Below are 60948 nucleotides of genomic sequence, written 5' to 3'. Positions count from 1 at the left end.
GTGCAGAAAAAAAATCTCGACTGACTGATTTCATAACTGCTCGCTATGCACACAGTCAGATAATGTTATTGAAAGTTAGTTAAGTCATAACCCATATTCACAACTTACAATTTGCCTCATAGGGCAAATTCAAGATAGACTACATTTATGTTCTGCCTTATTGACAAGCTCGGGCAGAAGGGGGATTATATGTAACAGTGATCCAGAGCCTACGATTAGACACCAAGGAGAAGCTGGTCATTAAGCCTGTATAAAACAAGCAGGTCTGACTTGGTAGAAGAGTTTTCGTTCTTTCAAAACACAGAGCACTTATGAAATGTCTTTCATGCTCCCCTGAATGAGGCTGTAGACATGTGAACTCTCGGCTGTGTTTTCACCTTCATATACCTCAGCTGGGAAACGTATCCATCACAGAGCAAATCTGATAGTGAATGAATTAGTTATATTGTGCAGATGGGGTCAGCCTCATGATCACTTGCTTCTCCTGAACTGATTACAGGTTCAATCGGGAATTGTGCAACAGGCTCCATAACCAGGCTTGATGATATGGTAAAGACTCAAACTATACCACTGAGCATGAGGATTTTTCAAGTGTTTTCCAACAAATGCTGCAAAAAAAAAAAAAAATCACATTCATTGAAGCTCTGGGGAATCCTTATGTTACCATTATAAACATATATATATTTCCTAGTGAAGCTCACTCCAACCCTGATAATCCTGTTTGTCAATACAATTATGCCACCACGAGGAATCAGCCGATGAATCCAAGCACAACGCAAATGACCATTGTAAAGATAAGGATTCCTGGAGCTGGCTTAGATAACAACTCTGCCAAAATCTTTCATGGCCAAGTTGAGGTTTCTCAAACATATGATGTTGAGGCCAGAGGGTTTCTATTTTCTTGGATGTTCAAATAGACAATGTGTTTGTTGTCCTGATTTCTAGGCTGCTTCTGAAATATTTTGTTTTGTTGTTTTGGGGTTAAATGTAGGCGTGCAAGTCTGACAGAATTCATGTAGGAGGTTTGTGACCGTACCTCTTAGTCATCTGCACATATTGAGACCCTTAATTTCTGTCTCATTTAAAGTGAGGACAGATGCAGTGTATTGATCCGATTGATATGCAAATTCCTTCAATGTATAAATTAAAAAGGATTGGACTGAGGTTCCTCCCCTGCCCCAGCCCACAACCCAGAGAAAAAAGGCTGTTTGTTTGTCCCCAGTTTTAACTGCACATTTACCGCCAATGCCTCTGTAGTTGCCTTCCTGCCAGATGGAGTCAAAGCCTTATTGATAGTAATAAAACACACGTAGACCTGAGAGCTTAACTCACTGCACCTCAGGAAAACACGTACAAATTCAAAATACTCCCAACCCAAGCAAAAAGATAAACACTGAGCAAAGACAAACAGCACAACTAGAATTTTCTTTTTATTGCTCATGTTTCAGGCCCTGAATGGTCTTGCAAACAAACATCTATCCAATTCTTTGACCAGGGACGTGCCCTCTTGGCCATTGAGATCAGCAGATGGAGCCCTGCTGTTCACTCCAAGGGTCACAGCTGTAAACAAAGGGTGAGCAAGCCCCTGCTCTCAGAGCCCCCACATTATGAAACCCACAGCCTATGGAACTAAGAATGTCTTGTGTTCTTTTAAATCCTTTCTCAAAACGTTTCTTCTTCGTGAGAACTTAAAAAATAGTCTTGCTTTACTCATGTTGCTTTTCTTAACTATCATTTTATCTGACTGCCTGGGGCTGTTTCTTCTTTGTAAAGCAATTTGTAACACTGTAATACTGAAAAACATGCTGAATCTGACTGTACCCCAAGTCAGTAGTCAACAACAACTCCTGACTGTGTGGGTGTTGGACATATATTCGACCCCTTTATGTAAATTGTAGTCCCTTTAAAGCCCCAAATTTAGCAAAATCGTAGATCCACCACGCCAGCAGGCATCTGGTGCTTGGGAGGACTACTCTCTTGTCTTCGCATCGACTCTTTGACCGCCCTTTCCGAGCGACACCGCGCATGCGCCATTTGTCTCCTTCATCGTGTCCCCGTCACAGTATCGCCAAGCTAAACTAAGCTAGCTGTCAACCCGCGGAGCAGCATCACGTCAGGGACGCTCCAGGCTGTGTAGACCCCCCCAGTGAACACCTTCTCACCGGTAAGAAGAAGCTCATGCACCTGAAACGCCTTTCGGTAACGTTCCTGCTCACGGTTAGCCTCACGACCAGGAGGGTAGGAGCAGGGTGGGAGATTTAGCCGACGGTAGCCGTGTTATGTAAGGACGTTTAGCCTGGTAACTCACAGTTTAATCCGTGCATGATAGTGTGGAGTCAATGCTTGTCACGCATGTAGCGACTTACTCTGCTTGGTTCGAGGCGAGCTGTGTGTCTGTTAGGGGGGGACGTTGGAGAGGAAGAGGGGCCACCGCGTTGTAACTATGAACATTAAGTTAGCTCAGGCAGCAGCAGCTAGCAGGCTGTCATCCCCCTCCCCACTCACACACCTTTCACTGGCCCATCTGGTGTCCTTTGTCCCCGGGAGAGATGCAGCTAGCAGACGAAACCTTCTTGCTCTTTAGTCTCCGGCTGAAAAGCATCTGTAACAACAGTGTGGATTTGTCTGTGCAGCACCGGCCTGTCTCCAGGTTTATCTGCTGGGCCCGTTTCATCCTGACAGCCATGAGACATCTTGACCACAAGAGACCAACAAAGCCTTTTCTTCTGGTGCATTAGCATCAGCCTCGTCTAGCATGTTGTTTTCATATATCAAAGTGCACATCTTTGCACATGCACGGGCTATTTTTAGGATGCATTTATCTCTTGACTTCTTAGATGCACCATTAGCTGCAGAGCTCATTGGTTGTGAACTTCCCAGCTGCCCCCTAAAGGAACAGCTTGTCCTCTGCTGCTGCAGCTCACTGCTCAATCGTATCACAGGCAAATGACAAACCACACAGACTTTCCTATTAATTTATCACAACTACTGTGTTTATCAGAATCAGATTTGCTATAATCACTACCGATAATGATGTGTTAGTGCTTAATCATTACAGCCGAAGTGTACAGGGCATGTGCAGGCCTCAAAGTCATGAATACCAGGCCTCAGAGGATGATCTAAAGTGTTAAATATGTTATATGCTTGTTCCAAATTCTGACATTAGTTTTACTTTTATGCATCAGCACCCGGGACTGTTGTATCTGAAGGAATTATGATGTTACATCGTTTTTTCGGGTTGTCCATCCCTCTTCGTGTCCCACTCTCATGAACACGATGGATCAGGAAACCAAGTGTTTAATCAGTACAAAGGTTAATTTGGACTCAAGGATGACCCAATTAGAATTTAATGATCAAAAGGTCAAGGTCACTGTGACCTCACACCATACACATTTTAAATTTAAACTCGTGAATTAATATGGTTATAATGACAAAATACACTCAATACATTTTTATTTAATTTCTTTGCCGTCTTCACCACATATGTTCTATTGAATATGGACAGAAATGATTTAGAACTGGTTGGCTTCAATGCAAAATGGATTTTGAGTCCCTCTTTGTGGAATTTAAATCAGCACCACCACAACACTGTTGCTGCAGAAGCTTGGAAGCTCAAAAACTTAAAAGGTGAGGATTTGTCAATTAAGCTTTAAAACTAAAAAAATATACTCAAAGAAATCGTTTTTTAATTAATAAATCTATCATCCATCAATTCTCTACTGCTTATCTGAGTCAGGTCAGTTTATTGATTAATTATATTATTCGTAACCTGAAAAAAATGTCCTTACTGTCCGCAATGGTTAAACCAAGAAAAAAGATGCGTTCTCGCTGGTATTTGTTGAACGCTGCAGAAACCTGCGTGTAGAAAAGTGAAGAATGCACAGTTCAGTCACCTGTTTGATTTGTCCAGTGGCTACTAAATAATCACAATGTTGTCTTTATCTTTTCCAGCACAATGGCTGTCCCTCCTTCATACTCAGACCTGGGCAAATCTGCCAAGGATATATTCAGCAAGGGCTATGGTGAGTACAGTTTTAGCCCCAGCAGTAAATTATTAACTGGTTGGAATTCTGTTCCAATCAAACCAGCTGTTAGAAACTTTACAATAATGAAGATACATATTGATGTGGATAAAATGTTCAATCTGTAAAAATGTTCCCTCACACTAAAACCAATTCTGTGATAATGAATGGGTAAATTAACTAGAGGTAATACGTTTTGCTTATTGATTTGCATCTGTCTAAAGGGCCCAATATACCAAGATACAGCTAAGGCATAGCAATAGAGCTGTAACAATTAATTATCAGAAAATGTATTTTTTTGGCTAAAAGGTTATCATTTAATTGTTGAAGTAAGATAAAAGCTAAAATCTCAAACATAACCTTGTTGCAGCTTCTTAAATGGGATAATCAGCTGCTTGTATCTCAGACATGCTAATAATCTGAAGATTTCACTTTGAATTTAAGGAAAGATAAGTTCATATTAACTAAATACTAATGTATAATTAGATATCAAACAAATTTAGTTGATCTCAAGGTCTACATTATATTATCACGTGGCCCGACCTAAGAACATGGACGTGTGGCATAACATTTTAGAGAAAGCTGACATGGAAACAGTATTTGGCTATAACAAACTGAGCCCACATATTAGCTGATGACATGAGGCTGTGTCGTCATAGTGATCTTCAGTCATTGTCCGAAATAACAAACCATTAAGTCTGTACAACAAATCGAACCGTTGCAGATCGTCTGAATTAAGTCAACAATTCACCATTTTGGAGAGAAGCAATTCAACACACTTCTAAAGATCTCATACTGACATTTCATTTGTTATATTCCGTACAACTATCAGTGGTGTCAATCCTCATCAAACTCTAGCTGTGAAAGCAAATACACTTTTTTTTCCTAAATATCAAAATGTTTCGATAAATCGTTCTATGTTTGATTTATCTTGGACTTATGTAGGGTTAACACTCAACTTGATCTTTTGAAATCCTCCAGGCTTTGGTATCGTGAAGTTGGATCTCAAGACCAAATCACAAAGTGGAGTGGTGAGGACGTTATTTTGTTGTCTTGTCATTTCTGCAGAGTCCCTCTCCCCTGCCTTCCCTCAGCTTTCACTCTGCCATCTCTAACTCTCACCTCCCAGCACACCAATACAAATCCACCTTGCTATTACTGAACATCTCTAAACTGGAGCTTCAAGGTTTCTAGGTTGGGCTGATGCAGAAACGTGCTTTGGCTTAATCTGTGCTCTGTTGTGGAGAAACACGACTGGCTCACAGATGTGTGCAATTTCTGTAGCCTGTCTCCACCTGCCTTTCCTAACCCCTGCTCTTTCTCCATGCTGCTGCCCTCTCTGTACTGGACCGCTCGTGCTCTAATGTAGATGGTAAGATTGTGTCAGACCCGCCGGCTCTAACTGTCGATGTGATATGGAAACAGCTCCTCTCCGTTTGGTGCTGTCTTGTTTGCTCACATCATCATCTGCCTGTTAACACAAGTTGTTGTTTTTTGTCTCTGTGATAATCATTGTCACATCATGTTCTGTCACATCACTCTGTCAGATGTAACTTTTTCTTTGATTATCATTTCTTTGTTGTTGTGCCAGCTTATTTGTAAGTCATTGATAGTCATTGGCAACATTTTCCTTATCAGTTCATCTGCGTATTATTGTCTTTATTAATCTGTTCATCATTTGTTAAAACAGTGAAAATGTTCAGCACTGTTTCCTAAATCCTCCCAAAATCTTACTATACTGAAAGGTGACAATTTAGAGGAAATACCTGGCTGCAGATACTCTAAGGATGTATGGTTTTAGTAGCCATTAAGTAGGTTCTTAGGTCCTATCAACATTTCAGAGGGTTGTTAGGAGGCTTATATATTTATTTAGGAGATTTTGCAAATCCTCTTGGAGATTTCGAAGTCTTTTAGACGTTTAAGTAGAAGAAATCCCAGATGTCCTTCAGGAGCTTTCTAGTGGGCCTTTCGGGATAATAAGAGTTAATCTTAGTGGAACATTTTGTGGTGACGTGTTAGACAGTGTTACCCACCACCATCTGTAAAGAGCATTGAGTGGTCGTCAAGACTAGAAAAGCTCTATAAATAAAGAACATTTAGTTGTTCCATACGTCAAATCACAATTTTAACCTTCATTAGATTCATCATTGTGTTCTTACTGTCCATCATGTGGTTCTGACGTCACTGTTGTCTGTCTGATCCTTTTGACTGTTGTCTTCTGAGAATCCTCATTTTATTCCTGTACATTTCACAAATAACTTTGTTCAGCACAATGCTCACCTCTGTCCCCCGTCTCTCTCATTTGTTTTTGGATTTTCTATTTATCAAACAGTTTATTGCTTCACACTTTAAGTCAGACAGTTGGTTTTTGCTGGATGTGATCGACTTTGGTGCCCCTAACCTGTGTTGTCCTCGTCGTCCTGACAGGAGTTCAACACATCTGGCTCCAGTAACACAGACACAGGGAAGGCCGCAGGAAGCCTGGAGACCAAATACAAGATGAAGGAGCTGGGCCTGAGCTTCAACCAGAAGTGGAACACAGACAACACACTGGCTACTGAAGTGACTGTAGAGGACCAGGTACTTGTTTAGTCTTCAGAACTGGGTTTTTAAAGTGGAAATATTTATTTTAATGTTTATGCTTTGCACTAGTACGTGGTTAAATAAAATTAACATGACACAAACTTTATCCACAGCTGACTGAAGGACTGAAGGTTGCCTTGGAAACGTCTTTTGTACCAAACACAGGGTAAGAATACATTTATTTGTTTTAACGAGGGCAGCATGGGAGTTCATGTGGAACTATGTGTTGTGAGAATAAATTGTGGGTCAACCCTGGTCGCTGGAAAATCACAGCGCCAACAATCAATCCCTTCTTTCAATAACCTCTTTCCCTCATTCTATTTTCTTTGCTATCATTTTGTCCAACCTGATCTGAACCAAATTCTTTCTAATAGTCCATTAAAGGATGAGGCTCACAAGAGTCTTTGTTTGTTTTATTGGAAACGCATCAGATCAAATACACATTCTATATGTCTGTTTCTCTCTCAACTCGATCTCCTCCATTTGTGGCCTCAGCTCCGAGCTAATCTTCCTGGTGAATGTTATTTGTATCAAACTAACAAGAGGAAAAAGTGCAAGTGTTGGTGAAAGAAATTGGTCTTGGTATTTTGTGACAGCAAGGGGTGTCTGTGTGTGTCAGCTGTGAACTACAGTGTTTGTTTTATTGCGATGAGGAAACATGTAACACAGGCCCACTGATGAGTTTTTGGAAATTTACACATCACCAATTATTCTTTATTATTAGAGGATAATAATTAAACTTTATAAATCTGTTTCTTAGTAAGAAAAGTGGGAAGCTGAAGACGGCATACAAGCGTGACTTCGTCAACATGGGTTCTGACGTCGACTTCGAGGGTCCCATCATCCACGCCACCGCTGTGCTGGGTTATGAGGGCTGGCTGGCCGGTTACCAGATGGCCTTCGACACAGCCAAGTCCAAACTGGCCCAGAACAACTTCGCCCTGGGATACAGGGCCGGAGACTTCCAGCTGCACACCAATGTGTGAGTACTTTGATTATTATTTTTTATTCAGTAAATTAATGTTCAGCATCTGAAATATGTCCCCTGTGGCCCTGGAAGAATCTGAAGAGGGAGTGGACAATAAACCAGGCACAGAGAAGGTTACAGATTTAAGGCTTTCTGTGAGAAAAGTAGGATCCAGTGTTTTTGGAGGTGATCTAATGCTAGTAACTAAAAGCCAGGATATGACGGTCAGTGTTGCGTTCTTTAAGAATTTCTTCTTTTTAAATCTGTCTCTGGTCCTCCAAACGTGAAGGAAGTGCAGTTCAAAATAACATGTCCTACTCAGCTCAAGTATTTCCCTCCTCAACCAAGCAATGTCCACTAACGACCCCCTGTTGTATAGAGTCTACAGGATTAAGTGCAACACCAGTGGAGCAGCATACTGAATAAATCTCCATTTTAGCTGGATTAACGTTCTTGAAGTTCCATTATGCCCCAAGTCACTCAGAAATGAATCAGTACAAACTATTGGTTGATTATTCAATTGACAGGCAATTTTATTTTTATTTATAATTATGCTTTTTGCATCATTTAAAAAAATCATTGTTACCACCTTCTTTATTGTGAACATTTGCTTGTTTCCCTGGTTTATATGACAGTGAAAGCGACATTATTGAACAGACAACAATATGGTGGACGGTTTCCCTCTATATTCTCCCTCTCATACAATGAATGGCCAACGGTTATATAAAGAAAATAACTCTGAGATTGACTTATATGATGAAAATCATTCAGTTCTTCCACGATGGAATAATAACGCTTTGTGGTAATTACTAAACACTATAAAATATATCACTAAGACCAGATTTGGACCCAGTCTCTTTCAGGTGGATAAGATATTCTACTTCATTGTTGTAAATTTCCAGAGTATTTAAAGAATGAAGTGATCCAGCCTCGAGTCGTGTGCATGAACGTCTCTGAACTGCTGTTTGTTCTCTCTCAGTAATGACGGGACCGAGTTTGGTGGCTCCATCTACCAGAAGGTGAACGACGAGCTGGAGACAGCGGTCACTCTGGCCTGGACCGCCGGCAGTAACAACACTCGCTTCGGTATCGCTGCCAAATATAAGCTGGACAAAGACGCCTCTCTGTCGGTGAGTCCACCAGCAGCTCATTCACAGCACTGTTTCGGAGGCTAAATCTATAAAAAGTTCTGTTTGTTTCATGTCTTTCTGTTTTTCACCCTGCAGGCCAAAGTGAACAATGCCAGTCTGATCGGTGTAGGCTACACCCAGAGCCTTCGGCCAGGTAAGCTCCCCCATCACTGACCAAGCTGTTGTCACCCACTTACATATTGTGTTTGGAGTCAGTGCTTATGACTACACATCTGATCTTCCTCTTAAAACCCTTTGCTGATGAGATGAACTACTTCTCAGAAACTAAGAACTCCTCATCTCAGACAACAACAAAATAATTCAAATTTAATCACATGTCCCACAGATTTTGCACATGTAACCAAATCAAATATTTTCTCTCCCAACAAACATCATCTGCATGTTGTGATGGTTGTTCGACCTTCTCCTATAGCACCAATAACCAGCTTTATTTACTTAACAACTGCAGTTGGTGATTATTAAATTGTGCACTAGATTGTGATTTTAGGTGAGCTGACTGATTATGAGCAAGTCACAGTCACATACGCGTCCTCTAACTATCTTCATTTGTAATAATATAGCTTTTTCTATTCAATTCAATTTTATTTGTATACAGCCAAATCACAACAAACATTATCTTGCAATTTATAATATTAAAGAGAAAGTCAACATTTCCCACAACGAGCCAGCACATTGCGAGAATGTGGTTCTTGCTCGACCAGTGAGCAGAGAAATGTGAAAGAGAGGAGAGTCTGGTACAAAAGAAGGGAGAGAATTGAGAGAGAGGGGTGGGACCTGGAGGATCATATTTAAACTCTGTCAGACTGGGTGTGATAATGAAAATAATAACAGTGATTCTTCTTTCTTTTTTTCTATGTTGTAAATCCACCAGCCTCTTTTCTGTCTCTTAAGGGTCCTGGTCATGTTCATTATATTAATGAAACTATTTAAATAGTTATTAGGTCCCGCAGTGAAGCACTGAAATAAATGTGATATAAATGTCAAAAAACGTTGTAAATAATTCTTGCAACTCTTTTCATACTCTTCATACTTCGACAAGTGTGACTGTGAAACGGGTATTAAATTGGATTCCAGTTGGTGTTAAAAACAGTTTAAATACTCACTTTCTTTAATAATTACTGGGGCTGATTAGAATTCACAAAACTCAAAGTCAAACCCAGTTAGTCCACACCCACATAGTTCTATGTAGAGGTGGAACCAGTTAACACCTGAGTGGGCAGACGGTATGTGTTCGAAGGCGTTAACACCTTTCCCTGTCCCGTTTGCCTGCAGGCGTGAAGGTCACCCTCTCCGCTCTGATCGACGGGAAGAACTTCAATGCCGGTGGACACAAAGTCGGCATGGGCTTCGAGCTGGAGGCATAAGGTGGAAGACTCAGACCCATCATCAAATAAAAGCCCGGAACCACATCACCACACACTGCTCTGTCTTCATACACACACCCACAAACACTAGTGCCCTTGCCACAACCCCCTCCTCCTCTCTGAACTTCCTCACACGTTTCCCCTGTCCTCACATTTCATGAGCATTTCTGACAGTAATGGTCAACCCTGAGAGCTGTGAAGCCGAAGCTTAATAGCGATGATATGGTAACAGAAGTGTGGCTTTTTATTTCCCCCTATGTCCCTTGGATGAAGTAGCCTTTAGTGTAAATGTGTAGCTTATCAAACCCTCTGTATTGTTGTCCCTTCCTTCCTCCAAAAAAAAGCATGTCTGGGCGAAAAACGTGTACACAGAGCTGAAAGCTTTCCTGCTTGGTTAAAAATGTGCTGAGTGTCTGTTTCCTCTTGTTTCGTTGTGTTTGAACACTTGTGAGTTATTTAATCTCAAATTGATTTGATACGACACATTTCATGAGCATAGGACTGAAATATTGAAGCACTGGTGGTTAAAGTTCATCGGTGGAATGAAGGATATTTAAAACGTGCTTTGCTTTATGGGAACATTTAAAGTCTGTTTAGTGCAGGTGCTCCTAAATGTCGTTTTTTAATCCTTTGCGACTTTTGTTAGGTGAAATCAATGCAGTGGAATCTTCTGGTAGTTTGTGTAGTTAGTTTGCATTTCTACACCATTGTTTTCATCTATCTGTTTCAGCACGACAGCCTCAAAGTGTTCTGCACCTCGTAGGTATCTCAGCAGCTCAGTGGCATCAGCTGTTGTCACGTGTTGCTCGGGGGACTGCACTCCTTGCTGTCAGAGCTCTGTTCTTGAAAACCATCTACACTCCTCACATGTGAACATAATAATGCAGCTGGTTGTCCCGGCATAATGCTCCACTGGGAACTGGAAGAAGCTGTTGTGTCCTTTTACTTGTTTTAGTTAACATGCACCAAAAATGTTTTTGTTTTTTTTCCTCCCTCTGTTGTTATGAATCTAAGAATTATTATTTTTGTTTGTCACATAGACACAGTACCTCATTTTTTTCCAATGTTAACTAAGGGAATTATAATAATAAAAAAATATGAAAACTATCTGAAAGCCTTCATTATTGACCAGATATCAACTGAATGGAATAACAGAATCAACTTGAGCTTTAACCACATCTTGGTCTGTATTTATTTATTTGAACTGTAGAGACTTCTGGTCTTAATGACCACTCAAAGCACTTTTTACTTAAGTGTTCCATTCACCCATTCATCTATACAGTGCATCTATAGGCAGCACCTTTTTCTATGCGGGCCATTCAGGGTTGAGCACTTTGCCCGAGGACCCCTCTGCATGCAGCTAGGGACGATTGAGATTGAACCACCGACCCTCCAGGTTTGAGGACGACCTCTCTACTGCTCAGCCACCCTGTGTCATCTTAAGCTCTGCCTCAAAGCAGATGGGAGGTTGCTTAGTTGTCATGGACGTTTCCAACTGCTGCTGGAAGAGGCTGAGTTAATAGCTCTGGGAAAATTAGTATGTGGACATTGAGTTGGAGCCATTGTAGGAAATATTCATCAAAAAATACTATCTGTAAACAAGTTTTCTGAGGAAGGTGTTGAAGTATGGGACTATTTCCTTAGCATGATGTTAATTAATGCTAATGCTAAGCTATGATAACCAGCTGCTGGCTATAACTCGTATGGTGTCAAACATCTTGTCTAACTCTCAGCAGCAAGACACTAAAACACGATTCCATTTATTATTCCATTATTGCAACATTTCTCCCAAATGTTCGACTATTTGCTAAGCAATGTTATTTAAGAATCTCCGCAGGTTATAGTTGCTGTTCTATCAAGAAAAAACTCAGCCATGTTTTAATAGTGTCCTTTAATTTTAACAATTGTAATTTGATATTCTAAATATTTGGACTGAAAGATGAGCTGAGCAGAGGACTTTCAAAAATCCATCAATTATAAATGTATATTAATGCTAGTGCAAGTATGGCAATGCTGACTTCATTTCTTTGCCTGTGGACTTTCAGGATATCGACACAAAAACCGCTTTCTTTATTAAATAAACTTGAAAAGAATCACAAATCCAGATGTGATGAGGAGTACCACTTCATCACATCTGGCACCACTAGCACCACTTTCCATCTGCAGGTAAGAGACAGAATCTACCGTTCTTACGCTGTATACTTTGAATCCACAGGCGTACGCGTTGTAGATTTTTTTAAATCTTCACACTCGCACTAGCATTACAAAAAATCTTGCTGTATTCAATGTAAGACAAAAAAAGGAGTTCTTCTGAACACCCTATAATGAGTTCTAATAAGTGATGCACTACAAATAAGTGAACTTCCCTCTCTAGATGACAGACCACAGGTCTAACTCCTCCCCTGATTTTATGTGTGATTCCGTGCAATGATCAGAAATAAGTGTTCCTCATTCACATCCATGTGAGGTTGAGCTGCCAATACAGTTCTGAAATTGTCTTAAAGGGGTAAAAGGATCATTTCAGCCAAATTCACAATAATCATATTCTTAGTAACATCTAGTAGCATCAGTCTAGAGATCCCTGCCTCCACCCCTGTACAATGCAGGTGAATGGCATTTCATCAGGCAAATGGCATTTAAATAGGATAGGAGTCTATGAAGGGCTATAAAAAGTATTGCACGAAGGGAAAGTTCGATGTGGTGAAAACCGAAATGTCCAGTAATGTCTTATTTGAACACTGAGTCATTGTCTCTTGATTTACTGCCAACCCAACAAGCAAACCGGTTTGACTGCTCAAAAAAAATATATTACAAGTGATTGTGAATCAATGTCTCCTGCTTTGGTGCAGATGAAAGTGACAACAGGTGCAATGGAGGCAAGACAATTCACAACAAGTGGATGGTTTAACATGTGGTGGCCACAGACAGCTGTTCTATCCTCATCCTTCCTGGTTGATTCCTCTCTAGTTTTGTGTCCTTGTAATCCTTATAATTCGTTAATCAAGATATGATGTGCGATTTAAGTTTGACCTTAATTTGACTGAGCAGTTTATTTCACAAGATAAGGGATACATTCTACTCGCTGGTGGAACATCAACAACATTCAGGGGATAAAATAACTCAGCAGGATTCATCCTCAGGGGAACAGGAAGGACAGGACAAAACTTCAATTATTCATCTGTCATCACCAGAGATCTGCAGAACTTGCACTGGATCATATAGACCTAACTGTCAACATAGTTAAATAACATTATTATTTTTGCCATGAGATGACATTTTTTCTACTTTCATTGTATTTGGGTGGAGGCAGAAAGCTCAAAAGGTACCGGGCACATAAAGCCATAAGTATCTGCATGAAAAGATAACACCAGAGCTGAGAGAAAAAACATGTTTTGCTTCTGAACTGGTTTCGTTCTTCTTCCCACAGCAGAACCTCTCGTTTGTCGCTGCTCTTAAAAAATCTGAGATGTGTCATTCAAGTTCTGTAAACCCACTCACTTCCCTCGAGCGGTTTCTTCATAATTTAAAGCATGTGAAGCATCCGGACATTTCCTGCAGAGCACTTCACAGCAGGTTGACCTTAGCCACCACTTGCTTGCAGCCCATCTGGGAATATTCGTGCCCCCCTACAGCGGGGTAATATTCAATCTCCCCTGCGAGGCGTTCTATGTTGGTATGATCTGGGTAGAACCCCTCTCGAGTCATTTCATCCAGGAAGCACTCCATCACATGACCTTTCTCCAAAAGGCCCAGAGGTAAGATGTCCACCTCTGTCCACAGCAAGTGAAGATTCTCCAGAGTGTTGCGTAATATTGGAGTCAGCTCTTTTACAAGGTGACTATGGTGACTGGATGCTGTCAACGCCATAGAACTACTTGAGGAGTTGTGTAACATATGTTTGGTGATGTGGGCATGACCCAGATTGCTTAGGAACAGGTAGATGGCGTTCAAGTATTCATTGGACTTCTTGGAGGCCACAAGCTGCAACAGCTCGTCCAGGATCTCCCCGTGCATGTGTTCGGCCTCGTCGAAGATGAGGAGCGGGATCTTCTCCTCCTCCTCGGCGCGTACCACCATCTGGGAGATGAGCGTCGAGAGGTTGTGGGCGCACTGCAGGGCGTCGGCCTCCTGGGGGCAGTGGTGGAGGACGTAGTACTGCAGAACCAGTGACTCCCCCACCACTGAGCGGAAGTGTCCGGCCAGGAGGCGTCCCAAGTGGCTCTTGCCCACTCCGCTGGGGCCGTGCATGGACACCACGAGGGGCTTGTTGTGGACGTAGGTGGACAGGTAGTCGTGCAGGTGGGACAGCAGCCCTTCCACTGCTCCCTGCTGTCCAAACACCTCTCTCCTCAGGGTCTTCTCCAGCCCGTCCAGGTCATATCTGAGTACGTGGTCATCTAGGTTCTCTATGGCGTTGTACACCTGGAAACAGACAATATTCAGAATAAGATGGGGGCAGTTACGTACTCTAAACATGGTTGGATTACCAGCTTGGTAAAGAAGACAACTACCCCGACCTCAGAGGGCAAAAAAAAAAAAACCTAGACCCTACACAAGTTGAGCAATCGCAAATTTGTCAGAAATATGAATCTCTGTCCACCACTCTGAATCTTGTGGTTGCAGTCTAGTGTCAAAATCTCTCAAATGTACATTGTTTTGTTATATATTGAGCAATCATTTCAATGCTGTATTTTATCAAATTAAAGCCGTTCTTGCTTGTTGGTTGACTCATTCAAACACAGAATACCAGGCAAGGTCTGGCTATTCCCTCACAGGTTACCTGTAACACTGCAACTAGCTATTATTAAGATTGATTATTAAGTGTTAAATCAACACAAATTGCCGGGAGATGTCTTCTGTCAGTTTACTGTCATAGAACAACTATGAAATTAGTAAATAATCTCATAAAAGCTCTCAAGAAGCTCCTTCAGTGGATTTTTGTCGTTTTGTGTGACGGATCGTTGTTTCAAGATAAAATAATAAAATTTGATAACTTCTTGACAAAGACAATGAAATGTCTCGGAGGGGTGGTGCAAACCCTGTACACCACATTAATTTCACTTGGACCATTTGAAATTATTAAGTAATAATTTAAGCTGCATGATACACGCAACAGTAAGAGTCAACCAGAGTCATCCCCAGATTAACCAGACTAAACCAAACTGCGCCTCAGGGTAATGATGCAGGATCCACCTCAGGCCTTAATAATAATTATAACTTTATTTGTATGGAACTTATCATTACAAGTAACAAAGGGCTTTACAATAAACAATATAAAACTCACAAATAATCAGAATGAAAAAAAGAACAACAGCAAAGAAACAGATAATAAAGCCATACACCCAGCCAAAACTTGATTGATTGATACACATCCCTTGAGGGGCCCTCAAGGAAAAGGCTCCTCTGGTTTTCAGCTTAGACTTTGGAATGGCTAGCAGTGACCTACCAGAGGGACTGGACTGAACATGCAGACTAACAGTTCAGCCCGTGCACTTCTATCACAGAGGGGCCAGCTTTAAATTCCTCACCCCCATCCCCTGCTGTGTCTGTGGAGATGGAGTGATCAGATAAGTGAAGATGTTGTTGAATAGTGCAGCAGTTTAAAGTTTCTCTCCTGGAATCGATTCAATTTCATCTCTGTTCCTCAAAGATGCATATTCAGTGTTTTAATAAAATAAAATCCCTTCGTGACCCTAAAATGTCTTTATCTCTTTTAGTATGCACACATCTATGAGTGTGCAAAATACACCCACCCTGCCTCCACCCGGCCTCCACCCGCCCCTCCGCGGCTCACCTGCAGCTCTGACTCTGCTCACCAAACGCTGATATGGAGCTTGTGGTAACAACAGAGGAGTTGTGCAGATGTTATGCATGGTATGAAGGTATGCAATGAAGTTAATGACTGTCTAGAAGCCACACAGGCTAATCCTTTAACAAGCCAACAGCTCAATAACATAATGTAGGAAAAACAAAAAACACAATGCCAGGGGGCAAAGAGGAGGCCATTGGGAATATTAACATTTAATATTAGCTTATTTTAAAAGATAAAATCCATACAACTACAAATCATCCAATTGGCAAACTCAGCTTCTAAAATACTAATGAATAGCTCAACCTGGCTTCTCAGATGAGGTCAAGTTGAAGGGATGGTTACATATGTTATAATGAAACCACAGTCGTCTCATTTCTTGAGGTCAATCTCTAAAATGTAAAGTGTAACTACGTTGTCATTTTTGTACTTCTAACAAGGATTGTAAAACGTCATGAAAAATCTCTCTAAATGTCAGACTACGTACCTGGAGGAAGACGATGGCAAACAGCAGGTAAAGGCAGTATTTGGCTCTGCTGCGCTCCTGCTTCGGGGGGGCTCTTTTCCTATTTCCATTAGGATACATCACGCGCCTCCTCCTTCTCCTCTTCTTCTTCTGAGGAACAGCGGACGAAGGGGTGACTCCATCAAAGGTGAAGATTTTGGGGCTGGTTCTAGCGGGAGCTCCTGTGATGGTCCCGGGTCCCCCAAGCACCAGGGCCATCTCCTCACGCCTCCTCTTCAAGGCCTGGTACTTCTGTTTGATACGTATGACAGCGCGGAGGGTGGAGGACAGACTGGGGGCCGAGTCTTTTGTTCCTTCCTCTAGTTCTTCGTCCCCCTCCATGTCTCCCTCAAATTCTCCCTCTGTCTGAGAGGCCGAGGAGCTGCTCTCTTGGTCGCTCATCTACAGAGAGAAGAACATTTTTATTACAATGGATCACATGATTCCTTGTATGTTTAAGATCATCAAAGTTCGAAGCTACAGGATGAAACTTCGGTTAATACTACTTAAAGCATCACAACAGGCAGAGTTGGCTGCCCAAAAGCAAAAAGACCTCGTGTGCACTTCCAGTCAAAGTTGGTGACTGGAAGGTGCGGAGCCGGCGCAGCCAGATATTTAAACGTTGCTCCACAGCTGCTGGTTTTTGTCAACAGGAGACTTTTCCCTCCCAGGTTTACAATATTAACTGAAACTGTGTTTTCTCTTGCTGCTGTTAAGTGACATTGATGTTTCTTTGCAAGTTTAACAGTTTTTAAAAATGTTGTGCCATTTCATTGATGGTGAAATAAACTAAAATCACCTTTTAACCCATTTTGTTTTTTTTTTGTGCCACATGGGGGCAGCATTACAGACTGGAAACAAATCCTCTTCCCCATCAGCCTCATTCACCTCTGTCCTCTCTGTTTTGTTCTCCACCAACTCCCAGTAAATATGATTAGGCTCTTTTGCGGTTAACACTCCACTTTGTTCGCCTTCTTGTCGCTAACTTTTTGTGTGAGCAGTTAATTGCTGGACAGGGAGAGTCCAGTCGGAAACCCGCTGCGTGATGAGTCTGAAAAGCATGGGTGATGCAAGGGAATTTTGAAAAATCCTAAATCAAACCAATGAGCTGAAAGAGGCTGAAATGCTCCATAGAGGTGTGGAGAATCAATCAAATGTTATGTGTATAGCCCATATTCACAAGTCGCAGTATGTCTCATAGAGCTTGAAGGAATAGATCACTGAAAGATATCTACTAACCACTATGTCCCTGGAGGGCTGGGTGAAGTGTTTGCATCCACAAGACACTTTAATTTTGGGGTGAACTATCCGTTCAATCCTCAGCGAGAGAGAGGAAAACCTTCGAAGCTGTGAGATGGTTCTCTGTGTGTTCGTCACTATGTGTGAACCCTGTCACACCACAAACACTGTATGTACTAGAAAATAGTGCTGAGTGCAGCTTTAATAATGGTTAAAAAATGTTTACTGCATTATTAATGTTAAAGCTAATAACGTTTTACAATCATTACTCAATCGTGTGATTATTTTTAATAAAACTTTATAATAACCACATGTTTGTGGCACTGGATAGATTAAGGAAAAACCTTGGGTTTTTTGGGGAAATGTAGGATTTAGTGATGTTGGTGCTAAAACCACAGTTGTAACAGTTTTACTTCAGGTTGAAGCAGAAGTGTGGCCTGCTGGGAAACACACATCAAGTAGAGTGAACATGCAGCTGCAGCCATGAGAGAAGTTAAGTCATTTAATCTCATGAAGACTGAAACAATTTGCATGTTCTGTTTGAGCAGAGCAACACAAAGAGTTTCTAGCGGATGTTGATGAGGGAGCTGTCAAGCTGCTTGTAGACACATTTGTTTACAGCTAATACCAAACAGCTCCTGGCTGTAACTTCATATTTAGCACACAGACATGAGAGTGACAGCAAACTTCTCATGTAGCTCTCTACAAAAAAAGTGAATAAACATAAATCCTGAAATGCTGAACTATTCCTTTAAATGTTAATATGGAGAAATTACAAGCAGCCAATCAGAAAGAGCTTTACCGCTCTAACTATCTTTCCTTTCCATTGCATAACCACTTGTTTGTCATTATGTACCCCACCAGGCTGGTTTACATATAAATACATGGGCGGCTGTGGCTGAGGGGTAGAGTGGTCGTCCTCCAACCTGAAGGTCGGCAGTTTGATTTCCCAGTCTGACCTATCTGCATGCCGAAGTGTCTTTGGGCAAGATGCTAAACCCTGAATGACCCCCCATAGAATAACAAAGTGCTGCGAATAGATGCACTGTATGAATGTGTGTGTGAATGGGTGAATGTAAAACTGTACTGTAAAGCGCTTTGAGTGATCATCAAGACTAGAAAAGCTCTATAAGTGTGGCGTCCGGAAGCTGATAAAGGCCCGGCTATAGATCCTCACACAATCTGTCACTCAGCTCATACTCTTTCTGACTGGTGTCTCTGTTGTTACCTCTGCTTTTTTATTAGCTCTGCTGAAGTTACTGCGACTTCACTCCCACACGGTCCAGTGCTGCACTTTTGATATTCAAATGACGTGGAAAAAAAACGATTTGCAGAAAAAAGGGGAAGTGCGATCCCTCCAGAAACATTAACAGTGCATGTGCAACTTCACAGAGGTGAGCATAGTAACACCTTTTGTCTGCAACGTACACTGAATACAGGCTGGACGTTGCAGACAAAAGCATTTAGATGGGTTTGACTGTTTGATGGCTAAAGTTAATTTGCCGAACTTCAGATAATGTGTTCAAACTACTGCCATTGTTCAGTGTGCAGAAAGAGTCCCTATAGTGAGCAGTCAACTCCAGAGTTGAACAACACTTATCTTGGGTGTAACAGCACGCGTTGTGTTTCTTTGACCACTTTCTGGCCTTACAGAAAAAGGAGGAACTCTCAGTTACACCCAGGGGTGCTCAGTAACACACACACACACACACACGTTAACAATAAACGTGAGTTCTAGTGAATGTATTTCTGCTCCTGTCACAGCAGGGAGGAAGCACAACACTGCTCCTGATTGGAACCGAGCACAGTATGATCATTGTGTGACTTCATGATCTTGGCATAGATACGGCCTCATTTCCAAAGAAGTTTGCAAGACTTGTCAAGTGTGCACAAGCTCCATCAGCTTAAAAGAGTTCAGAGAAGCCCACAGCAGAGGGACAGTATCAGGACTGTATCTGCTCTCTCTGCTGTCTTTCCCACAAGCAGGGGCCTGAAAGGAGGCTGCATACCAGGCATTTTAGAACACTTAAGCACTCTGATATTTAACAAGTGAAAATGCCTCCCTGCTGAACCTGTCTCTCTTGAACTGCTGGAAACGAACCCAAATGCCCCAAAAAGCCGGAGGTTTGTCCCTTTCTGGAAGAACTGCGACTCTTTGTGGGAGATCCATTGATGATTCACACAGAGCAGACGCAGGTACTGAACTGCTGCCTTACACCCAGCCTGCAAAGCCAGGGGAGGGGGAAATGTGACACTGAAAATGGAGAGCTGCAGTGAGAACCTGCGAGAGGAAACAGTCTGCTTACCTTGGAATGTGGCTCAAGTCTTTCAAAGCAGCGGTGTGTGCAGGTTTAGTCCATGGCTCGGGAGCGGACACAGCAGAGAAGAGCCCCACACAGCAAACAGCTCAACTCAGGAAGAGTCTTATCTGTGTTGGCTCCAAAGCCTGTTCTCTACCATCCCCTGGCTCCTCCTCTTTCTTCCTCTTGTGTTCTCTCATTCTTCTTCACAGTTTGTGCTGCCTTTAAACCATAAGGGCCTGACACACGTCCCTGGGTCCATTTGGTTCATTTAAAAACAATTAAATATAATTTTAAATTACGAGAATTCGGTTCAACAGGGAATCTAAATCCAAACACCTGGCTTGGTTCAATGTTTAAAACAGGGAATCTAAATCCAAACACCTGGCTTGGTTCAATGTTTAAACATAATTGAATTTTAAATAATTCTACTCATAATTTATTGATTAGATGTGTTATTCTGCATTAAACACCACATCCCTATTATTTGAACAAATATCACAACATGTAACGATTGAAAGTGTGTCAACTAAAGTGTCTTTCTAGTTCTGTTCTCAACATGATTAACTGTAGATAATCTCAAAAAAAATATGTAACCGCAGACTTCATTCATCATTAACTCGTATTAACCATCACTGGACTTTTTAAAGTGGTAATGTTTGACAATTTGAAAAAAATTATACAGCTGTTTGTCGTTGAGAGTTAAGAGGAAATACAACTTGCATGTCTGTGAGCTGGAGGCGACAAGTTGAGCAAAAGGAAACTGAAGCTCACAAATATGTTAATAATTGGTTCTAAGTAAAAAAGGAAATTAAGCAATGTTCAGTGGTATTATGCAATGCTATGCAATAACATATCTATATATACAAGCCTGCAGCACGTGAAAAGGAAGTGATCAGACTTTCTGAAGACACTGAGCTTTCATCATCTCTTAGTGTTGTTTTTTTCTCCCTCTGGACAGGAAGCTGCTGTTACACCCACACTTATACACAGTTTACTTCCAACAAGCTGCTGTAAGTAAACTGTTAATGCTGTAGTAGGAGGGAAAGGGATTAGTCACTCATGACACCATCCTTGGGATATATGTTTGCTGCAACAGTCTGTAAAATCAATCAACCGGCAGTAACAGAACGGATCAAAGCTGCACTTTGACTTGAAGGCTGCAGATGAATCCATGTTTTTTTCTGCATGCTGCACAGGAGGAGCTGTAGGTGTTATTGCTCTTTTTACACCTTTTATCCTCATCAGTTGAACTGTCTATTGAATTTTGGAGGGGGGCCTCAGAGCCAACAACAAAAACTAAAACTGAGATTCAACAGCAACATTTGTGTTCACCTTTAAGCCTGGGCTGAAATGTGCTGTGAATTTACACTTATCCAAGCGAGCTGTAGTATGACCACCACAAACCAAGCCAGTGTACCATCAGACTCTATTAATAAACCACACATCAGTGGTTTCTCTGCTCTCTTCAGTCACTACAAAGTGTAAGCTGCTCTCTGATCCATCAAACTTCAGCTCTCTTGTCTTTGTTCACTGCTTCAGCAAATGGGTTCATGTTAGCTGAATATTCACGTCCTTGCTAAAACTCCAGTGGGAAACTTGACTCCACTCCCATGTCTTTATTGTATGAAGCTACAGCCAGATGTTAATTAGCTCATCTTTAAACCTGGAAACAATATTCAGTGGCATAGATCTCCTCATCCAGCTTTTGGCAAGAAAGCTGATAAGCACATTCCTGGAAATCCGAACTCAAACTTCCTTCTACTCCATAACTGTTGTCCTGCTGTAAATCCCCTTCTCTGCGATGTTTGGTAAAACGTACTTTCAACACCACATTTCTAAATAAAGGCCATTTTTTCAGATTTTTCAAAATACATGCATGTTGTGTGGTCGGTGCTTTGTTTACAGGACAGATGTCCACACCCACACACACACACACAAACAACATGACCTAGGCCAGAGGGTCCCAACCTTTCAGCGATGGCAATAATGATGGAAGCAGTATATGGATCCTAGCTTACTTATGTCACACAGCAACAGTACTGCAAAAGTATTAACGGGTCCTGCAGACAGAAGACACCCTTTCAGAGAATGATTTCATTGCTCAGGCATCATTAATGCATTAGTATGTAAGGACAAGTTTAAGGTTGCAGCTTGTCAACGTGGAGCTAATTTCACTGTTATTAAACAGTTGTTTATATAATTGATTAATCTACTCATTATTCCCAATCCTGATCCACATGAGAGCAGAGGAAACTGGAAGATGCTAACTTCTCGAGCCTGAGTGGATCCCAGTTGGTTGTATGTAATGTAATTATTTTTCTGTCAAGTTAATACTCCAATGCTTCTCAAAACTTTAATTATAATTATAAAATGAATGTATACTCAGTGTCCACTTACGAGAATTTAGAGTGTAAAGATTTTGTTGAAATACTAGGAAATGTGTTAAGATGGTGTCGTACTGGACTGCATTACATAAACACATTTTCTTAGTAGGTAATTTCATTGCCATCCGTGAGAGACTTTAGAATATTAGAAACACCTCCAAAGATTTTCCTGTACCACACCACCCCAAACCGAGACCTCATTGATAAAATGTAAGTTAGATAAAACCTGAACTTTGTGGGCATCACAAATGAGACCTTATGGCAGATCAGTTGTATTGGATTGAATAATGGATAATTCAAATAAAATGTAAAATAACTACAAGTACAATATATTTTTAGATTTAAATATAGCAAAATATTCACAGTACCTCAAAATACACTTAAATACAGCACCTGAGTAAATTCAATTACTGATGATAACTGACACACAAAACGTAATTGCAGCAGCAGGCCAGGTTATAACTGTGGTTGTTAGTACGGCATGTCCTGTGCAGATGAATTGCCATAACTAGTAGATTGTTTGTTATTGAGATCCTCAGTATCCTAAAGCTCCTGAGGTAATTCTATCTAATTCGTATTTAGCAGGGACACTCCACAGTCTTTCAGAGAGTAACTTTGTCCCTGGCTCACTGACCTAGATGATGAAAGGGAAATATACTGAGCTTCCTGCTTCTCATGACTGAGTGTGCACTGGCTCCTCTCCATGGACTTTCCAGGACCAGGAAACTGCACTGGTAAATATTAAAATGTGTAAAAGCAACCGCATTTCTCCCTCCATCTCTTCTATCCATCTTTATCAAGTCGAGTAGTTTCAGGGTTCGTTTCAGAAAGTATTGTCAAATTCTTTTCAAAAGAAAACACTTCAGGATTTTACTTAAGAACCGACAAAACAAGTTTAGAAGAAACAGCATCTTTACATTTTACAGAAAAATAAAGATGTCAAAAGACTTTGAAAGCAAGTACAATCACAGAGTCTTAGACTGGGAACAAACAAACATTGTTTTGATCAAATAAATACAATCTTTGACCAAAATAGATCTTTTAAGATTTGGAAACAGAAGATATTCATATCAATATGTTTGGAAACCACAAAGGTTGTTGTGGCTATAATGAGAAATCCACTCACATCTTCCTATTTTCTTCTTAGAGAAGCTACATTAACTTCAGGAGAATAACTGTGCAGGTAAATATCACAATTTACTCGTAGAGAGTCTCACATCTTCATTTCTCCTCTTCGTGCTTTTTGAGGGAGCCACAATGATGTAGACACAGGATAGTAAATGTGGACAACCCATGCTTGGAGGCAGAGATTCGTTTCTCGCACTTTCCAGTAGATTGTATAACTGCCTACTTCCTCTTCCTGCCCCGGCCTCTCCTTTCTCTGCCAGAGGAGGGGCCAGCTCCGGCCGAGCCCAGTGTGCTGTCTGCCGGGCTGGCTCCGATGATCTGTCCCTCCTGGATCTCACTGCGAGTCTCTGGAGTCAGTTGCTCAATCTGCTTCTGCATCTCCAGATTAACCATCAAGTCTCTCAGCTGCTCCTCCAGCTCTGATATTATCCCATCCTTATGATGCACTATAGAAAAACACAAGAAAACAAACCGTTACATTTATTTTTAATAAAAAAATAAACTTAAATAACGTTAACATTTAGAAAAAACAACAACTTACGATTGAACAACCAATTTCACATATAGATAAAGAATGTTTTGTCCACTTGGGGCCAACAGTGAGCTTTAGAAACCAAATTGATATATCTGCTTAAATACAACCCATCAGATACAGAGTAACATCATTATTCATTGGGAGTCATGTTTATGTTTAACTGATGGATCTAGGTAAATTATTCTCTCCTTTACATTGTTGCATCTACAAACATCCCTTTTACCATTTTTTTCATTAAAAAAAACGTCTGACGGTGCTGGAATCTGATGTAAGTGCTCCTGCCCCCCTATGAAGGAGCAGGGGGAGCCGAGTGGCTTCTTGATGTAGAAATGATTCTATGAGAGTGAACTAAAACAGTACAGTGGCATTGGACATGGATAAACATTGAACTGAGTATATAAAGCAGCTTCAGCCAAAAATGTTCTGTACATTCAACATCACTTCAGACGTCTGTGAAACTACATTCACAGATTCCTTTAATATTATACATATATCATGTCATAATAAATATACAGCTGCTTTCATGAATAATAAGGAAACACCCAATCAGTGTAAAAATGTGTTTGACATACTTTCACACAGATATGTGATATGCTATATATGTACAGCTTAGAGATATGTACAACCCTCACTGCTGGCCTCAAGGTCCAACTCCACACATCGGTGTGAACGTTCTGCCTGTACAAGAGACTGAGTTCAACATTCACACATAAGTTAAGCTGGGGAAAAGGGACACCCATGCAAGTCATTATCATAATCCTAAATGAAAAGATGTGAAACTGAAAATGTGAATAATCTTTCCCACAAATGAGCTGTCGCAAACAACAAAAACTAAACGACACACTCCTGCTGATAGACAGCTTGAGGCTTCCGGTGTAAACAGTGTCCTGGGATGCAGCTGAAGAAGAAGGTGAGAAATACAACATTAAATGAGTCATGTACGACAGTCCAGCTGATCATCATGAGCAAAATAAATCTTACCACAGATATTTGTCAGCTGATAAGAAACAAAACTCACTACCGCTAAAAAACCAAGGTCAACATGATAAACGTGATACCTGAACGTCACCTGTTAGAGCTCAGCCCGGGGCTGTGAGCATAGCTACAGGTGTGCTCAACTGTAAAATGTCCCGCTCAGTATATATATATATATATATATATATATATATATAAAATTCTGTCATGTTTCTACATACAAACTTAAAGAAACATAAAAGGTACCTTAAAGTGTTTTTTACGCTTCATTTAACAAACGTCAACCAGTACTATTGTTCTCCAGTTTTGTTGAATCTCAAATATAAGTGTCAGCCTCAGAATCCAGGTATCAGATGGGCTCTTAACAAAGGTGGAGGGTGCTTGTGCCAAGTAAAGCGAACAGGGTTAACTGTATCAGTGTCTGAACTCAACTGTTCAGTCTTTCTTAAGACCAAGTCTGTTGCTGCACAAAACCAGAAATCTCTCTCAGCTTTGGAGACTGAGTCTCTGAATCTTTACGGATCAATGTGATAGAAACATCTGTGATATATTGTCATCATTGTTGCAGAAGCCTGAAACACATCATCACTTGACTCAACTGATGACAGATCAGAAGATGTGTGTTCATTCTAAACTGCTTCACCTCAAGCTTGTTCTTACAGTGTGACACATTTCTGCCAAAGCTAGGGATTTAACTTTAGAAACCTTTTTACAAATGAGACGTGTGGAACTTGCACATAAACAGAGTGCACATGCACTGAGGCACGTTTGTTGATACTTTCCTGATCCTCAGAGTGGACTAATGTGGGAAAATTTCAGGTGTGACTAAGCAGACTGAATACTTCCACTCAAACCTAATAAACTGACATTTATGTTGCCCTCAGGCAAAGTGGTGATTAAAAACTTTCCTTGGCAGAAATGTCTGTGAGACTCCGGAAACACAGGCTGCTCCCATTATCTTTTCATCTTCTAAACAACCACCAAAAATGAACAAGGGAGTGTACAGAGGAGAGAAGTGGGGTAGTGAGCGAAACCCGTTGTGCAACTGTTTTATCCTGTACGTTTTTTTCATTTCATCTCCATACCCCCTGTACAACAGTCCGGTATAAAACTTCCATCCTTCACGCAGCTCTTCCCTTTACCCAAGATGCTCCCGCAGAATGTCACTATTCTCAGCCAGAGGCACATCTGTTTATGATTTGCAAATATAAGTCCTAGATCAAAAATACTCCATCCAGTTGAGGGCTTATATTCCCTTTCATTTGCCATATTCTAAATGACAAGCAGACATTTGGACCATTGGTGCATCCACAGAGTTCTGTACCAGATCTGAACCATGAAGTGCAATTATCTCCAAGGCAAATCTGACCCATCCAGAACTGTCACCATACAGTATGTTCTTCACATTATTGAAGCAAATTGAAGGGGTCATAGACTTTCACACTAAAACAAATCCTTGCTGTGTCTTAGGCTTTGTTTTAGAGGATTTAAATGTGAAACATATAATGTACAAAAAACGATATACTTCCCACCTACTGCCTCAAGTTTTTAGCTTATTTTACTCATACCAGTGAATATATATGAAAGGTTATCTCATCAGTTACACAACTTTCTGCAAGTGAACCATTGCTGGACTCTGCAGGATACATTTCTGTTTGCCGACTCTTCCCTTGCATGGTCCTGTTGGTCCTTTCCATGACAGTCGTTATAATCTTCACGATAAATGTCCCATTTATATAATTTAAAAAGATAATTCTGTTATTTCTCAACCTGGACACTACGTTTATAGATGTGAGTGTTTAAATGAAGGTACTTACATCAAAGTTTAGAGTCGAGACATGTATAATGTTAGCAGATTTTTGGCACAGACTTAGAACAATTTCAGCCACAAAAAAATGACTTTTCGAGGACATTATGTGGACGGTCACTGTTGCCCCATTACAAACACATTGTAGCCTGTGTTGTTGTGTCGTTGCTCAAAATTTTGTAAAAATCTTTAATTTACACATCCACATCTATAAACATAGGGCCAGGCAGAGTTCACTTTAACTTCAAGACTGCGTTTTGCTCTTGAGTGAAGGTTGTGGATTGGAACTCTCTAGAGATTTCAGTGTTTGCGTGAACAAGTCTGACCAGAAGGCAACCTCCAGAGATAGTCTGGACTAAATTGTGCAGATAATCTCCAGATGTCTTGAAAGCTTCTTTAGAAAGGTAGGGTGAGGGGAATGGGATTCAGTAGAAAATGCCATTAAATCCTAAGCACTGAACCTTTAATCCATGATCAACTTAATGACAGTGCAATGTAAAACAGATTTTAACTCTGTTCAAGTGATTTATGAAATGAATGAAATTTGTGAGGGGGGGAAAGCTCAGCGTATTACTAGTGACAAGCTTCCAGCTGTGAAACTATGAGTGTGTCAGTGTCCATGTATCTAGTTTTAGATGCAATAAGATATTGATATTTAATGAAATTCAGTTGAAATCCATTTCAAAGCATGCAACCATGAAAAATTCACTGTCCACTGTGGTGGTCACTCAGAGGGTTGTTGTCTTTCCCATCGTGTTGCTGACTGTGGCCAGCTGCCAAACAATTTCTACAGACCCTACAATGTTTCTGTTGGCACATTCTTACAGCTCAGTTTAATTTGCACCAAATGTCTCTGATGGGAAGGGGAGTTCTGTTTTTTTAGTCTGTACTGATAAAAAAGGAAAAACAATGACCCCTCCATGATGATACTGTATCCAGTGCACAGAGTATTGTGCAAGGGTTTGGCGAATGTGTTCAGATGAAGACTGAAAAATGTATTTAGAATATTTGGTGATTTTGCCATGAATTCAGAATCTTGTCATGTGGGGTTTCCTCCCTACTCACCACTCTCTTTTCCTTTGCTCTCCTCCTCTGCCAGCTTGGACTGCAGCTGCATTTGATTGTCTCTCAGACAGTGGTTCATCTGCTGCTCCTCCTTCAGTTCATGGCTCAGCTTCAACACTCGACTGTTTAACCGAGTGTACCTTAACATGCAAATGACAGACCTGTAAGTTGTCACATTCTCTACAGAAACAAGACCTTCTCACTCTGGTGTAAACGCCCTGGTATGGTGCCTGTTGGCTCACTTGCACAACTTACTGGAACTGAGCGATCGTTGACAAAAAGTTATGGTGAGTACTCCCTGGGGTTGAGGGCTAAGAGTGATACATTTGGATGAAATAAGAATAAAAAGAAGAATATAACAGGAAAACCTAGAACCCAAGAAGTCTGGAAACTGACAGAAATACATTACCTAAATGTAAAGCAATCAGTCAACACCTACTTTTTCTCCATGCTCTGCTTGTCTTTGGTTATTTCCCCTAACCGACGCTCAAGGTTATCACATCGCTCCAAAGTTTCCTTAAATTTAGCCTTCATGTTGTTTATCTGAGGGGCAAACATAAACACAGGTGTTAGACGTGATGTGTGTGCACAGAATGACAAAAAACGACATATCTGATGAAAGAAGTCAGCTAGTAAACATTTTTGTGTGAACCTATGCAAAGACATGTATTGAGCATCAGTACCTCCTCAGCTGTCTCCTTCTCCAGATGAACAATCTTATTCTCCCAGTAAATCCTCTGAGACTCCAGTTGACTCGTCAGCAGGTACGAGTACTGTACACACAGAACTCTCATCAGAACAGGTCAGAGTTGATTTCTCAAAAAAAAAACAAATAGGGGAAAAGCTTACCTCAAGTTGAAGTCCATCGATTTTGTCAGCTTGACATATTTCTCCTTCACACTCATACTGTACCATCTTTCCATCAGTCTTACTGGCCACCAGCCGGTGCACGTAATTGTCTAAAACAACATGGCTCAACATCAGCTCATCAGTCAGCGTCATAAGAAAATCCATATAGTTTTAAAGTTGGTCCAGTGGATCCAGTTGATGAATCAATCAAATAATCAAATAAACTGTTGATTGCTTTAGCCATTTACCAACATTTGCTGGTTAATGCCTTTTCTCTGTTTTGGATCATGTTAAATATTGCATATCTTTATGTTTTGGACTCTCAAATGGACAAGACCAACAAGAACGATAATCATAGCAACTGTTTTTTACTATTTTCTAACATTTGTAGACGAACCAAAACAAGGTTGAAATAATACTCATTAATGAAATAAGGTTCCTCACGCTGCCTAATCAGGGGTTTTAAACCCTACAATGCATCCACATTGGATTGAGTGCATGAAATTCCATTCAAAAGTGGGGTTAAGTATTTTGTAATATTTAAAATGTATTTATAATACTGTTATATACACTTACTATTTTTAACACACCATGAACAACTCCTTCAAATGGTAATATGAAAATAAAAGCTTGAACATCTACGAGATCCTGGCCATTTTCCATCTGATGATCAAAATGATTTGTTACGACCGAAGCTCCTGAAGAACAATTTAATTTGTTTTGCCAGTGATCAACCTAATTGAATACTAATATTTCTCTGTGAATGCTGGATGTGTTAAAAGGCAACTGTTTGCTAACATTTTAGTCATAAGAACTGTTGATGGTTATAGTTAACAGCATATTTTGGTATCTTTCTGTCCTCTAGTGGCCAGAACTGGTTAAAACAGCTATTATACTATTTACCAGAGAGAAACCAGGAGAGATGAGAGCAAGCCCAAAGAGAAAAAAACACTCACAGGTCGCTACATAAAATAACAATCGCAATCATAAACAGGCAACAAACATACAATAAATAAATATTCATCACCTCCTGCGTAGTCCCAGACACGGTGGTTGGTGAGCTGCATAGCGTACGTATGCTGTGTTTCCTCAAAGTGCTTGTACGCATGCCGGCTGACGTAGCGACCACAACCGATGTGCCCGCAGATCAAACAAATCCACAGGTTCTGTAGAAAAAAATAGCAAAGTGGGAGAAAGAAAGGTAACACTGAAGTGATTTAAAGACTGCCAGGTTAAAATTACTTAATAGGAGATTCACCAAACAAACAGACAGTATCAGTTACCTCCTGCACGCCGCACTCAAAGCATTTGTTCTCTCCAACTGGTTCTGGTGTTTGACAGTACCTACATACAGGACACCTGAAAACAGAGCACACATTCATCTATTGTCACACACATGTGCAGAGGGCCTTTGTGAAACAGACATGTGTTATGAAAAGGACAAAACAAGCAACACATGACACGAAGCCTGGAGAAGTAACCAGTGGGCTGAGAGTAAGAGGAGACAACATGGGAGAATTCTTCCTTTATCATCATGGTGGTTGATGACTTCTGTATTTAAACTGATCAATAGAAACTAGCACTGCAGATTTTTAGTCACATATCTTGATCAAATAAGGTCTGAATTCCCCTCAGGATTAATACAGTATCCATCTATCATCTATCTATCTATCTAACAATATGTGGGAAACACAGGGCAGAGTATGTGTGAGTATGTGTTTGTGTAACTCACGAGGCATCTTCCCACCGCTGGAGACACTGGCTGTGAAAGCTGTGATTGCAGAGAGTGGTGAGGATGCCGTTAACCGACTCGTCCATTCTCTCCAGGCACACAGTGCACTTTGGCACTTCGGTGAGCTCCATCACCGGCAGACTGGCTCCCTGAGGAGAGGGAGGGAGAGAGGTAGGGAGGGAGAGAGAGAGGGGGAGAGCGGGGGAGGGGGAGAGAGAGAGAGAGAGAGAGAGAGAGAGAGAGAGGGGGAGAGACAGAGAGAGAATGTAAATGATATGCTGGGTGGAGTCGAAAGTCTGAATGGTTTTCAGTCCTGAGCAAATTAGGATAAGAAAAACATTCCTCGTTAATGACGTCATCGTACGACAGCTCCTGAACAAGTTCTGCAATGATGCTGATGAGCACCCGGAAGTTTTATTGCGTGTGTCTGTGTTTTTATATAACCAAAGCCTTTATGAGGTTTCTCGTATGACTGCTGTATTTCATTGCACTCCTCAATCACTTTCATTTTCCGATCAATCACTCACACATTTATGGCCATGTAAAAAGGCAAAATTTAGAATATAGGATGAGATGTTGAATATCCCTAGTATATTTGATGGTGTTTTGAAAAATATAGGTTACCAACTACCAGTATATGTTAGCAGGTGTTACGCCGGGTTCACACCGGAAGCGACGCCAAAGCGAGGCGGTAGCGCTAATCCCTAAAGCGCCAGTGCTTGCAGCATGGCAACGCTCGCGTCAAGCGAAAAAAATAGACTCTATGCCGAAACGATCGCTGCACGGCGCTAGGCAGCCGCGGCGCCACGCTACGCTTCAGCCTCCGGTGTGTTCAGCACAACGATTTAACATGGGAGTGGATGGGAGCCAGAGGATTGGCGCGTCGCTTCCGCGTCCGGTGTGAACCCGGCGTTAGTGGCCACCAGGGGATGTTAGGGACACAACTGTGCACCTTAGCACCATCAAGTGTTTTGGCCTTGTAATCAATGATACAGGCCGAGCTTGAGGGTACACTGAGGCTAAAGGTAAATCTGACTGGCTACTGGCTTGTATGGCAGCACTATGAAAGCCATATGAACCGCTCAGTAGATCAGACATCATTACCTCTATGCCTTTTCAAAAACTTCATTGTGACCCCAAATGTCAATATGTCAAGTTTCAAGTGATTTGACTGTAGAAATGATAAGGAAAGTTGAGGCGAAAGTCAGCTACTTTTTCATTAGTGCACTGATAACTTGCTCCTATTAAATTTATAAAATAAACCTCTTCGTCCTGAATAAGAGTTAGGTGAGATTCTTAGTCACCTCTAAAAATAAAATTTAAAATGATATTTAATAAGGGCAAGTTATGCATTAGTAGTGGACTATCCAGGTAATTTTCTTAATAAACATAGATATAATATTCTAATTCATTGTGCGTGTTAATGTTCTAACAATGACGAATATAAATGACATTAAACTTTTAATGTTTGTCTTCTGCCTTTTTTCAGCACCATGTCAAGTGCTCAAGTAGACGTTCTAGCATGACAAGGTTTTATAAACAACGAACCACATGATCACAGCGACACACAGCTGTTCCGCGACACAACCGCAGCCAGTGTGTCTTGGTGAGAACTTTACAGGCTGCACCGCTCGGTTTGAGAATTGTTAAAGCCAAACAAACAATAATAATACTAAAACACTAAAACATTATAAATTATACTTGCATATCTACAATCAAGCACACAACATAAACATCCTGCATTTGTTGATTGTCGGGCTCCCTTTGGTACGTCCTTCATCGGTTGTTCATTAATAAATAGAACTGATCAAAGGACAAATTATTGTTTTTAACAGATACACAGGGAAAACTGTACGTCCTTCCATACCATGGGCTTAGAATATGTCCTTAAGGCGATTAGTGATTTACCTCTTCAGACTTTATAACTTCTGCCCGCTCCACATAGACAAGTTGGCACACTGCTTCCTCTATGGAGTTGAACTGGCGGCCGTTACACGCTGTGAAGAAACTGTCTGCAGCTGCCTAAACAAACAGTGAAGAAAAAAAAGCAGAGAATGGTACAGTGAAACAGCATCTTATACCTATTGGGCAATAGAAGCATAGACTTATTCTAATCTAACAACTTGATTTTCTTTTGTTTTCATTTTTCTGAGAAGATGTGTCACGTTGAATTAACTGAGAAGTCCTTGATGCCTGAACTTATCTCCAGAAAACAACCAGAACCACTGCACTGCAGATATGACTGACACTCTAAGCCTGAAAACCCAGATCAGAACATCAAATCAAAGACCATCTATTCAGTGATATGCATTCAAATCAGCTAGATACTTGAAACAATAACTACATTTTGGTATATGTGAGACAATTATGCCACTCTCCACTAAAATTTGTATAAATCCTAGGACGAGTCCTGCAATCTTTCAATATCTGGTTAGAATTCATTGGGAGGTTGAATTAGTTAGTAAGAAAAAGGCAAACTTCTCTAGTGGCATTGGGAAAGGACTCAATACCAGTGGATTTTACTCTGCGTATACATGCTAATTTTGGTTTCAAAAAGGTTGAACAGTTGCAACTTTTAGTCAATAGGCCAAAAGGGTAAACGTACTCTAAATGACCTCTACAGTGATGGAATATTTTTATCCCACCGAGATCACATTGAATTAGTTTCCTCTAAATCTGACATTTGTTCAAACAGAAATTCCCTGATTTTATTCATCTCACGTAGACGACTCCCAAAGGTGATTTATCTCCATCAAACACACCTCAATCGACCTAGGCCATCTACACACCACTGTAGGAAGTGGAACTGGGCCCAAATCTTTGTGCCTCATGCTGAGAAGAGCCGATAACCCCACTTCTTTCTCTCTAAATGTTCTGGGTAAAGTCTTTGCTGAGTGAGGTTGCATTGTGTGTGTAGGTGGGAGTTGTAAGTTTGTTTCCAGTCAATTTTTTAAAAGAAACTTCTTTTGAGACAAAACACCAGATACTGCTGAGTAATGCAGAGATTTTTACCTGTGTACTAAACCTTATCAGAACCATGTACTGGTTTGGAGTGGAGTCCCGTATGATCTTCATATGCTCCATTACATCATTATATGGGGCCATAAGCTTCATGAGGTCATGGCTGGTCATGGTTGCTGGGACAGTCAGGATGCACACCATGGCACTACGTCTTACATCTTCAGTCAGTGAAGTCATTTTGCTGCAACAAAACAAAATAATACACATTCCAGCTCAGAACCGCACATAACTTCAGAAGAAACAAAAGTCAGCTGGGACTCACTTGGTCTTGTAGAGGTGCATAATACCGTAGACGATCTCCACAGAGGGGTTTCCACTGAAGAAAGAGATCTGGTCAGGCAGCTGCTTGGAGGGCGAGTCTGGAGCAGTGACTGCCATTGCACTGCTGTTCTGTAAACCCTCTGGGTCCTCAGTGTTTGCTGCCTGAAGTTCACTGCGCTGCTCGGCTGAAGCACCAGGGTCTTCACCTCCTCCTTTATCTAGAGGGGGAATTGGTTGGTAATATATTAAGGTTTTGTAGAAATGGAAATACCAAAAGTGTCATGTTAATTTCACAATACTTGCTGACTTCTCTACCTTGAATGTGGCTCTTGGCTCAAAATCTTTTGATTCTGACATAATACATGTCAATGTTGTAAATTTGTTCCCCAGTACAGCACTGTCCAAAAATGTTAAGAAGTTAAGTTGTTTACATTCCTCTCCATCACATATTCCCAACAGGGGGAATTTGATCCATCACAAAAACATTCTGTAGCATAACGAAGGACCTAAAGAAACTACTAGTGTCATAAAGAAGTGTCAGAGACTAGAAGAAGCAGGAGTCCTGCAGCAGATGCTATGGAGCCCACAGAGCCCTCATCTCTACCTCACTGATTGAATCACATGAAGAGACAGAAGACAAGCTAATATAAAGGGAACGCCACTAATCTGATCTAAACCATACTGGCAAGATTTTGTTTCTACAGCGGTTTCTGGGACTATCCCAGAGTCGCGTTCCAGTTGGACAGGACTGGAAAACCACCAAAAGATTTCATCAAACACTGGAACCACCTTATGTGATTCCTTTGAAAGCACGGAGGGGGGGATTCAGTCCTTGCTTCCTCTGGATGTCTGAGCTCCTTAAAGTATTCCTGTGTACGTTGTACTTGTACTTCTTGTACTTATACTGTGCACACAGCTCTTGTATAATGTTGCTCTGCTTGTTGTATGTCGTACCTGGGCTGGGTTCAAATGTTTCTATCACCATGTCCCCCATGGCTCGGCTGCCAATGTGTTGGTGCAGAACAGCTGATCTCTCCAGCTCAGTCTTTCCACTCAGAGCTTGTTTGGCTGAAGCCAGAGCTCTGTCCTGCAGCTCCTCCTCAGACATGTCGTCATCTGCAAAACAAGACAGAAACAAACGTGAGACAGGTCGGTTGTTTCTCTGAGCTCCGACAAACGGGACAACAGTTTCCCAGCACCGAAGTCAGACGTCAGTGTTTGATGGCAGCACCAGTTATGTAATTTAGATACTGGATTGGCTAACACTGCTGCTAGCTACCGGACTGACGTCACAATAAAGTGTCAGTTACTTTTAGGTGACTCACCAGCTGAGTACTGGAAACCCTGGGGAGAAGGAGACTGGTCGGCTAATTCCAGGCGGATAACAACCAGCGACACACTCATGTGTCAAGACAGAAACAGCCACCTCAACAGAGAACAAAACAACCCGGTGACAGCCAGCTAAGCTAGCCTGCTAAATGTCCAGATAACACGCTAACTTAACTTGCGTTTAACCAGCCGAGGCACATTGACTGTAGTCAAAACAGTGCGCTCGTCATTCGGCGTTGTCTTCGCAGACCAAGAACACAAAATAAACGAGTGTTTTGTAGCTAAAACTGAGTCTCTCAAGTCATCCTGCTACCAACTGTTTCGAGCAGGTCACTCTTCTTCGCACACCAAACAAAGGAGTAGTGGTTAACCCCAAGTGTGTAGCTGCCCCCTACAGGCACTGAGCCGGCACTGCAGCTGTCACAGGAGTATGAATCAGGGTTATTTAAAAAACACACAAACAAACAGGCAAATTAGTAAATAAACAGCCCGCCTATTAGTGTTCACTAAATTATTTTGACGAGCCCAATTTCTGTCAGATAAAGGAGTCCATCCATCCAGAAGCCGGACCCCGACCTCTCCAGACGTATGCATGCACGTACGTACAGATAAACATTTTTCAGTATAAACATTTATCAGGTTAAATCAGCTGTATGTCTACATAATAAGCATTAATCTAAAACAGCTTTATGCCTACACACATGCACATACAGACAACAATATTTATATATATATATATATATATATATGCTTTTTTTTTGTATTTTTAAAGTAAACATAAACTTACAGAGCTTTTGTTTGACCTTCATTTGGGCACATCCATGTTAATCTGAGTGGAAATATAAAAGGTCCAGTGTGTAAGATGTTAGTGACTTTTTCTCTAGTTTTTATATTATATTATTATTATTTTATATTTATATCTATATTGTACAAAGTGTTGTTTTCTTTACCTGAGGGAGGGACCTTTATATTTAATACTTAATATTTACACAGCTACCGGGTCCTCCCTACAGAGGCCGCCATGTTTTTCACAGTATGCAGGACTGGACAAACACCTTTTGAGTTTTTATGACAACTGAGGGTTTCCACAGGTTCTCTATCATGTTTGGAAGGGGCGTGTGAGGTGAGGGGTATTAAGCAGCAATAGGCAGATTCACCACTAGATGTCACTATATTCTACACACTGAGCCTATTAAAGCTGTTCTCTGTTATGGCTCCAGTGTATTTATGTCTATATAGTGTTGACATAATTCTTTAGCCTAGATGAAGTAGATATGAATACTAGATGTTCATCAATAGGTGTAGACGATGGGGGTCTGGAGCTCTCCGGCTCTACAGGTCAATAATTTTACCTAATAAATATTTTTTTTGTTTAGGAGTGCAGTTAGGTACTTTATTTATTCTGAGAGAAAGCAATAATTTACGAAAGAAAGAGTAAAATGTAACAACATAAAACAAGCTCACATTTGTCTTTTATTTAAAAAAGCTTTCCAGTGTTTCTGTTTTCCATTTTCTAACAAAAGAGGGTGGTGAGGTGACACTCCAGATTGTCAACCATTACTCTGAACCTCAACAACACATGTAGTCAGGTCACAAACATCTTCTCCATTCAGACAGATGAAATCAGCTCTTCAAAAAAAAAGGCATTTATTAGATGTGTGTGATTGTATGCATATACAAGATTTAACAGGAAGGGGAGGATTTAGTCACATTTTCACATTGCTCTGCTAAAGTCTCAATAAAATTTTCCAAAAGCAAACTGCACACTTCCTGCAGAGTGAGCATGTCTGAACTATATCATGATCTTTTTTCTCCCCTCTGGGTTATCTCTGACTTGTAATTTAGAATAGGAGAAGATGCTTAGGGTGATGATGCTGTTTTGGTTCACGAGTCTTGTTTGGGGAAGAGTTGGTGGGAATGACAAAACACTAACGCAGGACAAATTTCAAAGTCTTCTACTGCAGCTGCTTTTAAAAACACATCCATGTCCTTGCACGCTGTACTTTGAAAACGCTGCCTTGACTTTTATTTACAATTAGGTCCAATGTTGGAAACACACCTCTCTGGAGATGAGCCATTATTGATAGGAAGGAAAGAGCCAAGAATAACTGACTGTGCAATCAGACCTGGGTCAAAGTAGAGAAAATCCTTAAATGATCCAGCCTAGACTGAACTAGAATATATATTCAAGACAGAATATACAATCTAGATCTGTCAAATCTTATGAATATGATGTTCTGTCACTACACACAAGGGTATTCATGAATGAGTTGTCAGGATCGTCAATAGTCATTGCATACTGATGCAGGGGTTAAGTTGCTAGGAGGACTCTGCATGTCTGCAGCGTGATGGGAGTGGAAAACATACAGTTTGTGTTAACATTTATATTTAGACAATCACACAATCTTAAATATTGATAATCAGTCCAGTCTTAAAGGATTGTGATGATTTTAGCCATGCCAGATGTTTTGTTTTTATGCTGGAACAACCCAATTCCACCTAGACATGTATTACAAGCACCACTTGTACTGAAGAGAAACTAAACACAACCACAGCAGCAGACAATTCTTAATAGAAAAATGTCCTGTTGGTTATTGACCTCAACATTGGTCATTATAATACTGCAACTACAGAGGTGGTTCCACTTTCAGCAACAAAGCGAGACACACATTAGACTCACACAAAAAAAAACACAAATGTGACACAATAATTCTTGAATGGGAGACTTAAATCCAAAAGGCTTCCAGCTAGGAGCAAGGTGTCCATACTTCCATAGAGTGCATCAGTTTAATGCAAAATTGTGCCAGTTTCTGTTTGAAAGAGAGAAACAGCTGAAAAAGCAGCACATTGACAGAACTCTCCTCCTCCTCAACGTGTACTTGTGTGTGTGTGTGTGTGTGTGTGTGTGTGTGTGTGTTTGTGTCACTGTGTTTTACTGAGATTGCTGTCATCAGAAAAAACAAAGTGAGGAATAAAGAGGAAACAAATTAGTGGTTTACTGTGCCTTGTATTCTCATTTAGTCAACGATTTGTGGTAGTTGCTCTTCACTATGTACAATCATTTATTGGATTAGTTAATCTAAAACTGCTTGTTCATTTGCTTTATTTATTTCAAAAGAACCATGTTTTCCCCTCTCATTCTCACCTATAACTGCTGTATAAATTCATGAGTTTACTTACAAGCCTATGTGCTATGAGTTGCAAATGTCCCAGAGGTGTGTGTTGGAGTGGAAGAAAAGAAAAAAAATCCAGTCTGAGAGTTCACGAATGCTGAGTGAGAAAAATGCAGGAAGGGAGAGGGTGGAATTGATTAATGGGCGTGTTGGGTCTGGGTTTGTTGGACCAGCAAGTAAAAAGTAGGACTTGCAGGTTAGCTGGTGGGCTGACAGACGGTGGTGTGGGACACAGGTGGCTGATGGTGGGAGTATAGTCATCTTTATCAGGGTGAATGAAGATATTCAGATCTTGAGGCTCTTTATAGTTTCTGCTCTCTTTTTGAGCAGATCTCCCACCTCCTGTAGCGAGCGCAGGTAGCTGCTCTGCACCTTGTCCATGGCATCCTTCATAAACGATGCCTCATCCTGAAACACAGGACAGAGAAAGAGAAACCTCAGAGCTCATCAGAAAAGAAATGAAAATGTCAAACCAACAAAAAAATTTAACATGCTCATTTGATTAAGATCTTTCCATTCAGGCTAAGACATGAGATTTTTCTATTTCCCTGTTGGTAAATAATGTCTAAAGAAACCTGACATATATGTGAACCTCATGGTGGCACTAGAAGACAAGTCAGGGGATTGTTAAAATCACACGGCGACATCCTCAAGGGACAGCGGATGTTTGTTTAAAAGCTGATGGTTAATCATTCCATACCTTTTCTATTTCTCAGTCTGGACAAAAGTTGGAGCATTGCTACAAACCTCAGATTCTCCAGAAAGAATAAACCTGAATCAAATACTCTGTCACATTGACTGATGAGTTAGAGATTCTCTCAACTCAAAGTTTTTCTCTATAAACAAACACTCAAACCAGCAGCTCTCATCCAGACAGTGCTCATCTCTGATTTTTTTTTAACATTTTTAAAATAGCAAAAACATAAATCAATAGTTAAAATGCATTTGTTGTAGTCCAACAACTGTACGTATCTGACTGAACGCTCTCATGTCAATTTCAGAATAGGGTTCCAAAGTGGCTCAGAGGGAAACAAAGTTAAAAAAAGGATTTATATATGGTATTAGTGAAAAATAAGATGGGAGCAAGAAACTGAATATGCATCTGCTCACTGACCTGTTTGTATCCTTCCAAGGTTAAACTGGCTAATTTAAGGGCTGTGATGCCAGTCTCTTGCCCATTTATATACTCCAAAGCCTGGGTAAGCAGGTCCTGCAAGCTCCCCGACAGCTCCTGGAACCCACACACCACCAGTGGCTGCAAGAGACACACAATGTCAATGGAGTTGCCCTTAATAAGTATTGATCAGTTCACATTTTTTTTTAAAAAGAATACTTTGTTTGATATTCTATGCATTGTGTATATGAGGAGTAAACAGAGGACTTTACCTGAGCTGTGTTTGTGTCCTTTTTCTTCTTTTTCTTCTTCTGTAGACTAATTTTGAGTGGTCGGAGGATTTTGGCACAGTAACTAGCCATCCACAGAACTATGCACACCGTCTGCGCAGGATAACATGATTATGTCACAACACGAGTATATCATATTTAGAATAAGTAGGAAAATGAGCAAGCACAGTAATGTCTCACCTCGACAAAGAAGATAAGGTTTTCTAATAAGGAGGGCCACGTTTTCAATGTGCCGTCTTTCATTTCCAATAAATCCCCTTTGCATTTATTCAGTATTTCTGTTGATGGGAAGAGGGAAACACTGAATAATGTTTACTCTTCTTTATTGATGAAGAGATCAGAGACTGCAGCTGCTAACGCACCTTGTAGCTGTACCACTAATGATTTGAAACTGTTACAGATCTGGGTTTGAAGCTCCAACGACTCATCTAGGACAGCACAAAGATATTAGAAATTGTAAAACCATCAGTAAAACATCAAGATTGTACACCTCATAGTACTGCCATCTTTTTACCAAGTCCAACAGTTTCCAGCTCCTGTAGGTTCACAGACAGCTGTAGGGCTGCAGCCTGACACTGGCAGCTTCCATTGGACAGAGCTGGGACCAGACGGGTGGAGGGTGGTCCCAGGAGTGGATACTTGAGTGAAACAGTAAACGCATTACAGCAATGTACTTCATTATGTCATTCACATGGTATGAAAATATTTTAAACCTTTTAACAAATTCAATTTAAATTTGTAGTTTTATTTTTTTATGTGTAACACAAACTTTGAGTCCTTTTAACTGAATAAATATCAGTTAAAATTTGGTGAACGTATTAAGTGAGACATAAAGTGGATTCAGATACACGTTAAAGGCTGTGTTAAAAACTGTCGCCCTGACAGTAGATTGAAGAATGTATGAACACTGGCCATTTGGAAAAAGGCTTTAGATCCTACTTTATAAAACACAATGCATGCAGTGGAATAGGAGAAGTATTGGTGAGTACATTTTCAAGTATTTTATCAGACCAGCATCAAACTAGAAAGCATTTGGGAGGAGTACACAACCTTTGTTTTGGTTTCTCTTGATATTGTTGGGTATTTATGGGAATGTTGTGGCCTGGTGTTAATACTTGTGACAAGTGACACAGTAAGATTTGCCTACTTGCTGATTATTATATGTTCATTAAAAGTTTTCATTGGATCTTCAGCAAGTGTGTTGCCAGTGTGTTAAACATACCTGGGTGTGTTTCTCTGCCATCTGAGCGCCTGTCTGCAGAGTCTGATTGAGCTGGGAGAGCAGGCTGCTGAGAATCGAGCTCTTGTCACTGACTCCGTTCTCGGTGGCTATCACTGAGTTCTTTTGCGAGGGTGCGTGTGCCAGACCGGCCAAATGGGCGAGGAGGCGAAGTGTTAGAGAACGATACCTCAGCCACACGGACTCTTCTTCTACCGACCGACGCCGAAGCTCGTCAGTTAGCTGTCTGTGAAAGGGATGGAGAATGGGTTGATTCGGAATACTAGAGCTTCTAAACTGGGACGTGGGTCTCTGTTTAGGTAAAAATGAGGGAAATAACTCAATACCTCTCCTTGGGGTCCCAGTTGGTAAAAACAGTAAGGTCTCTGTTGTCCCTCATATTGTCCCAGGGGATGTCATCCTCCTCTGCAGACAACGACATGGCCTTCACACTTTCCTCCAGACTCAACACACTGGAAAACACATGAGGCAATATGCAAATAAAAAATCCAATCTCAATAGCACAAGTCCTTAGAATTTAAAGTGTATGTCGAGTATTTTCTTACATATCAGCCTCAAGGAAAAGGTCCAGCAGCATCCTCTCAGTGCGGACTTGGGCAAAGTGCAGAGATTGATTCAACCTGTTCCTGAGGGCGATGAACTCTGGGATTTTCTCAAACGCACCATACTTATATGCCTGGATGATATACTCTGAGGTCTGGTGGAATGATTCGAAGAATAGAAAAGAAAATTGAGGTGGAACGAGAGAAAGTTGATGGAGAAGAAGAGAAATAAATTAAGTAATAGATATGAATGAGGCAGAAAACACAACAGAGATCAATGATTTAAAAAGTCTCAGGAATCAAATCAAGAGGTGAGACAAACTTACATCTTTCTGATTAGAGTGGAAAAACCTGAGGGAGAAATTGCAGGACTGGGAGGCTGCTGCAAACTGCCCCAATGACTCAGCATAACGTGTTAACAGAAACCTGGAAATGAAAGAGAAAAAAAGACCTTTTGACACTAAAATCTCTTGATAGTAATGTTACATGCTGGTCTGGTTTATATTCTAGTAGGTGCCTCAGAGAACCTTGTGGTCCTCGTAAAAAACAAATGACCTATGTGTTTATTTGCATACAGAGTGGGGGAAGTGAAAAAAAACATTCAAAACCCATTTGAATACCAGGTGTGAACAGACAAACTTAATGCTGTCCACTTGTGACCTCGGGACAGATGATAATATCACTTTCAACAGGATTCTGAGAAGGGTTTTCTGAAATGCTGGTTAAACACAATCATTATCATACTGAAGGTAACTGTTATGTACTGACCCTATCGTGTCATGCTGTACATGCTTGGCATCCAGGCTGGAGTAAAGGTCCACTACAGGCTCAAAGGCTCCCAGGTGACAGAAGAGGAGCAGGAGCAGCAACTTGAACTGGGCGTTTGAGGAACTGTTAGACAGACCCTCCTGGAGCATACCCAAACACTGCCACACCATGATCTCATCCCCTGCAACGCACACAGCAACACATTCAGAGACGACATTGCAGAGACAGAGAAAGGAATGGAATAAGAGAGCGAGGAAAACTCACCAGTCTCCTTCCAAAGGTCGACGTATACATGAGCTGCCATGAGACAATACATATCGGAAAACTGCAGCTCCGTCTTCAGAGCGTTCTTCCCTGTTAACAGAGAGATTGACAAGTCAGTGACTGTTCACATTTCATATCCAGATTAACATTAATGTCCTTACTGCATTACTGTATCGACTGTATGAATTGGAGTCTTGTCTTAGCAGATTTAAGTTACAACTGCAGCTGAAAAGCATCTTACAATGTCCGAGTCTGAGGTAGTGTTGTCACGATACCAACATTTTGGTTTTGATACCAAGTCATAAATTTCAATGGCGATACTTTTCAAAAAAAAAAAAAAAAAAAAGAGTCACTGCTATCTGAGCCAGTGGCACCAGACTTCTACAATGAAAAATTTAGATAGAAATACGATGGTGATACATTACTCATAGCAGAAGGTTTTATTAGTTTGTGAGGCTACCAGTAGTGTGCAGGCTAATCCTGGGTTTGAGCTTCATCACCATTAAATACCAGACTTACCATGTTATTTATGTTCATTATTGCCACTCAATTATATTGTAGTATATCTGTTAAGTGTTTTCTTGTTTGTCTGTATTCAGGAATGTAGGTGGGTTTTTGACAATGGATAAGTAGCCTTTATTTTATAGCATTAGACTACCATTCCGTTATGTATGGTAGCTACTGTTTTAGTTTGAGCTCCTGGTTTTATCTTGGCTGTAAGAGTCCTCATCCTGTTCAGAACTATGTTCATTCTCTTCCACGTGTGTTTGTGTTGCCTTCTCTCAGCTTTCTGGCCTGAATCCAGGCTGTGTGCAAGAACGTAAAGCGCCATTTGAAATCAAGTAAATTGAATTATATTGAGAATATAATTAATCGTCTTTGCAAACTTGTAGTACAGCAAAACACTGGGTCAAACCAAATTCAGTTTGACCCAGTCTGTGTTTACAAACGTGTCCAATGAAACGTGTTTGTGTTGGAGTGTCAGCTCAATGGGAGAGAGAGATACATTGAGATAGGAAGAGAAAATCAATATATAATGAGATAATGAATTCTTAAGGAGATAGACCATTATATGAGCAAAATAAAATGACTAAATCAGAAACATCACAACCCGAAAATACAACCTACGATAGTCAGCCAATAGACTATAAATTCCTCCAATCGCCCAACCCTAGCTCAGAATCAATTGAACAATGAATAGTACAGATGCCTCAAAGTCTTTCTCCAGAAAATCAGGTCTAAATTTAGTTCATGCTTGCAGAAAGTCCCTGCTGCAGATCTGAACATTCACATACAATCTGATTGGCTGCTACGACAGGAAGCAGTGATTTCCATTAATATCAATCTAAGGACTGAGGAGGGAATTGATTGAACATTAAAGCAGAAAAATACCTCAGAAACACACAGCAGATCGTAACTGGCATTTTTTCTATTCTCTCCCAATTCTGCATATCTCCTGTAGTCTCAGTCACGCAACAGGGAATTTCTATGTTGAATGGGGTTTTGCCTCGTCGTGTGCAAAAGAACAACACTGGCTTCTTTTATAAGTATGATCTGATGAAGTGTCACTGCCTCAAAAAATGTGGTAGCAGACAAGGGATTACATTTTTCTGGTCAACGAGCACCATTCACACAATGAAGTCCTGAGTCTATATGGTTTGAGGGACTTTGCAATAATATTTTGACCCTTTGCTCCGTGAACAATCTGTTTATCCTGAACTAATGTTAATGCCAAGAGGTCTGAGAATCAACAGGAACGATGCACTTACCAAACTTCAGGCCATGACGATAGTGAGCCTTGAGTTCCACGATAAGCCGCAGTTTTCCATCCACGTTGAGACTGTGTTGCAGCCCAAGTGCTCGACTCAGCTGACACACACACAAATGCCTCTGCAGTGCTTTGGTATCCTCTGGAAAAGTGAATCCCTCCTCTCCCTGCTCCCTGAGTGGAACTGCTTCACTCAGACGGTTAATGAACTGAAAGGTTACAGAGAAAATTGTGTTTCACATCCAAACCCTTCAGTTCACTTGAGGAAGTTCAGCAACACTGCAGGAACCAAGGTCTTACCTGAACGCGGTGTTCAGAAGGGAGCAGGTGTAGATATATCTGTAGGTCGGTGATGCAGCAGGGTTTGTCTCCAAACTTCCCAAAGAACTGCACCATTAACTCTAAAGGATCACCTGTTTGAATCCAAGCAACAAACTGTCAAACACAAAAGGTCAAAGCACTTGGAAAAAGGCTGAATAATTGTTTGTGTGTGGTTTAAAGTGTTTTACCGAGCTGGCTTTGCTCTGGACAGCCCCTTTCTCTGAGTCTGTGCATTAATTCAAGCCGAGCTAAATACGGCCCTCTGAGAGAACGAGAGTCTTTGCCGTCCTCCCCCTTAATTCTCTCTTCCACAAACCTCACCACTTCAGCCACAGTGTGATGTACCGCACCCTCTGAACAGCTGCAGACAGACAGAACGAAGCTGGATGTTATTATATTTGTCCCTTAGAAAAACTCTGTCTTGTTGCCCTACAATCTTTCGAGGCAAACAGAAGAACGGAGGAGCTTTAAGGACAGTTTTGAATAAACCCCAACACTGACAAATAGAGCCTGAAATATACATTACAATACTTCAGTACCTGTGTATATGACAGTTAATAAGTCAAAGGGTTGTCTTCAAAGTGTAACACTGTAGCATGGCATCTTTTTGGAATTACTTGTTCTGTGAGCTAATGTCTGACCATCACAGAATATGACAGCAGGCTAGAACTGGATCCAAGTGACCACAAGCCCAGACATTCAGATTCTACTCAAAATAAGGTCATTTACACCGTTTTACCCTAAAAGTTCACGAGAAGTGGCTAAGCTAGCAGATGTCAGCATTTCCAACGGCCACTTAATGCACCTTGTTGGAAGATATCAAAGAACATCATGGCTTAAAACACAATGTTAATGAACTCATCTCAAGTCTAATGTGAATGTCGGGCTTGCGGACACTTCGATGACACCACAGAAGCAGTATGGAGGCATTTCATGTTTTTTTTTCACGTCTTAAGATAGGTCAATGACTTCAATCGTACTGGATATGGCTCCAACACTGTTTACCCCTCAGACTCAAAGAGTGTTTTGTGGAATCAAATACTAAATGTCTAAGATATTAATCCTTGGTACTCACTGTTCGCCTTCTGCTGGCGGACTCCATGTCTGGTCAATGAGGTGGAAGAGAGATTCAAAGTAGGAGGGATAAAACTGCCAATCATCGGGACTGGAAACAGAAACACAAGCGTTTGTCTGTGGTTCTCATAAGTGCCCAAATGAGCCTATACATTGTGCAAGAACAATGACCATTATCCTGCAAACAGGTGGAGCCGCACAAACAGCATTTTGTTTTCAATCCCGTCTGTGCATGGATGGATTTTCACCAAACTCCGTGAGAATATTTCTGGGGGAATTCAGATTGACTTTTGGAACTTATTGATCGAGGTCAACAAAACAATAGTTAGAAAAATAGATTTTTCAAGATATATTTGCAAATAACTGGACTATAGAAACCTCAGATGGTTTTCAATGATGCATGTGACAATCGTATTGTGTGCATATCATAGATACAATATCTATTTGAGACATGTCAGATTGCATAATGTATGATTCATAAATTATGCTCTCATAAATAGACACAACAGCAGCTGTTTCATCCATCTGCACAGCTTTTATCTTTTTTTCCTTTCTGTCTTTAACTTGAAGTTTAAGAGACTGACGCAGGGCAGGAAGCAAGCTGAGATCATTAACAAGCAGACAATACGTTACCGCTGCCAAGGATGTTATGTGATCACTGGCATGCATTTGTCTCTTTGATTTTTTGAAAATTATGCAAAAAGTACTGGATGGATTCCCATGTAATCTGGTGGAAGGATTCGGTATGGTTCAGGGAAAAAGCCAATGCATTTTGGTGGAGATCCTCAGCAGGAATATTTTATCCACTTTCTTCAACCTTCTGAGATAGGGGGCTTTCAATAACTCATAATTTCTCATGGCTCATGATGAAAAAAAACATTATTGAGGGGACTGATAATTATGAGTGTAAGAAATTTGATGAGGCTCTGATTAAAAATCTGGATCTAGTGACTTTAAACAAATTTTCACAATACAATCTAGCATCAGCACTTTGATTTGATTATCACAGACTTGACTGCATGTCACAGCCCAAACTTGGACAATGTCAAGGGCCTGATAAGAGTTTGAGGTTTAATACTCACTTTTTGAGTAGTAGCTTGTGGGCCAAGGCATTGCACTCCGGCCATTGTTGTAGTCGTTGGTACAGCATCATACACTTGGTTTCTCTGCTCTGCAGCTCACTGGTCAGCTTCTCTGTTGGAGACACATGGGTGATAAGATTTGAACTGGCACCAAACCTAACTCGTCTTTCATGCGTTATTCTACAATGTTATTAAATTCAAACTTTTTATATTAACCTTTTTATATTAACCTTTTTTAATAGGTTGTACTAAACACTGTATTGTTCCAATGCTTATTATTGTATTCTTCTGTTAATGTGTATTATTGAATCATTGCTGCTTTGAATAATTTGTGAAATAACTTGAGAATGATATTGTAAATTATCAGCATTTTACTGTTGTTTCAGAACAACCTGCCAAAGGAATGCCTAAATCTGGCATGTTTGAGGAAATGCTGAGTAATAGGCATTGTCTTCAGCCAACCAGTGAGGAAGGTCACAACTTCCCCTTCTGTTCCGGAGCTATTATGATCACAGTGAAGCTGACCTTTGGGTATAAACGGGTCATAATTTCTTAATTTTACCCTATTAAACATTTGTGTTAAATGTCTTCATAATTAGAATCCTTGAGGTGTTTCCCTTGAGGCCACAATCAGCTTTGAGCATTCAATTCTAATCAACTAAGCCTCACTTCCACGAGAACATATGTCAGATGTAATCAAATAAACTTTAGGGGCTCGTGACATTTCAACTTAACAAGACGAACATGAAGTTAATGTGCCTTTAAAGTTTAACCCATAAAATCTAACCAGCTGATCCTGGCTGGTCCATGTCAGACAGATTTGAATACCTGAGATATTACTCTTATTAGTATTGACGGACAGACAGACAACCCCAAAACATGGAGTGTAAACACATTTCATACATAAACAAACACACTATGTGAGTGAACATAAAAAAGGGACTTGACTTTTCAGATACACAAACCAGAAAACACATCAACTCACCCCCAAGTGGGCCCCTGACCACTTCGAGAGCCTCTTCACACTTTCCCAAACGCTGCAGGATCATAAAATACAGTTGCACCTACAGTGGCACACACGAGAAAACAAAAAAGCAATAGGTCAACACACAATTCTAGTTGTCTTACATTCTGGACAATGAAAAAAAACTGCAGAACAAAGCCCATTTCTATAAATGAACTCAGTCAAACCTTGGGTACAGCTGAAATACCATTTAACACCCTTTAGGTCATGCAGACATCCAACTCACCTCTGCTTCTGCTTCAATCTTCTCTTCTTTTACCATTTTCTCCACCATGCGCTCAGCCAGAGGCAGGAACATGGTTTGGGCTAGTTTTTCATCTTGTGCGGAGATGGCCTGAACAACGTGGCATGTGTATCATTTTTTCAGAATAAAGACAATATTTAAGGAATGTGAATGAGTGTGACGTAAAAGTTTACCCATACCTGCATCACCAGACTCATGACAGACCAGAAGTAATAGGGATTCTTGGGGACAATTTTATACAAGGCCATTCCTGCCTGTAAAGTGCGAAGACGCAGTCGTCAACATCCTCTTCATTACTCTGATTAAGTGTCCATCTTTTTAAATTACCAATGGAGCACAAAAGCCGCAGCTGTTAGTCATGTGTGTTTGCATGTTTACACACAAGTGTGGATGTGAGATTACATACCTGCTGCATCTTCTTGTACTCCCCGACACGAGCGTACGCCATGAAGAGGTGAGAGTGATACTCCTCGCTGAGAGGAACCTTCTTCACTGCAGCTTCGTACAGCTTGGTGACCAACTCCGCTGCAAGCACAAGGTACAGTAATTAACATGCAGTCATTTCTTTATTATTACCAGCATTAATGAGAGTGTTGGTGTGGGTGTACTTACGACGATGCATCTCTCTGTAGAGTATAGTCAGGGCTTGTAGTGAATTGTCATCGGTCGGCTCCAGGGTGGCCACCTCCTGGGCCAAAGTGAAAGCTTCATCCTGCTTTCCGGTCCTCTGAAGGCCGATAGCCTTCAGAACCTGAGAGGACGAGAAAAGACAGAAACAACAAGTTACACAGGGAACAACAGAGAGAAATCCAAAAAGAATATTTGAAAGCCAAGTTAATGTCAACATGGATACAAAGACATTTCACGGTATATCAAAACACAATCTGACTGTGATTTGAGCCATCTTCTGCTGTGTGTGTCTGTGTGTTTGTATATATCAGTACTATATCAGTACTTTTTGCCCACACAACCTTCTTTTACAAAATATCTGACAATAATGCGACAAAAAAAAAGTCTATAAATGCTCAAGCATGCCAGGCCTGATAAAGTCAACAATCAGTTAAAGCCCAAAGAAGAATGCTGTCGTCAAAGTAATATTGGGTGAATAAGACACATGTGAATGCTGCTAATGTGGTGCAGTCATGCTAAATTTAGCACAAATTTGTAATCGGACCTCGTAGTGCTAACCAAATGTGGAGAAACTGGTAAATAGCTGCTATTGTTGTTCTTTCTCAAACTAAAAGGCTTTTACCGTGTGATGTGTTGTGTCTGTTTTCTTTCTATTCATACCAAGAATAAGTGCACATTTTTAAAACCCCATATATTTGGAGCTTAGTATGCAAGACTGAGATGTGGGTGACAGCAGGGTGATCACAGGTCACAGCTTTGTCACCTGCTGCAGCAGCATGTGTTCATTCACCATCCCCATCAAAGTGCAAACTGCTGAAGTCGTATTAGCCTGGTGGAATGTGTGCATGTGTATCTCTTTAGAGCTGCGGTCTATGCAAACAGGGACATGACTGAGGTGTATATGAGCAAGTGCAGTGGAGTGAAAATTGTCAGAACTAGACTTTTAATAACTACATCAGTGCAAAAAGAAAGGCTTGTGCCAACAGTGGGCACGGTGAGCAAACCCCAACACTGTGAGAGACAATAGTCCCATAGTCACTCACCTTGGCACAGTGCAGGTCCTTATGTTTCTTCAGCAGTTTATCTGCCTGCTGTATTGCCATTTTATTGTTGCCATTATCGAGGTAATCTGGGAAAGAAATGGAGAACAAGATTATATTGAGGTGAGATGTCAAGGCATTATGCAAAGTTTGAAGCAGGATAGCAATTAATGATTATTTCCATCAAAAATAAATGTAAATTATCAAGTCGATGACATCTACAAATAACTTCTTCTATTGACAAAGAAAAATTTAAAAGGCTCTTCTCTCACTTGAGGCTGGTATTTTAATATTTTTTCAACATTTTTGTCCAAAAAAGGGACTCAGTTATTTATGGTTGCCAATTACTTTTGTTGATCAACTACTCGCTCAAATTTCGAGAAAAATTACAGCAGAAAAATAATCAGAAATAACAATGAAAAGTTAATAGTAATAACTGTCAGTGAACATTTAACCGCATTGAATGTTTTTTTCTTGAATATGCTCTTAATCTATGTTATTAAAATACAAAGCTTTGAACTGAATTGAAAACCTGTGGAAAGGAAGAACTGCGATTTGATGGGAAATTACAAATTTTAGCTTGGCAGCTGCAGCAAATGAAAATGTGGTTTCAAAATTGAACAGTAAACTAGTCTCTCTGTGGTTACTAAAATGTATTTTCCATCCAGCGTCAGTGCTGCTCAGTTTGGCAGCAGACAGAATTGAACGCTGGAACTAAATGATGAGTCCTGAATGGTTCAACAATTTTTTGGAAGCTTTCGTCAACTCTGGTTTCATCTGGGACGACGGTTTGAACAGAGAGAATAGGTGTGACATAACCACAGTGTCCTGTCTGGCACAGTAAATATTTTGGCACACAGATGTTCTGAAGAGGATGTATTTGTGTGTGTGGGTGTGTGTTTGTGTGTGTGTCTGTGACTCATCATTCTAGTGGCAGCTGTACATATCAATACATTTATTAGGCTACAACAAATTATTAATTTGAAATATAACATAACAAGGTCAGGCACTGTTGAGGGAGAAATGATTTTAAATTGCTCAGTTTTTCCTGGAACAATGTAGAGAAGGACCTGAAACTGCCAGAGTTGATGACTGTTGGTGAAATGAAGTCCGTTTTAAAGTGCCTGGAGAATTGTTATTTTCTAGGTCAATACTTTTTACGCAGAAGTTTCCCACTCTCTTTTCACGTTTTTACAGATGTTCCTTTTCTGCACCTTATTAATTGGATTTTGACTAAGTTGCTCTTGCTTGTGAGACGGTCCCATCGTCTCTTATTTGTATTCATTGCTGGACCAAAACACTATGCTGCCCTCTTTGTCAGGTCTCTCTTGAGAAGACAATAACTAAATAAAAGGAAAATAATAATACTACACTTAACTGTGATGGCCAAAGAGATGCAGTCTAATGTGATATAAGACAAAAGGAAGATAACATCCACAATTTCAAGAAAATCGGGAAAAGACTACTTGGTTTTAAACAGTTGCAAGTTGATGTCCTGTTAATAGATTAAGGGATTAAGAGATGCATTTCTTTATCCCAAACACATGCACAGACATGCACAGGCACACTCATGCAGGTAGGGAAATTTAACTTCTGCTTTTGACTCATCTGGTGCAAGACACACAGAGCAGTGAGCGACCATGTACTGCGCCCGGGGAGCAGATGTTGGGGGAGTAAGGTGCCTTGCTCAGGGGCACTAGACAGGGTTGGGAGGATCCGCTTGGATTTTTGGACAGATCAATCCAGGTTAGTCTTTTTGTTGTTTCTCCGTGGAGTCGAACCAGGGACGAAACAGAGACCTTTTCTGCCCATAGTCCAAGTTTCTGCCACTATTCTACCACCACCGCCTTGATGATAATCGTAGCTTGAGCATGCAGCTAAATTGACCATTTATTTCTCATATAGCCGCAATGATTAGTTGATTGATTCGTCAATCAAAAACTGCTACCTGGATTATCTATTAACCATTTTAATACATTTTCGAAATATTAGCATTTTGCAATTTCTACTCTCTGAGATGTGATTTACATTTGGACACATTTGAATTGTTTTTCACATTTATCAGGTTGGCATTTTGAAAACATTATTAAAAAAGATTCTTTCCAACTGTGGCATCTAGTGGAATACTGGATTGAGCAGATTTTAATATATAGAAGAACATGTCAAACTTCCAGCTCATCATTCGTGACACCGTATTCTCGGTCTGACACAGTAATTGTAATACTTGTCAGATTTAGGACGTTTGGTCAAACAAAGATCCAGGACACTTAATGTTTCTCCTTCGGCCACTTAAGAGACATAAAGATTAATTGAGAAAATAACTGGTAGATTAATTAGTAATAAAAACAGTCATGAGTTGAAGTCATTCAAGATTTGCCTGTGTAGCATAAAATGAATGAACTGCAGTCCATTTAGCTCATAATTGTGCTCCACCTCTGGACTGTATAAACATAGTTATTTATAGTTCATTCATACACTCACATACACAGTTCACACTATGATCATCTGTTATTTCTATAAGGTGACAGCACAGCGTACAACCACTGTTAACAGGTTTATGCTAACTGGCTAGCAGGCTAATACACCGGAGTTAGCTTGGAGCATTGTCCTTTAACTTATGAGCTCAATGCTAAATGGAAGCTAAGCGTGTAACATTTAGCTAGCAGGACACAAAAGCAGTTACACACTCACCGTGGAGCCGGACACACAACCACATGAGAACACGCGTCAACCTGAGCCACAACAACACACTCCTCACAATTAAACAACTTTAACTTGTCGACGTGCTAAAAGCCGCAGCATGTCCGCAGCTAGCTGACACATTAGCAGGCTGGGCTAGCTGTCAAACAGCGACCGGGAGTAGCAGTAGGAGAAACCCCCTCCGAGCCGGAGGACATGGGACACCACCGGGAAGGTCTGCGGCTTCAACACGGAGACAAGCCCTGCTTCACCCCGGTAGCGGTAATCGTGAGCCACTTTGGCTCGGTGGCAGACCGGGGTAAGGTGCACTGTCATCGGGCGCTGCAGGCAGCAGAACCCGCGGTCGGAGCTGGAGGGGCCGCAGCGCTGCACTCCGACTCCCGACACCATCCACCCGTCCGCACATATGCACCCGTACACAGCACAACAGCGTGTAGCACACCTCCGCACACACAAACACCTCCACACCGAGTCCGTACCGTATATCGGTCTGAGTCTCCTGTCGTTGGGGTCCTGCACATGGCCTCTCGCCGCCATGGTGGAGTTTACCTGCTGGTAGATGTTAGCGCATGCGCACTGGCGGCGGCCTCAGGAGCGATTAAAGGATTTTGTCTGGGCTGATTTCTGCCTCCGAGTTGCAGGAAGTACTGCGAACACTTCAAAATTACTCTGAAAAATACTCCAGCACAAGTTATGGTCCAGCATTCACTTTACTGCCAACTCCAGCGAACATAGGTGAAATATATGTGATCAATAACTGTAGCGGATGTATCAGATATTGGGGTGCAAAATGTACAAATTCCTTCACAATTGTTTCGCCGATATATTTTAAGTATTTAGTTCACTTGTTAGGAAAGAAATTCATGTCATATATAAGTTTAATGTTCTATCTATATGTAAATCTTAAATGTTAAAGGTTCAGTGTATAAGATTTAGGTGAAAGGGATCTACTGGCAGAAATAAAATATGAAAAAAAATCCTTGTTTTTGTTTTTGGGGAGAGCGTGGCCTAGGGGATAGAGCGGGTGCTCTGCAACAAGAAGGTCGCCGGTTCGAATCCCACTCTATCCCATCTGCATGCCTAAGTATCCTTGGCAAGATACTGAACCCCTAGATGGCCCCTCATAAAATGATGAGTGTTCTAAAAATGTAAGTCGCTTTGGATAAAAAGCGTCAGCTAAATGACATGTAATGTTTTCACTTCTGTGTGATCATGTAAACCGTATGATTATGGTTTTCTTTACCCTAGAATGGGCCCTTTATAATTTAAATACTATAAATTTACATCAGTAGTTGGTTCTTTCCACGGAGGCTGCCATGTCTTTTACAGTAGCCCAAACTGGACAAACTAAACACCCTTTGAGTTTTTATGACAGCTGAAGGCTGCCACAGGTTCTCGTTCATGTTTGGAAGGGGAGGGAGAGGTGAGGGGAATTCAGTTGTGACATGCAACTTCACCACTAGATATCACTGAATTCTACCCACTGAACCTTTAAATTAAAATTTTAGATTAAACATTTTCATATAGATTTAAACATTTTGTATTTACATAAAGATATAACACTTGACTTATATAAGACATTGATTTCTGTCTTAAACGTGAGGAAAATTTGGTAAATGTGAAGAAAGTGAGCATTATATTTAAATATATCAGCAAATGTTTTGAATTTTTTCATTTGGCACACCTTTTCTGATGACCCCTGCGATCGTTAAACTATTCCATATATTGATTGATTATTGATTATTATGTAATTAGAATGTAGGTATTATCAATAGGGCGAGATTATTTGTATGGCACCTTTCATACATAAGTGACAGTTCAAAAGTGCAATCAAAAGCAACATATAAAAGTGATCATAACAACACACAAACCAAAACACACAATAAATTAATTAAATACACTTATGTCTATTCACATACACTCAGGCAATAATTATAATAATAACAACTACAACAATAATAATGTAATATGAATACATGAGCCATCACATTATTTATATATCATCTTTAAAAAATAAATGTGTCTCAAAGTTAATTTACATTCAACCCAAAATAGAAGCTAGTATTTACACACAATATATACAGTGTACACAATAGCGCACAATTCATTGCATTCAAGGAAACTATAAACAGCTAAAGTACACATGAAATGATTAGAATAAAATATTAGTTAAGTAGTAATCCGTTACAAATCATGACAGTTTATAAATTCTTAGTGCTATTTGTGAGCAAAACTATGAAAAACTTAAAAATTCCAGATGTCGCATTAGTGTAGTAAAGTAAAAAAGTAGTGGAAAGTATAAATTAACCTTAAAAGAAAAATTCCAAAAGAGGCTTATAGTTATACTTTGTAAATAAATGTACTTGGTTACATTCCACCACTATCCATGAGCTTATGTAAGAATACATAATGTGAAACAGGATGAAACACGTTAGCCCATATTCAGGAACGTCGCAGGACAACAGATTCAGTGAAGGCCCAACTTTGGATTTTAAAAACTCAAATTGTATTTGATTGAAAAGGATTTTTTTCTGTTTAAAATAAGTCTTCAGAGCATTTAAGAGAAATGTGAATGTGAATAATGTTAATCTATGCATTTCTGTTTAGGGGGTAATCTATCAAAGTAATACTGCACTGTTGTTTAAAATAGGTCAGTGATCGAATAGTGAGTTATATGAATGTGTAAAATGAATAGCTTGAAAGATTCAGTAACTTCAGTCGTCGCCTTTCCCTTATATCTTTTCCCCCTCAAATTGTTTTTAATTATATTAATTATTGTTTAATAACCTTAATTTTACACCACTGTGTGTCTCTTATTTTAGTGTTAGAGAAGACTTTCTATAAAGTATAGAGATCAGATTCACATTAAAGCAAAATACTAACCCCGAGAGAAACATTCCTCACACAAAAGAAAAACAGCAAACAGCACAATTATTCTCTTATTTGTTCAAATTTATTAGATATTCTGTTATGTTCCATTGTCTAGACCTTCTGTCACAGCTTGATGGCTGTGAAAAAGAAAAAAAAAGAACTAATTATTTTACATTCACTACTACTTCCCCTGAAATTTGCCTTAACAGAAATGAGAAAAATTGAAATACATTTTGAATCTTTGTCTTTCAAAAACAGAAAAAAAGAAAACGAAAGGAAAAAAAACAGTAGATTTTGCAAGTGCTCATTCATGATTACAATAAAGAAACAGTATTTTGGACTCCATCAGTTCCCTAAGGTTCTATCCCTCCCCTCACAGTCATACCCTGGCTGGCATCACTGGTAATGCTACAAAACTGTACATCACACAGCCTGTTTTATTCTATAACAGGGCGGCTCCTGTCATCCTCAAACACTGCCAGGCTGTTCACTCCTCGTCTGTATATCAGAGGTCGAGCTGAATCCAGTTTGATTTTAAGAATAAGCCGCCCTTTTGAAGGAATTCCCTTTTTGTCTGATGCAGCGCAAGAGCTTCTCAAAACTGAACTGATCAAACAGAAACGGGGAATAATTGAGAGAAAAGAAAGGAAAATGGAAAAAACAAAACAGAAAAGTGTTGAGCATGCAGATCAAATCTAGATTTACTCAATCCATTTGTCCTCGTGAATTGATGATACAATGGGTCCATGTCATGCATGTGCAGGTGTGAAACATGTCAGTGTTTCTGCAGTTCAAAACGTCCCATATACTCTGACACATGTATTTCCTTGCTGTACATTCGTAAGCATGGATGAGGTACAGTTAAACCATGGTACAGTCTGAGTAACAACAGATGGACAGCTGGCTCCATGTTACACACACAGCACACTGTCCAACGCGCTGACCTGCACCGACAACGTCACTACTTCCTTTAAGTTTCTTTTAGCAGTTACAGTATTTGAATGATAGACCTGACAATGCCTAGTAGCTGTGAATATCCCGTTCAAGTCAGTGTTTTTATGTACAGCTTGCCCATTTCTATTATAAAATACACTTATAACTCTCCTTTAACCTGTCCAACATATACCACACACAGATAGGTTACAACCAAACCTACGATTTTTGGAGACACTCACACCTGATTGGATAAAGTCTTAATCAACGGCTGAAAAACTGCACTAAGCTACATGATCATATAAAACATCACAAAATATTTTACCTAGAGCCCAACAGGAGCTGCACACAATCCAAAATAAAAATGGCTAAACTCAGCTCCAGCTGTAATAAAACGGCTACATCCTTAAGTCAATGCAGCAACAGAAAAATAAAAGAATCGATGCTTTAAAAAGCAGGGTAAAGTCACCGCCTGCTTTCAGATGAAGGCTGGTACTAGAGGAGCCAACAACTACAGTATCTAGACTGAAAGAGTTGAATGGATTTCACCTTTTGCCAAAGCAAATTCATTCTTAACCAGAAACAGTCAAGAAAAGTTCAGACTGACCTTATACTGTCTTGTGGTTAAGGCAGATGAAAAGCTTATAACTCAGTGTATAGGGTTATCAATACACTCACAATGCTTGTGAATCCACAGCTGCACCAAACATCGCAGATCTGTCTGGACCCATCTACTCGGTCAATGGAGATAGTTAATGGTAGTTTGAGAAAAATAAACTACCTTGAATCATGCACACAACAACGCACAGACCCATCCTTATTTGTTTTAGTTAAAAAAAAGAAGCTTTTGTGGAGGCAGTGGGAGCCTTCCACTTAAAGCCCTAGCCAAGTAGATAGGACATGGAGCGACAGCATGAGGCAAAGTTCAACAGGCTGGTTACAGAGTGAGAGCACAGCTGTGTGAACACACCCCTCACAAGCCTCGATATTAAGCTGAACGTTCTCCATCTCCGTCCAAAGAGTGAAGGCAGCTGAAACACAAACAAGCACACAAATGCACACAATAACACACAGGTGTATTGTATACACTCTCCTAGAGGGGGGCTAGGGGTTACCCTCTCTCTTGTCAACACAAACAATCCACTTGAGCGCAGCTGCACTGCAGCGACTATACACATGCAATGACTGTTTAGTGAGGAGTAGCTGTTGTCCACATGCACTTGTGACAGAGAGGGGGGGGGGGGGGGGTTGTGTGTGTGCATGTTGAAATGTGAGTACATGTGAATGTAAGGGGAGAAACTATTGCGAGGAATTACCCATCATGCATGAGCATCATATTGAATTTTAACCATAAGCAGACATAGATAAGCCTCAGAAATTAAAACTATAAAAGAAAATAGGGGAAACAAGAACAAAACAAAAATGAAACATCAGTATTCCCAACCAACTGCCAGACAGAGAGGACAGTGAAACACAGGGAGGAGATCTAGACAATTCTTACCAGAACAAGAGTATAGACAATACTGCGGGGGAGACGAGGATTAAAGTAGAGACACTTATAATACAAGGGAGTGGGGGGGAGTGGAGATAAATGGTCCAATACCTGTTAAAGTCATCATATATGAATTTTTGTGGGAATCGGTCGACCTAAAAACAACATTCTAATCAATTTAAAAGGCTTGACTTTCTGAGTCATGGTTTACACACCTGAATAAAAACAAAGCCCATTGTAATAATCATCTAACAATTAGATATCAGGCAATTTACGTTCTGTGCAAAGAGTTTTTTTTTCCTTTTTATATGTATTCAAAAACCATGTTTTTTTGTTTTTTGGGTGAACAGGAGACTTGGGGTGATTGGGGTAGGATCTGTACAGTACTGTTAACCAATCTTGTATAACCCCCCAATGAATCATGTGAGACAGGAAGAGAAGACGCGAAGCCAGGGCCACTTCCTCATCATGGTGGACATGTCTCGGATGACGTCATCGTGACAGGGTTTGGTTGATTTGCCTCATTGCTCATCAGCAGCAGCACTGGTGCCTCGAATCGGACCTGTTTTACGCAGCTGCGGGACGGGGAGACAAAATTTGTATTAAGATAGGTAACATTAAACATTTTCAGATGAGTTAATATTTTATGCAACAAGCCATGCACATGCAAGAAAACCAGTTTACTGGCGAAAACCAAAAGGCAAAACCTTTCAGCAAGGTGAGTCATTTTTTTTACTGACAATCAGAAAACATCAGGAGGAAAATGAACTGAAAGCACAGACAGAAGCGTTCAGGATGAGATGAGATGATTGTTGTTCCAGCAATAAACTGACAGAGGAGATTAATGTCTGATGGGAGCGGCAGCATGGAGGGACAGGATGCTGATGTTGTAATACCCATTATACATTGCTTTCTAAAATGGCGGCATTTTGCCATTTCTCTTAGATAGATCTTTTATTTCTCATAGACTTATAGTTTTGCCCCTAAAACCGAACCAACACAAGACGGGTTGGTTCACAATTGAGGCAGCATACCTTAAAACCTTGTGTGCCGCTGGAGGGAATTTCAGGGAATTACCAAAGTTAACAAGATTCATTGTCACTAGAGCTTGAATGTCTCAACAAAATTTCACGGCAAGTCACAAAATTGTTTGGGAGATATTTCAGTCTGAATCAAAGTGGTGGAGCAACCAGCTGACTGATCCCTGGAGCCAATATGAAAATGTTTTAATAAGTATGGGTAAATGATGGCTTTACGTAACTCGCACATGACCTCAATCATACCAGCACCCAGCTCTACTCATGTCATCTTTGATTCCCAAACAACAATTCACTGTAAATGAAGATACCCTGGGATGAAGCGAAAGGAAGATTACAATGAAAAGAAGCAACAAAGCAGAAGAGATGTGAAGCACACAAGATCTTTAAACAAACAGACAATTCCAGATATGGTAACGCAGTTTAGAGCAGCTGGGAAGTTGTGAAAATGAAGAGTGGAAAATGAAAACAGTAGACAATGAGCCATGCAGCCACACCGAAGTTCCCTTTGAGACTTACTCAGCCTGCCTCTAGTGTTTGACCTACAATGACGGGCCTCTACTCTTCTGTTGCAGAGGTGCCTCGCACATCTCCCTTCTGACGCATCTAATGTGAAATTCAGGGGTAAAAATTGTTAATTCAAGCAGATAAAAGAACCTGTGTCTTCTCCAGTGGTCTGGTCAAAACAAAACAATGATAATTTATTGGATTATATTTCGTCATTCACATCAGAAAACATTAACTGGAATGCAGCATTCAGTGAAGCTGCATCCCAGTTACAACTGAAATATTTCTACTGCATTTTCTTTTAATTTCTGCCTTGAATTCTTATCACCACACACAGAGGAAAAACAGTCTAGGTTTGACTGGAAAAGTTGTGTTTGGTGAGTTAATTACCTCCTCAAGCTCTTTTTGAGTCTCCTCTTCCATCCGCCTGATGTCCTCCATGGTCAAACCCACCCATTTGTCAATCCAGCAGAACAGCTGGCGGTGGAAGTTGGTGAAAATACGCTTTTCTTGCTGTGGAGAGGATTTTAAATGAAGTAAAACCACTTGTTTTCTGCATAGCTAATAAGGTTTTTAAAGACCAATAACAGGCAGGACTGAAGTGGGGGTCTCCTCATACCGTCTATCACTTAAATATTTAACTAAGGAACATAAATGCATGTTGGAGACTTAAAATGCCTTTCTATTCCCACATTTACAGTCGATAAACTTTTGCTCTATCCCCTATCTCTTCTCTGACCTCACTGGCTATGCTTCGCTCAAGTGATTCTGAGATGTTTCTCAAACCAGGTCTCCCTCTGCTGTTCAGAACAGAAACAACATTGATTACTGGCCCTGACAATCATGGCAAAGCTCTGTAATCGTTCCGACAATAAACATGCTCACAGTTCATGTTCAACAAGAACAAAAATAAAACGTGTTTGTTGAAATCAGTTTGAGTGTTTTCACAAACTTAAATCACATTTTTCATCAAAAGCTACTGTGAGCTATGGATAAGCTGAATTAATACTTGTGCAAGCATGTGTTGTGATAAGATAATGAACGTTACCCTGTGGATGAAGCTTTCCACTTTGGTCTGCAGACCCCACCATCTGAACTTGACAGTGACCAGTTTGTATGCACACATGGAAGGACAGTCTGTCTTCAGCTCGTTCTTTGAAGGACAAGAAAAAAACCATAAGTAAAAAATACAGTTCAGTAATGTTTAAGAGGATCGACTGCGACCTCAACATGCAGCGCTGCTCTCTGCTACTGTGTCAGGTACCTTCCACTCAGGGCCTAGAGGTCCTCTGTCTGTCTTGGCAGAGTGAAAAAGAGTGGGATCTTCTTCTGGCTTGTAGTCCTGAAGAAACAAAGAACAAACACGACGTCAATGCCCAGCAAGAAACAGAATGTATCCGTGTCCGCACAGTGCTTTGGGTGACGCTGGTGGAGTTGGCTGACATCAGCAGCAGTTGTCAAGTACAGATATGAGTCCCTTCAGAGATTTTAAAGAAACTTGACCGATTATTATTTTGCATCTTAAAAGTTTCACATGATCAGTGTGTTTTTCTCTAAGAGCTTGCGTGAAGTAGAATTACAGCCTGCGGTTGTATGCCTCTACCAACCAGTGCAGTTTTAGTGTAAATAAGAGGCCACTGCTTTGTTATGCTACCAAGACCTTGACCACCAAAATTAAATCATTTATTAGGTGAGTGAACATTCGTGCCTAATTTGAAAGATTTTCTCGAGGTGCTCTTAAGATAACAAAAAAGTCACTGTGACCTTTCACCTACAATTTCTGTGGATTATGTTGTTTCTTACAG

General features: G+C 40.5%; 5 protein-coding genes across 6 annotated transcripts in view; 1 reads left to right on the top strand and 4 right to left on the bottom strand.

Moving 5' to 3' along the window:
• Positions 1 to 2010: 2010 nt before the first annotated feature.
• zgc:56235 (Voltage-dependent anion-selective channel protein 2-like) lies at positions 2011 to 11194 on the top strand. The gene is made up of 9 exons (XM_062412701.1): positions 2011 to 2164; positions 3952 to 4022; positions 5004 to 5053; positions 6450 to 6602; positions 6719 to 6771; positions 7366 to 7587; positions 8552 to 8702; positions 8799 to 8856; positions 9996 to 11194. The coding sequence occupies exons 2-9, from the start codon at positions 3956 to 3958 to the stop codon at positions 10085 to 10087; spliced, it is 846 nt and encodes a 281-aa protein (XP_062268685.1). The 5' UTR covers positions 2011 to 2164; positions 3952 to 3955; the 3' UTR covers positions 10088 to 11194.
• A 1924-nt stretch (positions 11195 to 13118) lies between these two features.
• Positions 13119 to 20070, bottom strand: tor4aa (torsin family 4, member Aa). The gene is made up of 3 exons (XM_062412700.1): positions 19947 to 20070; positions 16384 to 16803; positions 13119 to 14509 (listed from the first exon to the last, which is right to left on the bottom strand). Exons 2-3 carry the CDS (start codon positions 16801 to 16803, stop codon positions 13652 to 13654), a joined length of 1278 nt encoding a protein of 425 aa, XP_062268684.1. The 5' UTR covers positions 19947 to 20070; the 3' UTR covers positions 13119 to 13651.
• A 3151-nt stretch (positions 20071 to 23221) lies between these two features.
• brap (BRCA1 associated protein) lies at positions 23222 to 35380 on the bottom strand. Its single transcript, XM_062412941.1, has 13 exons — positions 35026 to 35380; positions 34655 to 34816; positions 33702 to 33918; positions 33431 to 33620; positions 32327 to 32440; positions 30419 to 30567; positions 29970 to 30045; positions 29714 to 29852; positions 28687 to 28796; positions 28521 to 28610; positions 28277 to 28380; positions 27838 to 27977; positions 23222 to 23901 (listed from the first exon to the last, which is right to left on the bottom strand). Exons 1-13 carry the CDS (start codon positions 35102 to 35104, stop codon positions 23675 to 23677), a joined length of 1797 nt encoding a protein of 598 aa, XP_062268925.1. The 5' UTR covers positions 35105 to 35380; the 3' UTR covers positions 23222 to 23674.
• Positions 35381 to 36482: 1102 nt separating this feature from the next.
• On the bottom strand, positions 36483 to 52907 carry naa25 (N-alpha-acetyltransferase 25, NatB auxiliary subunit). 2 transcript variants are annotated; one of them, XM_062412725.1, is made up of 24 exons: positions 52783 to 52907; positions 49607 to 49692; positions 48546 to 48684; positions 48340 to 48458; positions 48113 to 48187; positions 47916 to 48023; positions 47651 to 47729; positions 46666 to 46777; positions 45585 to 45674; positions 44698 to 44870; positions 44489 to 44601; positions 44190 to 44397; positions 42421 to 42510; positions 42157 to 42337; positions 41715 to 41814; positions 41392 to 41543; positions 41173 to 41298; positions 40829 to 41072; positions 40121 to 40244; positions 39969 to 40034; positions 39787 to 39884; positions 39589 to 39699; positions 39317 to 39457; positions 36483 to 38610 (listed from the first exon to the last, which is right to left on the bottom strand). In XM_062412725.1, the coding sequence occupies exons 1-24, from the start codon at positions 52838 to 52840 to the stop codon at positions 38488 to 38490; spliced, it is 2916 nt and encodes a 971-aa protein (XP_062268709.1). In that variant the 5' UTR covers positions 52841 to 52907; the 3' UTR covers positions 36483 to 38487. The 2 variants fall into 2 exon arrangements, with proteins under 2 accessions (XP_062268709.1, XP_062268710.1); XM_062412726.1 differs by lacking the exons at positions 48546 to 48684; positions 49607 to 49692; positions 52783 to 52907 and having other exon boundaries at positions 48113 to 48247.
• A 2327-nt stretch (positions 52908 to 55234) lies between these two features.
• The window catches only part of pitpnb (phosphatidylinositol transfer protein, beta), a 16926-nt gene continuing 11212 nt past the window's right edge, over positions 55235 to 60948 (bottom strand). Inside the window, exons 8-11 of the mRNA XM_062412540.1 lie at positions 60408 to 60485; positions 60192 to 60296; positions 59534 to 59656; positions 55235 to 58174 (exon numbers count right to left, since the gene is read on the bottom strand). Of these exons, the coding sequence (XP_062268524.1) occupies positions 58121 to 58174; positions 59534 to 59656; positions 60192 to 60296; positions 60408 to 60485 (360 nt within the window). The 3' untranslated portion in view covers positions 55235 to 58120. The remainder of the gene's footprint in view (positions 58175 to 59533; positions 59657 to 60191; positions 60297 to 60407; positions 60486 to 60948) is intronic.

Source organism: Platichthys flesus, chromosome 19, assembly GCF_949316205.1.
Source record: "Platichthys flesus chromosome 19, fPlaFle2.1, whole genome shotgun sequence".
NCBI lineage: Eukaryota > Metazoa > Chordata > Actinopteri > Pleuronectiformes > Pleuronectidae > Platichthys > Platichthys flesus.
Note: the sequence above shows the minus strand (reverse complement) of the source record. Positions and strands in the feature narration are given on the sequence as shown.

Excerpts from the sequence above, each read along its gene's own strand:
- zgc:56235 (XM_062412701.1), top strand. The coding sequence starts at position 3,956 with ATGGCTGTCCCTCCTTCATACTCAGACCTGGGCAAATCTGCCAAGGAT. Across the intron at positions 4,023-5,003 it reads TATATTCAGCAAGGGCTATG|GCTTTGGTATCGTGAAGTTG; the intron begins GTGAGTACAGTT and ends GAAATCCTCCAG. Across the intron at positions 5,054-6,449 it reads CCAAATCACAAAGTGGAGTG|GAGTTCAACACATCTGGCTC; the intron begins GTGAGGACGTTA and ends TCGTCCTGACAG.
- tor4aa (XM_062412700.1), bottom strand. The coding sequence starts at position 16,803 with ATGAGCGACCAAGAGAGCAGCTCCTCGGCCTCTCAGACAGAGGGAGAA. Across the intron at positions 14,510-16,383 it reads TTGCCATCGTCTTCCTCCAG|GTGTACAACGCCATAGAGAA; the intron begins GTACGTAGTCTG and ends GTCTGTTTCCAG.
- brap (XM_062412941.1), bottom strand. The coding sequence starts at position 35,104 with ATGAGTGTGTCGCTGGTTGTTATCCGCCTGGAATTAGCCGACCAGTCT. Across the intron at positions 33,621-33,701 it reads ATGCACCTCTACAAGACCAA|CAAAATGACTTCACTGACTG; the intron begins GTGAGTCCCAGC and ends GTTTTGTTGCAG. Across the intron at positions 28,797-29,713 it reads TGTCTGGGACTACGCAGGAG|ACAATTACGTGCACCGGCTG; the intron begins GTGATGAATATT and ends ATGTTGTTTTAG.
- naa25 (XM_062412725.1), bottom strand. The coding sequence starts at position 52,840 with ATGGCGGCGAGAGGCCATGTGCAGGACCCCAACGACAGGAGACTCAGA. Across the intron at positions 48,685-49,606 it reads AGGACCTGCACTGTGCCAAG|GTTCTGAAGGCTATCGGCCT; the intron begins GTGAGTGACTAT and ends TCGTCCTCTCAG. Across the intron at positions 39,458-39,588 it reads AGGACACAAACACAGCTCAG|CCACTGGTGGTGTGTGGGTT; the intron begins GTAAAGTCCTCT and ends TGTCTCTTGCAG.